Genomic DNA, 72,089 nt, shown 5'->3' with positions numbered 1-72,089 from the left:
TCAAAATTTCAAAAAACATGGGCTATAACCCACCGTTTTTTTCATTTTTTCAAATCCTCAAAAATGATGAAAAACTGCGCGCTATAGTATGCCGTACGATATGGGCTATAGCCCACGGTCCAAAATGATGAGAAACGAGGCTAACTTTTTTTTTCAAAATTTCAAAAAACATGGGCTATAACCCACCGTTTTTTTCATTTTTCATTTTTTTCAAATCTTTAAAAATGATGAAAAACGACGTGCCATAGTATGCCGTACGATATGGGCTATAGCCCACGGTCCAAAATGATGAGAAACGAGGCTAACTTTTTTTTTCAAAATTTCAAAAAACATGGGCTATAACCCACCGTTTTTTTCATTTTTTCATTTTTTTCAAATCCTCAAAAATGATGAAAAACGGCGTGCCATAGTATGCCGTACGATATGGGCTATAGCCCACGGTCCAAAATGATGAGAAACGAGGCTAATTCTTTTTTCAAAATTTCAAAAAACATGGGCTATAACCCACCGTTTTTTTCATTTTTTCAAATCCTCAAAAATGATGAAAAACTGCGCGCTATAGTATGCCGTACGATATGGGCTATAGCCCACGGTCCAAAATGATGAGAAACGAGGCTAACTTTTTTTTTCAAAATTTCAAAAAACATGGGCTATAACCCACCGTTTTTTTCATTTTAATTTTTTTTCAAATCCTTAAAAATGATGAAAAACGGCGTGCCATAGTATGCCGTACGATATGGGCTATAGCCCACGGTCCAAAATGATGAGAAACGAGGCTAACTTTTTTTTTCAAAATTTCAAAAAACATGGGCTATAACCCACCGTTTTTTTCATTTTTCATTTTTTTCAAATCCTCAAAAATGATGAAAAACGGCGTGCCATAGTATGCCGTACGATATGGGCTATAGCCCACGGTCCAAAATGATGAGAAACGAGGCTAACTTTTTTTTTCAAAATTTCAAAAAACATGGGCTATAACCCACCGTTTTTTTCATTTTTTCATTTTTTTCAAATCCTCAAAAATGATGAAAAACGGCGTGCCATAGTATGCCGTACGATATGGGCTATAGCCCACGGTCCAAAATGATGAGAAACGAGGCTAATTTTTTTTTCAAAATTTCAAAAAACATGGGCTATAACCCACCGTTTTTTTCATTTTTTCAAATCCTCAAAAATGATGAAAAACTGCGCGCTATAGTATGCCGTACGATATGGGCTATAGCCCACGGTCCAAAATGATGAGAAACGAGGCTAACTTTTTTTTTCAAAATTTCAAAAAACATGGGCTATAACCCACCGTTTTTTTCATTTTTAATTTTTTTCAAATCCTTAAAAATGATGAAAAACGGCGTGCCATAGTATGCCGTACGATATGGGCTATAGCCCACGGTCCAAAATGATGAGAAACGAGGCTAACTTTTTTTTTCAAAATTTCAAAAAACATGGGCTATAACCCACCGTTTTTTTTCATTTTTTCATTTTTTTCAAATCCTCAAAAATGATGAAAAACGGCGTGCCATAGTATGCCGTACGATATGGGCTATAGCCCACGGTCCAAAATGATGAGAAACGAGGCTAACCTTTTTTTTCAAAATTTCAAAAAACATGGGCTATAACCCACCGTTTTTTTCATTTTTCATTTTTTTCAAATCCTCAAAAATGATGAAAAACGGCGTGCCATAGTATGCCGTACGATATGGGCTATAGCCCACGGTCCAAAATGATGAGAAACGAGGCTAACTTTTTTTTTCAAAATTTCAAAAAACATGGGCTATAACCCACCGTTTTTTTCATTTTTTCATTTTTTTCAAATCCTCAAAAATGATGAAAAACTGCGCGCTATAGTATGCCGTACGATATGGGCTATAGCCCACGGTCCAAAATGATGAGAAACGAGGCTAACTTTTTTTTTCAAAATTTCAAAAAACATGGGCTATAACCCACCGTTTTTTTCATTTTTCGTTTTTTTCAAATCCTTAAAAATGATGAAAAACGGCGTGCCATAGTATGCCGTACGATATGGGCTATAGCCCACGGTCCAAAATGATGAGAAACGAGGCTAACTTTTTTTTTCAAAATTTCAAAAAACATGGGCTATAACCCACCGTTTTTTTCATTTTTAATTTTTTTTCAAATCCTCAAAAATGATGAAAGACTGCGTGCCATAGTATGCCGTACGATATGGGCTATAGCCCACGGTCCAAAATGATGAGAAACGAGGCTAACTTTCTTTTTTCAAAATTTCAAAAAACATGGGCTATAACCCACCGTTTTTTTCATTTTTTCATTTTTTTCAAATCCTCAAAAATGATGAAAAACTGCGCGCTATAGTATGCCGTACGATATGGGCTATAGCCCACGGTCCAAAATGATGAGAAACGAGGCTAACTTTTTTTTTCAAAATTTCAAAAAACATGGGCTATAACCCACCGTTTTTTTCATTTTTCATTTTTTTCAAATCCTCAAAAATGATGAAAAACGGCGTGCCATAGTATGCCGTACGATATGGGCTATAGCCCACGGTCCAAAATGATGAGAAACGAGGCTAACTTTTTTTTTCAAAATTTCAAAAAACATGGTCTATAACCCACCGTTTTTTTCATTTTTTCATTTTTTTCAAATCCTCAAAAATGATGAAAAACGGCGTGCCATAGTATGCCGTACGATATGGGCTATAGCCCACGGTCCAAAATGATGAGAAACGAGGCTAACTTTATTTTTCAAAATTTCAAAAAACATGGGCTATAACCCACCGTTTTTTTCATTTTTCATTTTTTTCAAATCCTCAAAAATGATGAAAAACGGCGTGCCATAGTATGCCGTACGATATGGGCTATAGCCCACGGTCCAAAATGATGAGAAACGAGGCTAACTTTTTTTTTCAAAATTTCAAAAAACATGGGCTATAACCCACCGTTTTTTTAATTTTTTCATTTTTTTCAAATCCTCAAAAATGATGAAAAACTGCGCGCTATAGTATGCCGTACGATATGGGCTATAGCCCACGGTCCAAAATGATGAGAAACGAGGCTAACTTTATTTTTCAAAATTTCAAAAAACATGGGCTATAACCCACCGTTTTTTTCATTTTTCATTTTTTTTCAAATCCTCAAAAATGATGAAAAACTGCGTGCCATAGTATGCCGTACGATATGGGCTATAGCCCACGGTCCAAAATGATGAGAAACGAGGCTAACTTTCTTTTTTCAAAATTTCAAAAAACATGGGCTATAACCCACCGTTTTTTTCATTTTTTAATTTTTTTCAAATCCTCAAAAATGATGAAAAACTGCGCGCTATAGTATGCCGTACGATATGGGCTATAGCCCACGGTCCAAAATGATGAGAAACGAGGCTAACTTTTTTTTTCAAATTTTCAAAAAACATGGGCTATAACCCACCGTTTTTTTCATTTTTCATTTTTTTCAAATCCTCAAAAATGATGAAAAACGGCGTGCCATAGTATGCCGTACGATATGGGCTATAGCCCACGGTCCAAAATGATGAGAAACGAGGCTAACTTTTTTTTTCAAAATTTCAAAAAACATGGGCTATAACCCACCGTTTTTTTCATTTTTCATTTTTTTCAAATCCTCAAAAATGATGAAAAACGGCGTGCCATAGTATGCCGTACGATATGGGCTATAGCCCACGGTCCAAAATGATGAGAAACGAGGCTAACTTTTTTTTTCAAAATTTCAAAAAACATGGGCTATAACCCACCGTTTTTTTCATTTTTTCAAATCCTCAAAAATGATGAAAAACTGCGCGCTATAGTATGCCGTACGATATGGGCTATAGCCCACGGTCCAAAATGATGAGAAAAGAGGCTAACTTTTTTTTTCAAAATTTCAAAAAACATGGGCTATAACCCACCGTTCTTTTCATTTTTAATTTTTTTCAAATCCTTAAAAATGATGAAAAACGGCGTGCCATAGTATGCCGTACGATATGGGCTATAGCCCACGGTCCAAAATGATGAGAAACGAGGCTAACTTTTTTTTTCAAAATTTCAAAAAACATGGGCTATAACCCACCGTTTTTTTCATTTTTTCATTTTTTTCAAATCCTCAAAAATGATGAAAAACGGCGTGCCATAGTATGCCGTACGATATGGGCTATAGCCCACGGTCCAAAATGATGAGAAACGAGGCTAACTTTTTTTTTCAAAATTTCAAAAAACATGGGCTATAACCCACCGTTTTTTTCATTTTTCATTTTTTTCAAATCCTCAAAAATGATGAAAAACGGCGTGCCATAGTATGCCGTATGATATGGGCTATAGCCCACGGTCCAAAATGATGAGAAACGAGGCTAACTTTTTTTTTCAAAATTTCAAAAAACATGGGCTATAACCCACCGTTTTTTTCATTTTTCATTTTTTTCAAATCCTTAAAAATGATGAAAAACGGCGTGCCATAGTATGCCGTACGATATGGGCTATAGCCCACGGTCCAAAATGATGAGAAACGAGGCTAACTTTTTTTTTCAAAATTTCAAAAAACATGGGCTATAACCCACCGTTTTTTTCATTTTTAATTTTTTTTCAAATCCTCAAAAATGATGAAAAACTGCGTGCCATAGTATGCCGTACGATATGGGCTATAGCCCACGGTCCAAAATGATGAGAAACGAGGCTAACTTTCTTTTTTCAAAATTTCAAAAAACATGGGCTATAACCCACCGTTTTTTTCATTTTTTCATTTTTTTCAAATCCTCAAAAATGATGAAAAACTGCGCGCTATAGTATGCCGTACGATATGGGCTATAGCCCACGGTCCAAAATGATGAGAAACGAGGCTAACTTTTTTTTTCAAATTTTCAAAAAACATGGGCTATAACCCACCGTTTTTTTCATTTTTCATTTTTTTCAAATCCTCAAAAATGATGAAAAACGGCGTGCCATAGTATGCCGTACGATATGGGCTATAGCCCACGGTCCAAAATGATGAGAAACGAGGCTAACTTTTTTTTTCAAAATTTCAAAAAACATGGGCTATAACCCACCGTTTTTTTCATTTTTCATTTTTTTCAAATCCTCAAAAATGATGAAAAACGGCGTGCCATAGTATGCCGTACGATATGGGCTATAGCCCACGGTCCAAAATGATGAGAAACGAGGCTAACTTTTTTTTTCAAAATTTCAAAAAACATGGGCTATAACCCACCGTTTTTTTCATTTTTCATTTTTTTCAAATCCTCAAAAATGATGAAAAACGGCGTGCCATAGTATGCCGTATGATATAGGCTATAGCCCACGGTCCAAAATGATGAGAAACGAGGCTAACTTTTTTTTTCAAAATTTCAAAAAACATGGGCTATAACCCACCGTTTTTTTCATTTTTTCATGTTTTTCAAATCCTCAAAAATGATGAAAAACTGCGCGCTATAGTATGCCGTACGATATGGGCTATAGCCCACGGTCCAAAATGATGAGAAACGAGGCTAACTTTTTTTTTCAAAATTTCAAAAAACATGGGCTATAACCCACCGTTTTTTTCATTTTTCATTTTTTTCAAATCCTTAAAAATGATGAAAAACGGCGTGCCATAGTATGCCGTACGAAATGGGCTATAGCCCACGGTCCAAAATGATGAGAAACGAGGCTAACTTTTTTTTTCAAAATTTCAAAAAACATGGGCTATAACCCACCGTTTTTTTCATTTTTTTTTTTTTTTCAAATCCTCAAAAATGATGAAAAACGGCGTGCCATAGTATGCCGTACGATATGGGCTATAGCCCACGGTCCAAAATGATGAGAAACGAGGCTAACTTTTTTTTTCAAAATTTCAAAAAACATGGGCTATAACCCACCGTTTTTTTCATTTTTTTCAAATCCTCAAAAATGATGAAAAACGGCGTGCCATAGTATGCCGTACGATATGGGCTATAGCCCACGGTCCAAAATGATGAGAAACGAGGCTAACTTTTTTTTTCAAAATTTCAAAAAACATGGGCTATAACCCACCGTTTTTTTCATTTTTCATTTTTTTCAAATCCTCAAAAATGATGAAAAACGGCGTGCCATAGTATGCCGTACGATATGGGCTATAGCCCACGGTCCAAAATGATGAGAAACGAGGCTAACTTTTTTTTTCAAAATTTCAAAAAACATGGGCTATAACCCACCGTTTTTTTCATTTTTTCATTTTTTTCAAATCCTCAAAAATGATGAAAAACTGCGCGCTATAGTATGCCGTACGATATGGGCTATAGCCCACGGTCCAAAATGATGAGAAACGAGGCTAACTTTTTTTTTCAAAATTTCAAAAAACATGGGCTATAACCCACCGTTTTTTTCATTTTTCATTTTTTTCAAATCCTTAAAAATGATGAAAAACGGCGTGCCATAGTATGCCGTACGAAATGGGCTATAGCCCACGGTCCAAAATGATGAGAAACGAGGCTAACTTTTTTTTTCAAAATTTCAAAAAACATGGGCTATAACCCACCGTTTTTTTAATTTTTAATTTTTTTTCAAATCCTCAAAAATGATGAAAAACGGCGTGCCATAGTATGCCGTACGATATGGGCTATAGCCCACGGTCCAAAATGATGAGAAACGAGGCTAACTTTTTTTTTCAAAATTTCAAAAAACATGGGCTATAACCCACCGTTTTTTTCATTTTTCATTTTTTTCAAATCCTCAAAAATGATGAAAAACGGCGTGCCATAGTATGCCGTACGATATGGGCTATAGCCCACGGTCCAAAATGATGAGAAACGAGGCTAACTTTTTTTTTCAAAATTTAAAAAAACATGGGCTATAACCCACCGTTTTTTTCATTTTTTCATTTTTTTCAAATCCTCAAAAATGATGAAAAACGGCGTGCCATAGTATGCCGTACGATATGGGCTATAGCCCACGGTCCAAAATGATGAGAAACGAGGCTAATTTTTTTTTCAAAATTTCAAAAAACATGGGCTATAACCCACCGTTTTTTTCATTTTTTCAAATCCTCAAAAATGATGAAAAACTGCGCGCTATAGTATGCCGTACGATATGGGCTATAGCCCACGGTCCAAAATGATGAGAAACGAGGCTAACTTTTTTTTTCAAAATTTCAAAAAACATGGGCTATAACCCACCGTTTTTTTCATTTTTAATTTTTTTCAAATCCTTAAAAATGATGAAAAACGGCGTGCCATAGTATGCCGTACGATATGGGCTATAGCCCACGGTCCAAAATGATGAGAAACGAGGCTAACTTTTTTTTTCAAAATTTCAAAAAACATGGGCTATAACCCACCGTTTTTTTTCATTTTTTCATTTTTTTCAAATCCTCAAAAATGATGAAAAACGGCGTGCCATAGTATGACGTACGATATGGGCTATAGCCCACGGTCCAAAATGATGAGAAACGAGGCTAACTTTTTTTTTCAAAATTTCAAAAAACATGGGCTATAACCCACCGTTTTTTTCATTTTTCATTTTTTTCAAATCCTCAAAAATGATGAAAAACGGCGTGCCATAGTATGCCGTACGATATGGGCTATAGCCCACGGTCCAAAATGATGAGAAACGAGGCTAACTTTTTTTTTCAAAATTTCAAAAAACATGGGCTATAACCCACCGTTTTTTTCATTTTTTCATTTTTTTCAAATCCTCAAAAATGATGAAAAACTGCGCGCTATAGTATGCCGTACGATATGGGCTATAGCCCACGGTCCAAAATGATGAGAAACGAGGCTAACTTTTTTTTTCAAAATTTCAAAAAACATGGGCTATAACCCACCGTTTTTTTCATTTTTCATTTTTTTCAAATCCTTAAAAATGATGAAAAACGGCGTGCCATAGTATGCCGTACGATATGGGCTATAGCCCACGGTCCAAAATGATGAGAAACGAGGCTAACTTTTTTTTTCAAAATTTCAAAAAACATGGGCTATAACCCACCGTTTTTTTCATTTTTAATTTTTTTTCAAATCCTCAAAAATGATGAAAGACTGCGTGCCATAGTATGCCGTACGATATGGGCTATAGCCCACGGTCCAAAATGATGAGAAACGAGGCTAACTTTCTTTTTTCAAAATTTCAAAAAACATGGGCTATAACCCACCGTTTTTTTCATTTTTTCATTTTTTTCAAATCCTCAAAAATGATGAAAAACTGCGCGCTATAGTATGCCGTACGATATGGGCTATAGCCCACGGTCCAAAATGATGAGAAACGAGGCTAACTTTTTTTTTCAAAATTTCAAAAAACATGGGCTATAACCCACCGTTTTTTTCATTTTTCATTTTTTTCAAATCCTCAAAAATGATGAAAAACGGCGTGCCATAGTATGCCGTACGATATGGGCTATAGCCCACGGTCCAAAATGATGAGAAACGAGGCTAACTTTTTTTTTCAAAATTTCAAAAAACATGGTCTATAACCCACCGTTTTTTTTCATTTTTTCATTTTTTTCAAATCCTCAAAAATGATGAAAAACGGCGTGCCATAGTATGCCGTACGATATGGGCTATAGCCCACGGTCCAAAATGATGAGAAACGAGGCTAACTTTATTTTTCAAAATTTCAAAAAACATGGGCTATAACCCACCGTTTTTTTCATTTTTCATTTTTTTCAAATCCTCAAAAATGATGAAAAACGGCGTGCCATAGTATGCCGTACGATATGGGCTATAGCCCACGGTCCAAAATGATGAGAAACGAGGCTAACTTTTTTTTTCAAAATTTCAAAAAACATGGGCTATAACCCACCGTTTTTTTAATTTTTTCATTTTTTTCAAATCCTCAAAAATGATGAAAAACTGCGCGCTATAGTATGCCGTACGATATGGGCTATAGCCCACGGTCCAAAATGATGAGAAACGAGGCTAACTTTTTTTTTCAAAATTTCAAAAAACATGGGCTATAACCCACCGTTTTTTTCATTTTTCATTTTTTTCAAATCCTTAAAAATGATGAAAAACGGCGTGCCATAGTATGCCGTACGATATGGGCTATAGCCCACGGTCCAAAATGATGAGAAACGAGGCTAACTTTTTTTTTCAAAATTTCAAAAAACATGGGCTATAACCCACCGTTTTTTTCATTTTTAATTTTTTTTCAAATCCTCAAAAATGATGAAAAACTGCGTGCCATAGTATGCCGTACGATATGGGCTATAGCCCACGGTCCAAAATGATGAGAAACGAGGCTAACTTTCTTTTTTCAAAATTTCAAAAAACATGGGCTATAACCCACCGTTTTTTTCATTTTTTCATTTTTTTCAAATCCTCAAAAATGATGAAAAACTGCGCGCTATAGTATGCCGTACGATATGGGCTATAGCCCACGGTCCAAAATGATGAGAAACGAGGCTAACTTTTTTTTTCAAATTTTCAAAAAACATGGGCTATAACCCACCGTTTTTTTCATTTTTCATTTTTTTCAAATCCTCAAAAATGATGAAAAACGGCGTGCCATAGTATGCCGTACGATATGGGCTATAGCCCACGGTCCAAAATGATGAGAAACGAGGCTAACTTTTTTTTTCAAAATTTCAAAAAACATGGGCTATAACCCACCGTTTTTTTCATTTTTCATTTTTTTCAAATCCTCAAAAATGATGAAAAACGGCGTGCCATAGTATGCCGTACGATATGGGCTATAGCCCACGGTCCAAAATGATGAGAAACGAGGCTAACTTTTTTTTTCAAAATTTCAAAAAACATGGGCTATAACCCACCGTTTTTTTCATTTTTTCATTTTTTTCAAATCCTCAAAAATGATGAAAAACTGCGCGCTATAGTATGCCGTACGATATGGGCTATAGCCCACGGTCCAAAATGATGAGAAACGAGGCTAACTTTTTTTTTCAAAATTTCAAAAAACATGGGCTATAACCCACCGTTTTTTTCATTTTTCATTTTTTTCAAATCCTTAAAAATGATGAAAAACGGCGTGCCATAGTATGCCGTACGAAATGGGCTATAGCCCACGGTCCAAAATGATGAGAAACGAGGCTAACTTTTTTTTTCAAAATTTCAAAAAACATGGGCTATAACCCACCGTTTTTTTAATTTTTAATTTTTTTTCAAATCCTCAAAAATGATGAAAAACGGCGTGCCATAGTATGCCGTACGATATGGGCTATAGCCCACGGTCCAAAATGATGAGAAAAGAGGCTAACTTTTTTTTTCAAAATTTCAAAAAACATGGGCTATAACCCACCGTTTTTTTAATTTTTAATTTTTTTCAAATCCTTAAAAATGATGAAAAACGGCGTGCCATAGTATGCCGTACGATATGGGCTATAGCCCACGGTCCAAAATGATGAGAAACGAGGCTAACTTTTTTTTTCAAAATTTCAAAAAACATGGGCTATAACCCACCGTTTTTTTCATTTTTTCATTTTTTTCAAATCCTCAAAAATGATGAAAAACGGCGTGCCATAGTATGCCGTACGATATGGGCTATAGCCCACGGTCCAAAATGATGAGAAACGAGGCTAACTTTTTTTTTCAAAATTTCAAAAAACATGGGCTATAACCCACCGTTTTTTTCATTTTTCATTTTTTTCAAATCCTCAAAAATGATGAAAAACGGCGTGCCATAGTATGCCGTATGATATGGGCTATAGCCCACGGTCCAAAATGATGAGAAACGAGGCTAACTTTTTTTTTCAAAATTTCAAAAAACATGGGCTATAACCCACCGTTTTTTTCATTTTTCATTTTTTTCAAATCCTTAAAAATGATGAAAAACGGCGTGCCATAGTATGCCGTACGATATGGGCTATAGCCCACGGTCCAAAATGATGAGAAACGAGGCTAACTTTTTTTTTCAAAATTTCAAAAAACATGGGCTATAACCCACCGTTTTTTTCATTTTTATTTTTTTTTCAAATCCTCAAAAATGATGAAAAACTGCGTGCCATAGTATGCCGTACGATATGGGCTATAGCCCACGGTCCAAAATGATGAGAAACGAGGCTAACTTTCTTTTTTCAAAATTTCAAAAAACATGGGCTATAACCCACCGTTTTTTTCATTTTTTCATTTTTTTCAAATCCTCAAAAATGATGAAAAACTGCGCGCTATAGTATGCCGTACGATATGGGCTATAGCCCACGGTCCAAAATGATGAGAAACGAGGCTAACTTTTTTTTTCAAATTTTCAAAAAACATGGGCTATAACCCACCGTTTTTTTCATTTTTCATTTTTTTCAAATCCTCAAAAATGATGAAAAACGGCGTGCCATAGTATGCCGTACGATATGGGCTATAGCCCACGGTCCAAAATGATGAGAAACGAGGCTAACTTTTTTTTTCAAAATTTCAAAAAACATGGGCTATAACCCACCGTTTTTTTCATTTTTCATTTTTTTCAAATCCTCAAAAATGATGAAAAACGGCGTGCCATAGTATGCCGTACGATATGGGCTATAGCCCACGGTCCAAAATGATGAGAAACGAGGCTAACTTTTTTTTTCAAAATTTCAAAAAACATGGGCTATAACCCACCGTTTTTTTCATTTTTCATTTTTTTCAAATCCTCAAAAATGATGAAAAACGGCGTGCCATAGTATGCCGTATGATATGGGCTATAGCCCACGGTCCAAAATGATGAGAAACGAGGCTAACTTTTTTTTTCAAAATTTCAAAAAACATGGGCTATAACCCACCGTTTTTTTCATTTTTTCATTTTTTTCAAATCCTCAAAAATGATGAAAAACTGCGCGCTATAGTATGCCGTACGATATGGGCTATAGCCCACGGTCCAAAATGATGAGAAACGAGGCTAACTTTTTTTTTCAAAATTTCAAAAAACATGGGCTATAACCCACCGTTTTTTTCATTTTTCATTTTTTTCAAATCCTTAAAAATGATGAAAAACGGCGTGCCATAGTATGCCGTACGAAATGGGCTATAGCCCACGGTCCAAAATGATGAGAAACGAGGCTAACTTTTTTTTTCAAAATTTCAAAAAACATGGGCTATAACCCACCGTTTTTTTCATTTTTATTTTTTTTTCAAATCCTCAAAAATGATGAAAAACGGCGTGCCATAGTATGCCGTACGATATGGGCTATAGCCCACGGTCCAAAATGATGAGAAACGAGGCTAACTTTTTTTTTCAAAATTTCAAAAAACATGGGCTATAACCCACCGTTTTTTTCATTTTTTTCAAATCCTCAAAAATGATGAAAAACGGCGTGCCATAGTATGCCGTACGATATGGGCTATAGCCCACGGTCCAAAATGATGAGAAACGAGGCTAACTTTTTTTTTCAAAATTTCAAAAAACATGGGCTATAACCCACCGTTTTTTTCATTTTTCATTTTTTTCAAATCCTCAAAAATGATGAAAAACGGCGTGCCATAGTATGCCGTACGATATGGGCTATAGCCCACGGTCCAAAATGATGAGAAACGAGGCTAACTTTTTTTTTCAAAATTTCAAAAAACATGGGCTATAACCCACCGTTTTTTTCATTTTTTCATTTTTTTCAAATCCTCAAAAATGATGAAAAACTGCGCGCTATAGTATGCCGTACGATATGGGCTATAGCCCACGGTCCAAAATGATGAGAAACGAGGCTAACTTTTTTTTCCAAAATTTCAAAAAACATGGGCTATAACCCACCGTTTTTTTCATTTTTCATTTTTTTCAAATCCTTAAAAATGATGAAAAACGGCGTGCCATAGTATGCCGTACGAAATGGGCTATAGCCCACGGTCCAAAATGATGAGAAACGAGGCTAACTTTTTTTTTCAAAATTTCAAAAAACATGGGCTATAACCCACCGTTTTTTTCATTTTTAATTTTTTTTCAAATCCTCAAAAATGATGAAAAACGGCGTGCCATAGTATGCCGTACGATATGGGCTATAGCCCACGGTCCAAAATGATGAGAAACGAGGCTAACTTTTTTTTTCAAAATTTCAAAAAACATGGGCTATAACCCACCGTTTTTTTCATTTTTCATTTTTTTCAAATCCTCAAAAATGATGAAAAACGGCGTGCCATAGTATGCCGTACGATATGGGCTATAGCCCACGGTCCAAAATGATGAGAAACGAGGCTAACTTTTTTTTTCAAAATTTAAAAAAACATGGGCTATAACCCACCGTTTTTTTCATTTTTTCATTTTTTTCAAATCCTCAAAAATGATGAAAAACTGCGCGCTATAGTATGCCGTACGATATGGGCTATAGCCCACGGTCCAAAATGATGAGAAACGAGGCTAACTTTTTTTTTCAAAATTTCAAAAAACATGGGCTATAACCCACCGTTTTTTTCATTTTTCATTTTTTTGAAATCCTTAAAAATGATGAAAAACGGCGTGCCATAGTATGCCGTACGAAATGGGCTACAGCCCACGGTCCAAAATGATGAGAAACGAGGCTAACTTTTTTTTTCAAAATTTCAAAAAACATGGGCTATAACCCACCGTTTTTTTAATTTTTTATTTTTTTTCAAATCCTCAAAAATGATGAAAAACGGCGTGCCATAGTATGCCGTACGATATGGGCTATAGCCCACGGTCCAAAATGATGAGAAACGAGGCTAACTTTTTTTTTCAAAATTTCAAAAAACATGGGCTATAACCCACCGTTTTTTTCATTTTTTTCAAATCCTCAAAAATGATGAAAAACGGCGTGCCATAGTATGCCGTACGATATGGGCTATAGCCCACGGTCCAAAATGATGAGAAACGAGGCTAACTTTTTTTTTCAAAATTTCAAAAAACATGGGCTATAACCCACCGTTTTTTTCATTTTTCATTTTTTTCAAATCCTCAAAAATGATGAAAAACGGCGTGCCATAGTATGCCGTACGATATGGGCTATAGCCCACGGTCCAAAATGATGAGAAACGAGGCTAACTTTTTTTTTCAAAATTTCAAAAAACATGGGCTATAACCCACCGTTTTTTTCATTTTTTCATTTTTTTCAAATCCTCAAAAATGATGAAAAACTGCGCGCTATAGTATGCCGTACGATATGGGCTATAGCCCACGGTCCAAAATGATGAGAAACGAGGCTAACTTTTTTTTTCAAAATTTCAAAAAACATGGGCTATAACCCACCGTTTTTTTCATTTTTCATTTTTTTCAAATCCTTAAAAATGATGAAAAACGGCGTGCCATAGTATGCCGTACGAAATGGGCTATAGCCCACGGTCCAAAATGATGAGAAACGAGGCTAACTTTTTTTTTCAAAATTTCAAAAAACATGGGCTATAACCCACCGTTTTTTTCATTTTTAATTTTTTTTCAAATCCTCAAAAATGATGAAAAACGGCGTGCCATAGTATGCCGTACGATATGGGCTATAGCCCACGGTCCAAAATGATGAGAAACGAGGCTAACTTTTTTTTTCAAAATTTCAAAAAACATGGGCTATAACCCACCGTTTTTTTCATTTTTTTCAAATCCTCAAAAATGATGAAAAACGGCGTGCCATAGTATGCCGTACGATATGGGCTATAGCCCACGGTCCAAAATGATGAGAAACGAGGCTAACTTTTTTTTTCAAAATTTCAAAAAACATGGGCTATAACCCACCGTTTTTTTCATTTTTTCATTTTTTTCAAATCCTCAAAAATGATGAAAAACGGCGTGCCATAGTATGCCGTACGATATGGGCTATAGCCCACGGTCCAAAATGATGAGAAACGAGGCTAACTTTTTTTTTCAAAATTTCAAAAAACATGGGCTATAACCCACCGTTTTTTTCATTTTTTCATTTTTTTCAAATCCTCAAAAATGATGAAAAACTGCGTGCTATAGTATGCCGTACGATATGGGCTATAGCCCACGGTCCAAAATGATGAGAAACGAGGCTAACTTTTTTTTTCAAAATTTCAAAAAACATGGGCTATAACCCACCGTTTTTTTCATTTTTCATTTTTTTCAAATCCTTAAAAATGATGAAAAACGGCGTGCCATAGTATGCCGTACGAAATGGGCTATAGCCCACGGTCCAAAATGATGAGAAACGAGGCTAACTTTTTTTTTTCAAAATTTCAAAAAACATGGGCTATAACCCACCGTTTTTTTCATTTTAAATTTTTTTTTAAATCCTCAAAAATGATGAAAAACGGCGTGCCATAGTATGCCGTACGATATGGGCTATAGCCCACGGTCCAAAATGATGAGAAACGAGGCTAACTTTTTTTTTCAAAATTTCAAAAAACATGGGCTATAACCCACCGTTTTTTTCATTTTTTTCAAATCCTCAAAAATGATGAAAAACGGCGTGCCATAGTATGCCGTACGATATGGGCTATAGCCCACGGTCCAAAATGATGAGAAACGAGGCTAACTTTTTTTTTCAAAATTTCAAAAAACATGGGCTATAACCCACCGTTTTTTTCATTTTTTCATTTTTTTCAAATCCTCAAAAATGATGAAAAACTGCGCGCTATAGTATGCCGTACGATATGGGCTATAGCCCACGGTCCAAAATGATGAGAAACGAGGCTAACTTTTTTTTTCAACATTTCAAAAAACATGGGCTATAACCCACCGTTTTTTTCATTTTTCATTTTTTTCAAATCCTCAAAAATGATGAAAAACGGCGTGCCATAGTATGCCGTACGATATGGGCTATAGCCCACGGTCCAAAATGATGAGAAACGAGGCTAACTTTTTTTTTCAAAATTTCAAAAAACATGGGCTATAACCCACCGTTTTTTTCATTTTTTCATTTTTTTCAAATCCTCAAAAATGATGAAAAACGGCGTGCCATAGTATGCCGTACGATATGGGCTATAGCCCACGGTCCAAAATGATGAGAAACGAGGCTAACTTTTTTTTTTCAAAATTTCAAAAAACATGGGCTATAACCCACCGTTTTTTTCATTTTTTCATTTTTTTCAAATCCTCAAAAATGATGAAAAACTGCGCGCTATAGTATGCCGTACGATATGGGCTATAGCCCACGGTCCAAAATGATGAGAAACGAGGCTAACTTTTTTTTTCAAAATTTCAAAAAACATGGGCTATAACCCACCGTTTTTTTCATTTTTCATTTTTTTCAAATCCTTAAAAATGATGAAAAACGGCGTGCCATAGTATGCCGTACGATATGGGCTATAGCCCACGGTCCAAAATGATGAGAAACGAGGCTAACTTTTTTTTTCAAAATTTCAAAAAACATGGGCTATAACCCACCGTTTTTTTCATTTTTCATTTTTTTCAAATCCTCAAAAATGATGAAAAACGGCGTGCCATAGTATGCCGTACGATATGGGCTATAGCCCACGGTCCAAAATGATGAGAAACGAGGCTAACTTTTTTTTCCAAAATTTCAAAAAACATGGGCTATAACCCACCGTTTTTTTCATTTTTTCATTTTTTTCAAATCCTCAAAAATGATGAAAAACTGCGCGCTATAGTATGCCGTACGATATGGGCTATATTATAGCCCACGGTCCAAAATGATGAGAAACGAGGCTAACTTTTTTTTTCAAAATTTCAAAAAACATGGGCTATAACCCACCGTTTTTTTCATTTTTCATTTTTTTCAAATCCTCAAAAATGATGAAAAACGGCGTGCCATAGTATGCCGTACGATATGGGCTATAGCCCACGGTCCAAAATGATGAGAAACGAGGCTAACTTTTTTTTTCAAAATTTCAAAAAACATGGGCTATAACCCACCGTTTTTTTCATTTTTTCATTTTTTTCAAATCCTCAAAAATGATGAAAAACTGCGCGCTATAGTATGCCGTACGATATGGGCTATAGCCCACGGTCCAAAATGATGAGAAACGAGGCTAACTTTTTTTTTCAACATTTCAAAAAACATGGGCTATAACCCACCGTTTTTTTCATTTTTCATTTTTTTCAAATCCTCAAAAATGATGAAAAACGGCGTGCCATAGTATGCCGTACGATATGGGCTATAGCCCACGGTCCAAAATGATGAGAAACGAGGCTAACTTTTTTTTTCAAAATTTCAAAAAACATGGGCTATAACCCACCGTTTTTTTCATTTTTCATTTTTTTCAAATCCTTAAAAATGATGAAAAACGGCGTGCCATAGTATGCCGTACGATATGGGCTATAGCCCACGGTCCAAAATGATGAGAAACGAGGCTAACTTTTTTTTCAAAATTTCAAAAAACATGGGCTATAACCCACCGTTTTTTTCATTTTTTCAATTTTTTTCAAATCCTCAAAAATGATGAAAAACGGCGTGCCATAGTATGCCGTACGATATGGGCTATAGCCCACGGTCCAAAATGATGAGAAACGAGGCTAACTTTTTTTTTTCAACATTTCAAAAAACATGGGCTATAACCCACCGTTTTTTTCATTTTTCATTTTTTTCAAATCCTCAAAAATGATGAAAAACGGCGTGCCATAGTATGCCGTACGATATGGGCTATAGCCCACGGTCCAAAATGATGAGAAACGAGGCTAACTTTTTTTTTCAAAATTTCAAAAAACATGGGCTATAACCCACCGTTTTTTTCATTTTTCATTTTTTTCAAATCCTCAAAAATGATGAAAAACGGCGTGCCATAGTATGCCGTACGATATGGGCTATAGCCCACGGTCCAAAATGATGAGAAACGAGGCTAACTTTTTTTTTCAAAATTTCAAAAAACATGGGCTATAACCCACCGTTTTTTTCATTTTTTCATTTTTTTCAAATCCTCAAAAATGATGAAAAACTGCGCGCTATAGTATGCCGTACGATATGGGCTATAGCCCACGGTCCAAAATGATGAGAAACGAGGCTAACTTTTTTTTTCAAAATTTCAAAAAACATGGGCTATAACCCACCGTTTTTTTCATTTTTCATTTTTTTCAAATCCTCAAAAATGATGAAAAACGGCGTGCCATAGTATGCCGTACGATATGGGCTATAGCCCACGGTCCAAAATGATGAGAAACGAGGCTAACTTTTTTTTTCAAAATTTCAAAAAACATGGGCTATAACCCACCGTTTTTTTCATTTTTTCATTTTTTTCAAATCCTCAAAAATGATGAAAAACTGCGCGCTATAGTATGCCGTACGATATGGGCTATAGCCCACGGTCCAAAATGATGAGAAACGAGGCTAACTTTTTTTTTCAAAATTTCAAAAAACATGGGCTATAACCCACCGTTTTTTTCATTTTTCATTTTTTTCAAATCCTCAAAAATGATGAAAAACGGCGTGCCATAGTATGCCGTACGATATGGGCTATAGCCCACGGTCCAAAATGATGAGAAACGAGGCTAACTTTTTTTTTCAAAATTTCAAAAAACATGGGCTATAACCCACCGTTTTTTTCATTTTTTCATTTTTTTCAAATCCTCAAAAATGATGAAAAACGGCGTGCCATAGTATGCCGTACGATATGGGCTATAGCCCACGGTCCAAAATGATGAGAAACGAGGCTAACTTTTTTTTTCAAAATTTCAAAAAACATGGGCTATAACCCACCGTTTTTTTCATTTTTCATTTTTTTCAAATCCTCAAAAATGATGAAAAACGGCGTGCCATAGTATGCCGTACGATATGGGCTATAGCCCACGGTCCAAAATGATGAGAAACGAGGCTAACTTTTTTTTTCAAAAAACATGAGCTATAACCCACCGCTTTTTTCATTTTTTCATTTTTTTCAAATCCTCAAAAATGATGAAAAACTGCGCGCTATAGTATGCCGTACGATATGGGCTATAGCCCACGGTCCAAAATGATGAGAAACGAGGCTAACTTTTTTTTTTCAAAATTTCAAAAAACATGGGCTATAACCCACCGTTTTTTTCATTTTTCATTTTTTTCAAATCCTCAAAAATGATGAAAAACGGCGTGCCATAGTATGCCGTACGATATGGGCTATAGCCCACGGTCCAAAATGATGAGAAACGAGGCTAACTTTTTTTTTCAAAATTTCAAAAAACATGGGCTATAACCCACCGTTTTTTTCATTTTTTCCAAATCCTCATAAATGATGAAAAATGGCGTGCCATAGTATGTCGTACGATATGGGCTATAGCCCACGGTCGAAAATGATGAGAAACGAGGGTAACTTTTTTTTTCAAAATTTCAAAAAACATGGGCTATAACCCACCGTTTTTTTCATTTTTCATTTTTTTCAAATCCTCAAAAATGATGAAAAACGGCGTGCCTTAGTATGCCGTACGATATGGGCTATAGCCCACGGTCCAAAATGATGAGAAACGAGGCTAACTTTTTTTTTTTTCAAAATTTCAAAAAACATGGGCTATAACCCACCGTTTTTTTCATTTTTTCATTTTTTTCAAATCCTCAAAAATGATGAAAAACTGCGCGCTATAGTATGCCGTACGATATGGGCTATAGCCCACGGTCCAAAATGATGAGAAACGAGGCTAACTTTTTTTTTCAAAATTTCAAAAAACATGGGCTATAACCCACCGTTTTTTTCATTTTTCATTTTTTTCAAATCCTCAAAAATGATGAAAAACGGCGTGCCATAGTATGCCGTACGATATGGGCTATAGCCCACGGTCCAAAATGATGAGAAACGAGGCTAACTTTTTTTTTCAAAATTTCAAAAAACATGGGCTATAACCCACCGTTTTTTTCATTTTTTCATTTTTTTTCAAATCCTCAAAAATGATGAAAAACTGCGCGCTATAGTATGCCGTACGATATGGGCTATAGCCCACGGTCCAAAATGATGAGAAACGAGGCTAACTTTTTTTTTCAAAATTTCAAAAAACATGGGCTATAACCCACCGTTTTTTTCATTTTTCATTTTTTTCAAATCTTAAAAAATGATGAAAAACGGCGTGCCATAGTATGCCGTACGATATGGGCTATAGCCCACGGTCCAAAATGATGAGAAACGAGGCTAATTTTTTTTTTTCAAAATTTAAAAAAAACATGGGCTATAACCCACCGTTTTTTTTATTTTTTCATTTTTTTCAAATCCTCAAAAATGATGAAAAACGGCGTGCCATAGTATGCCGTACGATATGGGCTATAGCCCACGGTTCAAAATGATGAGAAACGAGGCTAACTTTTTTTTTCAAAATTTCAAAAAACATGGGCTATAACCCACCGTTTTTTTCATTTTTCATTTTTTTCAAATCCTCAAAAATGATGAAAAACGGCGTGCCATAGTATGCCGTACGATATGGGCTATAGCCCACGGTCCAAAATGATGAGAAACGAGGCTAACTTTTTTTTTCAAAATTTCAAAAAACATGGGCTATAACCCACGTTTTTTTTTTTTTTTTTTTTCAAATCCTTAAAAAATGATGAAAAACGGCGTGTCATAGTATGCCGTACGATATGGGCTATAGCCCACGGTCCAAAATGATGAGAAACGAGGCTAACTTTTTTTTTCTAAATTTCAAAAAACATGGGCTATAACCCACCGTTTTTTTTATTTTTCATTTTTTTCAAATCCTCAAAAATGATGAAAAACGGCGTGCCATAGTATGCCGTACGATATGGGCTATAGCCCACGGTCCAAAATGATGAGAAACGAGGCTAACTTTTTTTTTCAAAATTTCAAAAAACATGGGCTATAACCCACCGTTTTTTTCATTTTTTCATTTTTTTCAAATCCTCAAAAATGATGAAAAACTGCGTGCCATAGTATGCCGTACGATATGGGCTATAGCCCACGGTCCAAAATGATGAGAAACGAGGCTAACTTTTTTTTTCAAAAAACATGAGCTATAACCCACCGCTTTTTTCATTTTTTCATTTTTTTCAAATCCTCAAAAATGATGAAAAACTGCGCGCTATAGTATGCCGTACGATATGGGCTATAGCCCACGGTCCAAAATGATGAGAAACGAGGCTAACTTTTTTTTTCAAAATTTCAAAAAACATGTGCTATAACCCACCGTTTTTTTCATTTTTCATTTTTTTCAAATCCTCAAAAATGATGAAAAACGGCGTGCCATAGTATGCCGTACGATATGGGCTATAGCCCACGGTCCAAAATGATGAGAAACGAGGCTAACTTTTTTTTTCAAAATTTCAAAAAACATGGGCTATAACCCACAGTTTTTTTTATTTTTTCATTTTTTTCAAATCCTCAAAAATGATGAAAAACGGCGTGCCATAGTATGCCGTACGATATGGGCTATAGCCCACGGTTCAAAATGATGAGAAACGAGGCTAACTTTTTTTTTCAAAATTTCAAAAAACATGCGGAAATGGTAATTGCGGATCATTACGGGTCATTGCTACTTGTCAAGGTGATCTAAGGTCATTGATACTGGTCAAGGTCATTGATACTCGTCAAAGTCATTGATACTGGTCAATGTCATTGATACTGGTCAAGTTCATTGATACTGGTGAAGGTCATTTACTAGTCTGATGAGTCCATGGTGTCAGAGGGCATACTATAGTATGTCGTTTTTCACGATTTCGGAGGATTTGAAAAAAGGTGAACATGACGGAAAAGTGACAGGCTATAGTCCATGGTCTCGGACCGCATGCTATAGGCTGCCATGCCAGCGTCTTTTTGTGTATTAATTATCATGGTTGTGTTCACGCAAAGACAAAGCCCCATAGGAGGGGCTGGCGTCACTCAACAAAATTCAATATGATCAATAACGAAAACATATATCATTACATGAAAAAACTAGAACTGCACGCCGTCGAGTGCCAACTTGCCTACTAGTGCGCAAGCAGAGCGTGCAAGTACTACCTCATCATCACACCTGTATATTACTGTATATTACTGTATATGCTGCTAAACTTGAGGTTTACGGGCAAATCTAGTGCCCATAATCGCCCCTTACCTATACTCTTTCCATCAGCCACTCTGTAAAATATAGAAATTAAATACTAAAACAATTAATAAACCTTAGAAATCTGACATTAATATAAAATACAATGATTGTGTTTAAAACAGTTTAAAAAATCTTTAGAGATAAGAGTTATGACATTTATTTCTATAAAATATCATACGACTTATATGAATATATACACTGTAAAAGATAGGTTTCAGATTACATACAGTACATGTATTCCATACTTTACCCACCCGACATTGAAACATTTCTTAATTACATTACCATCAACTCACTTTCTGTACCATCCTCTTGTTCCCGTACTGTTGATAATTAAAGGTTTTCGTCGCTTTAAGTAACTTTAAAGTATTATATGACATGTTGCATAATACTGCCTATTATAACTTCTGGTTAAATCTCATGAACACTACGAACGGATTGTTATAAATGTATGTCGGTGACGTAACCAATTTACGTTTAATCTTAATTATGTCACCATCAACAGCCAATTATATACTATATACACTATCTTAATACAAGATTACATACATGTATAGTACATAACTTTTTACCCACCCGACAATTATAAGTGTATACTTGTATACTATGTAACTTGAAAGTACTATACTGTGGTCGGCTGGACCGAATGTGGTATGTATGTATGATGGTCATATTCTATAACTGTTTAAAGGAGAAGTGATAATATCCTCTCCATTGGGCTGAAAGGTGGACTTTCAGGCCTGTTTTAAAATATGTAAATGATTGAATTTTTTAAGGGAAGGGGTCAGGGCACTCCACGCCTGGGTGGTCGTGCTGTAGAAGGAGAATTTACCCATATTTGTTTTGAAATATAGGAGCAGTATAATAATGCAATATTGTCCTTGTCTATCGACCTCCCTACAAACATACGGCTGTTTAATTTGATCCTCCCAGCAAGCTCATTTATAGTGAAACTTTCTTTTTTTTTACCCCATGGTGTGAATGCAATGGTGTCTTAGCAAGTGACCCGAGATATTTAAACTTTGGTCACACCGTTTAAAGTGGACATCTTTTAGTTTTTTAACTGTGAGAACTGTGGACACGAAGGTGTCTCTTCAGATTACTTAAATCATTGAAACTCTTGTCACAATGTTTACACCGGAAAGGTTTTTCTCCATTGTGGACAAGCTGGTGTTTTTTCAGTTCACCTGACTGTCTGAAACTCCTGTTACAATATTTACATTGAAAAGATTTTTCTCCAGTGTGGACACCCTGGTGCTTCTTCAGGTTACCTGACTGTCTGAAATTCATTTTACAATGTTTATATTGGAAGGGTTTTTCTCCTGTGTGGACACGAAGGTGTGTCTTCAGCTGACTTGAAACATTGAAACTCTTGCTACAATGTTTACATTGGTAAGGTTTTTCTCCAGTGTGAATTAGAGCTCTTCTCCGGGTCCCCCAACTCCAGAGACCCGCTCGGGTCGGAGTCGTGTTTTAATGTAATCACTCGGGCAGGGTCGGAATCGGACGTGTCCCCCTCGGATCTCGGTTCTGTCTATCATTATGTGTAATGTCCGAGTGGATCCGAGAAGACCCGTAGACTACTGTGTGTGTGTGAACTGTCTGTGATTTTTTTGTTGTTGCAAATGTTAATAAAATATTCATTCAGTGTGTGATTGTGTGCCAGTCTGACTGAGGCTTTATAGCCTACTCTTTTTCTCTGTCCGCTGCATGTGCGCTCATGCTCCACATCGCCGTGGAGCAGAAGAACGGTGAAAAACGGTTTTAAGTGTGATCATTTTAAGCTGACCTAGGATCCGGTTAGTGTTGCAGCGACACGAACGGCTGTGTTACGTGTGATTATGCTGATTTAGGATCAGCAGCGCAAGACTTGCCACACAATTCAAGCCAGGTTTTGCCTTGCGCTGATTTGAATGAAAACACTGGCGTGCAATTATACTTTATATCACGATCACAACAGTTTTGACCTCAACGAGGTGAAAGCAAACAACAAAGCTCAAATTTAAAAAAAAAGGATTAAAGCAACCATGACAACTCTCCTGTGTATCCCATACGTGGATAAAGAAGAGAGAAAGTAGGACCTGTTTATTGAGGAATCGGACGAAATTGTCACGGATCCATTCGGGTTTGGTTTTACTATTTGAAAATATTTTCGGAACGGGTCAGGATCAGTAACATGAAACCATTTATTTTGACCCGTGAAGAGCTCTAGTGTGGACACTGGTGTGTTTTCAGGGAAGATGATGAAGTGAAACTCTTTTCACAATGTTTACATTGGAAAGGTTAATCTCCTGTGTGGACACGAAGGTGTGTCTTCAGGGAAACTGACACTCTGAAACTCTTGTCACAATGTTTACATTGGAAAGGTTTTTCTCCTGTGTGGACACTCTGGTGTGTTTTCAGGGAAGATGATGAGGTAAAACTCTTGTCACAATGTTTACATTGGAAAGGTTTTTCTCCAGTGTGGACACTCTGGTGTGTTTTAAGGGAAGATGATGTGGTAAAACTCTTGTCACAATGTTTACATTGGAAAGGTTTTTCTCCTGTGTGGACACTCTGGTGTGTTTTAAGGGAAGATGATGTGGTAAAACTCTTGTCACAATATTTACATTGGAAGGGTTTTTCTCCAGTGTGGACACTCTGGTGTGTTTTAAGGGAAGGTGATGTGGTAAAACTCTTGTCACAATGTTTACATTGGAAAGGTTTCTCTCCAGTGTGGACACGAAAGTGCTTCTTCAGGAAATATGATGTGGTAAAACTCTTGTCACAATGTTTACATTGGAAAGGTTTTTCTCCAGTGTGGAAGCGAAGGTGTGCTTTCAGGGAACGTGACTCACTGTAACTCTTGTTACAATGTTTACATTGGAAAGTTTTTTCTCCTGTGTGGACACGAAGGTGTTTCTTCAGGGAACCTGATAGTCTGAAACTCTTGTTACAATGTTTACATTGGAAAGGTTTTTCTCCAGTGTGGAAGCGAAGGTGTGCTTTCAGGGAACGTGACTCACTGTAACTCTTGTTACAATGTTTACATTGGAAAGGTTTTACTCCTGTGTGGACATACTGGTGTATTTCCAGTACACCTGACTTTCTGAAACTCTTGTTACAATGTTTACATTGGAAAGGTCCAGTGTGGACACGAAGGTGTGTCTCCAGGTTACCTTTCAGACTGAAACTCTTGTAACAACGTTTACATTGGAAAGGTTTTTCTACAGTGTGGACACGAAGGTGTGTCTTCAGGTTACCTGACTGACTGAAACTCTTGTTACAATGTTTACATTGGAAAGGTTTTTCTCCAGTGTGGACACAACGGTGTTTCTCCAGGGAACCTGACTGACTGAAACTCTTGTCACAATGTTTACATTGGAAAGGTTTTTCTCCAGTGTGGACACTCTGGTGTGTTTTCAGGGAAGATGATGAAGTAAAACTCATGGTACAATGTTTACATTGGAAAGGTTTTACACTTGTGTGGACATGCTGGTGTATTAGCAGTTCACCTGACTGTCTGAAACTCTTGTCACAATAGTAACATTGCCACAGGGAACCTGAGTCACTGAAATTCTTGTCACAGCGTTCGTCATCAGTGACTTCAGTGTCAGATTTAGGTTCAACTTCAGAGCAGTGGGAAGACATGTCGTCTTCTTCATCATCATCATCATCATCTTCTTCACCTTTCACTTCTAGCCTTGTCAATATTGACCCAACAGGTTCCTCTGGTCTTTGAAGTAGCTCTTCCAGTTCCTCTTTAAGCTTCTCCTGTTTCTCATTGATGTGTAGAGGCTCTGGTTCTTCCTGGAGCAGACTAGAGCTCCTCTCCTGTCCAGGGGAAACCTCCTCTTTACACACAACCATGTGCAGGATGTCTAGGAGCAGAAACATAACATGACGGTCAACACTGGATTCCTAAAATGTAAATCCATTCTTCTTTCATGTACAAAAGGGGCTAACCTACCAAGATAAGATTGATTAAATCGTTATTAACTACAGTTCTGAAAGTTTTAGCAAGATTTTAGCAAAATACAAAAGAAGTAATATATTTAGTTTAACACCAAACCAAACACAGCAAATGTTACAGCAAATATTTAATTGAAACATGAAATTCTGAAAAAATGTAAATGAAAGCTGCAAACAGTGATGACCGGGTCCTCACACATGCAAGTTACAGGCAAATATCGATCAATCAGAACTGGGAGCAGAGCTCAGTAACTCTACTGAATGACAAGGATTTTCAAATGGGTCCAGTGAGGTGATTCTGTATGACAAACTGTTCAAAGGTTATGGCAAATGATATAACATCAATTATGTTATTGATATAACCAATCAGAAGAGGGAGCCGGGCAAGTTTCACCAATGAAGTACTCTGAACCAAGTCCAATGACACCACCCACACGTCTGTATGACAAACCATGAAAAGTTATACGACAAAATAGGAACTATGAAATATCGACGAATCAGAAGAAGGGGCGGGGCTAAGTTATACTAAGGAAGGTCAAGGACTCAAAACCAAGTCTGATGACACCACCTACAAGTCTGTGAGACAAACCATTGAAAAGTTATAGCAAAATATATGAACTTTCAAATATCGACCAATCAGCTGATATTTTCACTTCATGTTTGGCGTTGAAGTTTGACGCTTCGCCATCACCACGGTCATGCCATTTTACGAAAATTCGCGATTATAATAACTTTATCGTAAACGTCTTTTGTGTACATGCTGAGCGAGACTTCCTGTTCTGTTTAGGTCTGTGGTTCCCAAAGTGGGGTCCGGGGACCCCCAGGGGTACCTGAGGGAGTTCCAGGGGGGACCCATCTGTTTTGTTCATGTTCATAAAGTGCTAAAGTGTTTAAAGCAGTGGTTCCCAAACTTTTTCATGTCAAAGACCCCCAAATTGACACTACTTAGCCCGTGGACCCCCATTTGAAAAGATATGCCAGGGACCCCCATAAGAGAAGACGTACACATTTAGACGTCTACATTTAGACAGTGTCCCCCTGAGTGCCTCCCCAGTGTCCCCTTGAGTGACTTCCCAGTGCCTCCCCAGTGTGCCCCTGAGTGCCTCCCCAGTGTCTCCCCAGTGCCTCCTCAGTGCCTGCCCAGTGTCCCCCAGTGTCCCCCCAGTGTCTCCAATAGCAATACAAGAGCAATAATACAAATTAATCTTAATGTATTAATCTTATTAATTAATTAATCTAATTAATTAATTAATTAATCAAAATTGCGGCCTGTGCCCAGCACCATGCCAAAGCTTTTTCCTGCAGGAAACACTGTTTGTGGTTGTAAATATATTGTTATCCGTGTTGCGAGGATGAGGGGGTACCTGGAAAAATATCTACCCCAAAAGGGGTACCTGGTCCAAAAAAGTTTGGGAACACCTGGTTTAGGTAATAGCGCAAAGTCGGGACATTATACAGGTGTGTACCAATTTTCATATATGTAGGTGAAACCGTATTGTGGGGCTTGAGGCACAAAGTTTTGTAGGGGGCGCTATTGAGCCATTAGGCCGGGCCCCTTTTTGAGACTATTAAAACACGCAACGTTACGCCACTTGTGATGTGTGTGCAAAGTTTCACAACTTCTCGAGTACGTTTAGCGCCTCAAAAACGCAATTAATTTGGGGGAATCAACAAACAATCACTGTGATTTCAATAGGGCTTCACACTACTGTGCGAGTGTGCGTGCAGTGCTCAGGCCCTAAAAATGATACTTCACACCCAAACTCTGATTTGGAAGTAAATTAGTCATGCCACTCGGTGCATGACGTTATGAAACAGAAGCACTTCTGACAATGAAAGCTTGAAATGTGGACCAGTAGCTTAACAATCTATGTAAAAGATGTCCACTGCATAGCTCTGTACGTCTGTAAATGTGTCTGTGAATATGTCTGCCTGTGTGTCTGGGTGTCTGTAAATGGGTCTGCGAGTCTGTGAATCTCGGCCAAGAAAGTGTTTTTCCACACCTGAATTGTGTTGGTAACGTTTCAGCTTTGTAAAGAGTAAGAAAGTGCAGACACTAAGCTTGCAAATACTTGTTTGAAAGTTGTTAACAGTTAGTCCGCCATTGCCGTTGATCTACGGCAATAAGGTTTTTTTTATGACCAAGTTTGTATTAATCATTTTATAAATCCCCCATCCCCCCACCACGTTCCAATTAATAAATGTTGCTCCACGCCATTGCCGTAGATCTACGTCAATTGCTCTTTTATAGTGTCATAATGCTACTCACGTTAGCATCTGATTGCTAGCTGTTATCAATAACACTGGATCGCGCCATCTTGATTGTCGTGCACATAAACACCCATTCTATCTATTTCTTTCAATTGCCTGTATCTACTACAGCTGCTACTCTGGCCTGCCAGGATGTTGTGAAGCCAGGGCATGTTGTCCATATTGTTTCTTCAGGAACAATATTTTCTAGTTTGCCATTGTTATTGTCCAGTGAAAATAAGACATTGTGGCAACACTACAGAACAGAAAATATTAAAGAAAGGAAAAGCAAAATAAACTTACTGAGGTGTTGCTGGTCTTCAGCTTCCTGTTTAATAGAAACATCTTCTGCTTCCTTTTTAATAGAAACGTCTTCAGCTTCCTGTTTAATAGAAACGTCTTCAGCTTCCTGTTTAATAGAAACGTCTTCTGCTTCCTTTTGAATAGAAACGTCTTCTGCTTCCTTTTGAATAGAAACGTCTTCAGCTTCCTGTTTAATAGAAACGTCTTCAGCTTCCTGTTTAATAGAAACGTCTTCAGCCTCCTGTTTAATAGAAACGTCTTCAGCTTCCTGTTGAATAGAAACGTCTTCTGCTTCCTGTTTAATGGAAACGTCTTCAGGTACCTGTTTAATAGAAACGTCTTCAGCTTCCTGTTGAATAGAAACATCCCTGGCTGAGTCTGGAGAGTTCATCTTCACCTGGGAGTGATGCATCATGGGTATTGTAGTTGTTATGGGTTTGGAGAGTTCATCTTCACCTGCAGTCTGGACTCCGGTCTGAAATCAAGTGAATAAGGAAGGACTTTAATAACTAGAGATTTAGGCCCCATTAACCACTTCCAATAATATGACATATAAGATTACAGTTTTATGAGCTGTGGGCGTGGGGTATGTCATATAGCAATTTTAAGCATGTTAAGAAGCGCTTTCGACACCCCGTGGAGTGCGCAAAACGGCCTTGAATTAGTCATGGGAGTGTTTAAGGCGTGTTTGAGAGTTACCCAATCAACATGTCCGTACTATTTTCTTTACCAGTCAGCTGATGTCACATACGGAATGTGCACTTTGGGGATCGTTATATTACATTTCTTCAGGCTGGCACCATAGAAGACATGACATATGACTTTGTCACATTTGGGTTAATTATTCCTATTGCACTGCATGCTGTCACCTTTATGCCTCAAAATAAGTGGTTTATATTGAGAAACACCAGTAAAATTATATTTAAATTTAAATTATAATTATATTATATTTGAAATGAGTAATGAGTTGAATGCGTGGTGCGTATGCCCGTGATGGTATATGGTCTTTGCTCGTAGCATTTTATTGAAGAAGACTTGGATCGGGTGTGATACACCTTATTTTTTTTTAAGGTTGAGAAATGAAATAATTATGGCCGTTTCAAATCTCAACATTTCACAAAAGAAAGACGCATCCAAAGAGCTGTTGCCATGTCTCATAGAAACAAGTAAATAGGTCTAAAAAAAATAATCCCAAAATAAGCGCATATAACAGGGGTCTGTAACCTATTTTAAATGAAGTGCCATGTTTTTATTTTCTAGATAGTGAGTCTGCCATATCCAGATTAATTTTAATGACACCACATTAAAATAAAAAACATATTTTGATTGTCCACAAATATAAAGTTCTTCCATCTTTTTAAATATTTTCTTGCACATTGTTATAATGATCATTATATATCCGCCTGCAGTCAGAGTTCATAGTTTTAATGAATGAATGTGATGCATTGTGAGCTGGTAGATCTGCTATTTTCAAAAGTAATCTTGGAAAGAATTTATTACATTTTTGGATTAGCCGTCCTTAGTTGGGCAAATGCATTCATCTGGGGATCCTTGACATGGGAATGTGCTGTGTGAGGATCACTGGTTTAAACAACATTAGGAGAAAAGCTCAAATAACCACTTTAGAAACAAGAAAAGCAACCACAACTACCAATATTTACAAGCAACTTTACAGAAAAATAAGCCGCTTATAATAAACAGACTTGGCAACCCTCCCAGAGCCGCTCAAGTGTAAAAATGAAACATTGCTTTTTGCGTTTATGAGGTGGTCAGACCCACGTCTAATCGTTATGCGCTGAGTGTTTGTAAGTCAAGGGGATTAATAGCAAATTGCGCAAAGCGAAAATAATTAACATATGGACACTCCCACAATGCTAAAATATTCAGGAACGCCGTATGCCATACGTGTGTGCGTTCAACACAGGACGATAAGGCTTCTATAATACCATTGTGCGCAGAGCGAGGCCAATTTATGTCTTACCCCAGTGTAAAACGGACATTCAAAATGGGGCCCCTATAGTCTGGCAGCCGGGGGTGTGGAGTGGGAGATTTGTTATAGTTTTTATTGGCCTAAGATATTGCCTATATACTCACACAATACTACATACTCACACTTGTGGACTGACTGTCGGTATTGAATAACTATTATTTTGTTGCTGTCTGGAAGAAACCTGAATAACTTTTATTTTATTCCATAAATCAGTGCTATTGAACACCCTTTGTCTGTGTGTTGTTTCGAAAGAATTGAACCAATGGACAGGAGTAAAAAACCTCTTAACTCCATTGGACCCTCAAACTGTCTGCTAAGACAGCTAACTCCACCACCTCTCTCCTTCTCATGCAAGTAATTGACAATATTTAAAGTCACAACACCAACTTTGATGAGGCAGTATTGCATCGTTTTTTTTACCAGGGCCCCCTATGGACGGGCCTCCACTGCTTTTATTGGATGCGATGATTTTTGTGTTCATACATCATTTCAATGCATACGAATTCTGTTGTTGTTGCTTGTTTTTTCTGTTCATTTGTAAGAAATCCAGTACTGATCATAAAAATAAAAAAAACAGGTGGTACGCAGGTCCGTATTCAATGAGTGCTTCCAAAGGTAACAAGACTACTCGCCCCGTTTCTGTTTTCCTCCCAGAATTTTCCCCAGTGAGGGGTGGGAGAGGCTGGACAGCAGACGGCTGGACTTTTAATTTCTCTAACTATAAACTTTCATGAGAGCAGAACAGCCTAAGTACAAATATAATTTAAGTCTGTTATTTATAATTTAAGTCTGTTCACAGAAGTTGTTGTAGGATATGTGGGGATTATCTGACGAGGTACCATTTGAGTGGGCAAAACCTTACATATAGGCCTACTAAATAATACTAAATTGTTTATAGGGTCAATATAAGTAAAATAATATAGCCTTTCCACAGGAGTATCTTTTTATATTTTTCCAAAAAGAATACAAACAGCCAATAGCATATTACAAAGTTATCCCCCTATCACAATGCAAGGAATTTCTTGACATAAAGTAGCTTAACATGTCTATGGTGGATTTCTATGAAACAAACACTTGCAGATAGAAAGAGCATCATTCAAGCTTTTCGTACAGCTGCAATGTTAGTGAGTTTGACATCATTTAATACAATTAGATAGGACTTTGTCTGTTTGGATCATGTATGGGCGTTCAATGGCAAATTGCGGCTATAGTTTCCACCCTGCCATTAACTTGTGGAAAGATGACCGCGGTGTGCGTCTATTGAGTATTCAAACATGAGTATTCTGAACATTTTGAGAATCTCAGGAAATCTGTCGCAAGTTACAATATTATTACTGCTGCTAGCATTAACTACTGCTTAATGTTTAGGATCACATTCCCGTTATAACAAACAAGCAGATGAGAGAAATACTCGTTCCATGAGTAAATAATATAATAAAGATAAATGTAGTGAAAACAATTGGATCAGTTCCTCTTACCTGCTGTATTTCAGGGTTGAGCTGCTTAACGATGATACCGTTTTCAAACGAAACCTTTTACTTTTCTTTGTAGGCTATATTAAGTGTCAACAAACACTCACACCAACGCTCACAGGATAGTGCACATGCGCAGTCTAGCGCTGCTGCCTGCTGTTGCTTGAAGCGTGCACGGTGCACGTACCATAGACGGTCGCTAGGGGGAACCATGGTACAGTGTAATACAGTGGAACAGCAGTATGTACTGTGATCTCATCAAAGTCTAACTTCACTAAATCATTTTAAATATAAACTTATAGAAACCATTTGATGAATCAAATATAACAGTTCAAAATGTCTTACACCCACACACATCACACATAAGCCCACTTTTCTTTTCTACTAATATGTATTTTTACATTTATACTTTTCATTTATACTGTCGGTTTCCATTGTTATATTTATGCTGCCAATTATTTTGTTTGATGTTTTATGATTTATTTGTGCAACCCTGAAATGACTCTGGTGTGATTAAATCCCACCCTCTGTCTCATGAACCAGTCTCTGCGTTGTGTAGGCCTATTTGACGCAGTTAACTATGACACCTTGCGTCTTTTGTCATGTCACGTCATCACATCACGTCACTCACAATCCCCATACATGGGGAAAGCCCCCATATATGCCCAGGTCTCGTGACACTACGAGTGATGAGACCTACCGTATGTCATAGGGATCTATGACATAGGTCTCATCACTCGTAGTGACATCACATAACAGTAAATCAGGGATCATATCATATTAAATGCGACCTGCTGTCGCAAATTAAGCACATATATGGAGATCCCTGATGTCATCAATATTAGTATAGGCCTATGGATATATGTCAGAACCTCTTCTGACAGATCCTTCCCCATCCATCCTGTTCGATGTCTCCCTTTTGACTGATACCTGTCCATTTAAAGTAACTCTAGACGGGCCTGCCCCAAAGTTATTTGTGCAGCTGCACCCGGCAGCCGTTCTCAACAGGCCTGAAAATGAAGGCCCGGTCCTACCTGGGCCCTCATTAAACCCTGTAAACTCAAGACACTGCCACCGCCAACACCCTTATATTTCCAATATATGAAGCATTGGAGCTGACCTATTTTGACATTCCATATGTTGATCTGAACTCATCAAACCCTGTACACTCAAGACACGCTCCATATGGCCAGTGCACGTCACCTCGACCTTTAGGGCGAGGTCGCTTCTCGCCCTCAGGCGTCTTACTGGATGTTGTTGTTGTTGTTGTGTTTGGTGGTTAGGAGATGAGGATGAAGAACCAGCTGTGCAGTAACCAGTTCATAGGTTATAGGTATAGGGGCAGTCTGGTGTCGGGTAGACAGGTAGATAATAGACATGGTTGCACACCTGTCATTTGACAGCGAGAGGCAGGAGTTCCAAGTTTGCATCGCTGTTCATGGCCAGGGCACAGTTATCTCATTCCCTTATGCTTGTAGACCAGCCAGTAAGGTATGTTAAATATTGTTTGCATGTTATTTGGACTGCATTTTCTTTATGATTATGTGCTCACTGCTGTATTAATGTTTATGCGATGTTCTAAGCATTATTTCTGTGTCGTTTACCAGTTCGATGTTGGTTTGAGTGCTTCTCAATAAATCCAGCAGTAGCTATATGCAGAACAACGGAGTCATTGTTGGAGCTGAGCTGAGGGAGTGATAGCGGTCTTGCGCCTATCAAATAATCAAATCAATTGCACGGTGCTGTGCGTAACGAGAACGCTCAACCACCGACATTCCCCGAATCCCCGCTGTTCACAGTCACCATGCACAGCCAGTTTGAGGAGGAAAGGCACAATGTACTAATATAATTGTAGTGGAGTAAAAGTAAAAGTATTGACAATTGGAAATTGTCAAATACTCCTGCAGAGTTAGTGTCGAAGTGCCCTTGAGCAAGCCTCTGTCTGACTCTGAACCCCTGCTCCCGATGTGCAGGTTGGTGCCTTGCATGGTCTCCTCCACCATCAGTGTATGAGTGTGTGTGTGTGTGTGTGTGTGTGTGTGTGTGTGTGTGTGTGTGTGTGTGTGTGTGTGTGTGTGTGTGTGTGTGTGTGTGTGTGTGTGAATGAATGAATGTAATATGTTAAGCGCCTTGGATAAAGGCGCTATAAAAAGGCACCATAAACTATTTTTCCACCACTGGCACACACACACACACACACACACACACACACACACGCACACACACACGCACGCACACACACACACACACACACACACACACACACACACACACACACACACACACACGCACGCACACACACGCACGCACGCACACACACACACACACACACACACACGCACGCACGCACGCACGCACACACGCACACGCACGCACGCACGCACGCACACGCAAACGCACACACGAGAGTTGAGTGAGTGAGTAGGGGGGCCGGGGGGGCATACATAGCGGGAGGGGGGAAATGGAGAAGAGGTCAGTAGGGAACGGGGAAGGCCCATACAGGGCCAGGGACACTAGAGCTGAATTCCAATACCCGGGTCAGGAGGTCACTTGGTCAGGGCAGTGTTACGGTGACCTATGCTGAAATATGTGACAATCGTGTATAGACATCACATAACATCAGTGTCCGAACATATTATTGCGGTTTGTTTGTTTATTAGCAGAGGTCTGTTCTGTTCGTCCCCCTCCATTCGGGCAGGAGGCTGCCCTATAGTATGAAGGCCAGCACCACCAGGAAGGAAGAAGAATATAGCTTCTTCCCTGTAGCTGTGGGGACCATGAACTCTACACCTTGAACTGTGACCCTTGCACTGCAGGTGATCTGTGAGATTACACATGAACTGAACTGTGACACTTGAACTGTTTCTTTTTAATGCTGTTTTAGTGCTGCTGATTTTGTATGACGTTTAGAGAATCCTTATGAAATGTTTAGATGTCTTTTTACCTGACAAGGACCTAGGTAAACAAATGTTGTTCTGTACTTGTATGGAACGATAATAAAACTCTGAACCTTCAGTTCAACGTATCTGTATTTAGGCCACGCATTTGAAGACCTCCATGTTAAGTAGCCTACACAGGATGCTCACATATTTTGGCAGGTCACCAATTTCACTCCAACACCGCTATGCTGGAGTGACCGAGTGTGAGAGAGGGAGTGGCCGAGATTTTGGGTATTGGCATTTGGCTCAACAAGGGGAGAACGGGGAACACTAGCCAGGGAGCGATGGACTCACACAGGGATGCCATGGGGAAGAACAGGGGACACTAGCCAAGGGACACTCCGTCCCGTGCCTGCCTGGCACGACACACCGGCCGGGCATTGGCCAAACACACTGGGCACAGGCGCGACATACTGGCCATGGGCAGAGGTTGTGATCATGTCGTCATCGTCATTCTATAAGCCAAGTTTACATTGTTTTGTTTCCCTTGGGAGAAATCTGTATGGTTAACACAATACAAAACCATACAATACAGTACAAAAAACCCATTAGGCCTGTACATCACCCTCCAGCATAATATTTATCACCCCAACCAACCTTGCGCAACACCTTAGCACCACCTCAAAGTCTAGTACCCCGGAGGCACCGGTTCTAGGTGGTAGCTCTATCAGGCACCTTGAGTGATATAGGTAGGACTTTGTGCGACTCTACAACATATGGTCAATGACAGACTAAGGCAGACTAGGCTGGTGCCGTTCTATGTTTATAATAAAGCCTTATATGAGTACTTATATGAGTGCTTGTAACTGTAGTTATATCATGTTATAATAATGTGCAGATTATAAAGCATTATAAGTATTTGTTTAACAGTGACACCTCAAAAAAGAATGGTTATATGGCATGTACCAAATTAATTACCTCTAATGCCATGAGGCCCCGCTTCGAATCCCCTCTCTGTGCGTGCGGTCTCTAGCTGTCACATACATACAAATACTCAAATAAAGCACAGATACTTAGAGAGCTACAGCACTTTAGTAGAGGTTTGAGTTGTGTAGTTACCTTGCCATGATGTAACTCCAAAGGTGGGCATGACAGCAAAACATTGACATCCATTTACGGTGAGGAGCTCTTTTCAGTAAGCAAATGCAAACAAAGCTGATTCTGACCATCACCAAACCCAGTATTCTTCTTGTGTATACTGTATAAAAATGTAAATGTCAACGTCCAATTGATTTTGCTGTTTTTATTAGGAATAAAAGCCTGGATCCGTATCTTCACATAGTAATCAGTTGAAATCAGTTGTGTGATCAGTTGAAAAAATAACAGTAAAAAAGCCCCAGTGCTCAAATGTACTGCTTCATTAGAATGTCCAGCACCGGTACTGGTACTGCTCTGAGCCAGTGTTGATTTTGACAGCAAATCTTTATTTAGTTTTAGCCATAGACTTTTTAATTAAATTCTGTTAAAGGTAGAGTAAGTGATTTCACTCAAAAAACCTTAGGTTTCATTTTTGGCTGTGGGACCTAAGCCTTCGTCCAATCAGGATAGAGAGTCAAAAACGAAACCTAAGGTTTTTTGACCCCCAGGGGTTAACTCGGGACAGGGAGGAACTCCTTATATGGTCAGCACACTCTATAGTAGAGAGGATTATCAAAACAAAACAAAAAAATAAGTGATATTTGAATTAAGTGAAATCACTTACTCTACCTTTAAGTCTGACATTTTGTCATTGAAATATTTTACCTTTAGACTAGTTTTAGTTGACTAAATATCATAATATTTTAGTCAACTGAATCTACAGTTGATCTAGTCGACAATAATGTATTTTGGCGGTGCCTTGATGGCATCGTAATGGCAGATATTGTACACGTTTGCATGCTGAAAATTCAGCCTGCAAACACGCATACAATGAAATGTGTTCTATACTAAGTCCCTCCCTAAGATTTTAGTCTAGTTTTAATCTGTTGACGATCTGTTGTCAGTATATATTTAGTCATAGTTTTAGTCGTCATCATAGCTATCAACACCACTCTGAGCACGCCGAGACGGCGTGCCCCTTCACGTGCACAGCTCTCCCCAGCCACTGAGAGCACAGAGCTGTCCCAACATGTCAGCCTGTGGGCTCGTCATGCAGAACCCAGGTTAATTTTAACCCCATCACAGTTATATGTGGCTGGCTGGCTGGCTGGCCTGCTTCTGAAGACATCTCCGACACCACTACGATGTGGAAGTTACCCTCCCAGAGGTATACTGTGTCCACTTGTAACTCGGGGAACGTACTGTAGCAAACGTAACCGTCAGCTGAGGGTCCATTATTATTTTTTTGGTCATGTCTGGGAATTTCACTGTGCCGTCATTTTTTGAGTGGTGCAACCACTCCTACAACCAGCAATGTCCGTGTAACCCACCCGCCTATGTGGCCATGAGCACGAGTATATGACTATAGGGTACCAGTAGGGGCCGCCAGAAACATAGAGAGGGATAGTTCTCCAATGGTGCCTGCTAATGAGAGAGAGAGAGAGAGAGAGAGAGAGAGAGAGAGAGAGAGAGAGAGAGAGAGAGAGAGAGGGTGGGGGGGGGGGGGGGGGGGGGGGGAGCTGCACCACTCAGTTCACACGGGTGTGATTTTATAATAACACTGACTGATACCTGTCTACCGGTATTTAAACTCTAGACGGGCCCCAAAGTTATTAGTGCAGCCACGCCCGGCAGCTGGCGAAAACTAGAGTTCTCAACAGGACGGAAGATTAAAGGTGTAGGGAAACGGAAATGGTGGGCAATTCTTTTTGAAATTTCAGCTTGAAACGCTGGCCCTGAAGTTTCTGAACCAATCGGTGCTTAAATAATGAGCTTTAATTGACGTAGATCTCGGCCAATGGCGGTATAAGTGTTAAAATATGATTATGGCCTGCAAAGGTTGAGACCCACTGTACTGAGTGACCTACACGTATGAACTTTTGGTAGGGTAGCACTCCTTATGCTGCGTGTGTATGTGTATGTGTATGTGTATGTGTGTGTGTGTGTGTGTGTGTGTGTGTGTGTGTGTGTGTGTGTGTGTGTGTGTGTGTGTGTGGCCTAGCTGGCTCACACGCAGGCAGAATTCCCTCAGAAGGATTCATCTTTTCTTAGCAGTGTAGGGTCATGATAACAGACAGCTGCAGCAGATCGTAAACATAGGCTTGTTTTTCTATATACTTCCACCTGCTGCTGCTTCCTAACTTGGCTTGGCTTTAAATGTGTCCACACACACACACACGCACACACACACACACACACACACACACACACACGCACGCACGTGCGGTCCTCGATTGGTTTCCAGGTGGTCCCCAGGTAAATGAGTGGGTAACCGAATGGACCCTTATTCGTTTTTCTTTCTCATCTTTAACTCTTGAGTGTAAAATGAATAATTCTATTCTCTCAAGAGTTAAACTATTGTTTAACCCATTCTGACCCGAGATCAGATTCATACGAGGTTTTCCACTGGACACACACTGGTCTGATTAACCCATTCTGACCTGAGATCAGATTCTAAAAATGTCAGTCGTTCTTCGATTTTTCAAAAATAGCAGACCTACAAGCTCGTAGCGCGCCACTCGGTGGCGCGCTATGAGCTTGTAGATCTGCTATTTTTCAATAGCTAAAGCATAACATGATGCCAACACCAAAATGGGTTCCCGTTCAGAATGGGTTAACTCTTGAGTGTAAAATGAATAATTCTATTCTCTCAAGAGTTAAACTATTGTTTAAGTACATACTGTATGCATTACATTAATTACAAGAAGTCTACTGCACAATTAGAGAATGTATAGAAGAATTGTTATTTTGCCTGTAATCTCTCCTATATGGTACCACATCAATACAGTATGGAATTGTCTTTGACCAAATCTTATCCAACAATAACTATAAATATTCAAACCAAATGGCCTTTGAGTGGACCATCACACATAGGGAAGCCGAAATGGTAACAATTTTGACGTCTGCTTTTACAAATATGCATAGCATCCATTTAGGAAAGAACTTGGGCCCCTTTGTAGCAAGGAGCCCTTATTGCATTATGAGCAGTTATTACATTATTAGTTGCTACAACCCTTCCCTACTTCTCTTCACAGGTGTCACCGATGCTACTATAACCCATTCTGACCTGAGATCAGATTCATACGAGGTTTCCACTGGACACACACTGGTCTGATTAACCCATTCTGACCTGAGATCAGATTCTAAAAATGTCAGTCGTTCTTCTAATTTTTCAAAAATAGCAGACCTACAAGCTCGTATCGCGCCACTCGGTGGCGCGATACGAGCTTGTAGATCTGCTATTTTTCAATAGGTAAAGCATAACATGATGCTAACACCAAAATGGGTGCCCGGTCAGAATGGGATAATGAAGGCTCTGTCCATTCTCTGGGCTCTGTCCAGCACCTTTTGTCAGCCTTGGCTGTTGTAAATGTGCCATCAAATAAAGTTTGATTTGATTTGATTCTGGTCAAACACAGTCAGGGTGCTGCTACTGTGCATGTTGACTCACTGTAAACACTCCAGTGGGTCTCAAAGTGTCCTTGAGTGGGTTCCAAATGGAACCACATTTGTACACCATCAGAGTTACGGGTGTTTGTTTGTTTGTCATGCCATGGTGATGACCTCGATTAGCTGACCTCTATAAGAGCAACTTGTTTGTGTATGATCCACCCTTATAGCACTGACGAAGTTCCCCTAATTTTAACTATGAGCACAGAGCACTTAATTATGAACATATAATTATGAAATATAAAATAAATTATATTTCTTAAGTCTCAGTCTAAGCAGTCTTCCTTAATCTTTCATGCAGCGAGCGAGTCTTTATTTTTGCCAGTATTTTTTTTTTTTTTTACCCAGAGTAGTAGCTTTTTCAGCATCGCCCTGCACATAGAAACACAGACAGACACACACATTAAAACCAGGGAGCTGACCAGTACAACCACAGTCTTATACTGTTGGCCACAAAGCAGCTCCACTGGAGCAGTTGGGGGTTCAGTGCCTTGCTCAAGGGCACTTCAGCAGTATTGGGTGAGTGATGACCAATCACTTCACGACCCAGATTTTTCCTGCCCGTCCGGGGAATCGAACCGGAAACCTTTCGGCAACAAGGGCACTCCTCTAAACCTTTAGGCCACCGCTGCCCCATATGTTTTTTAAGACCACAGCACCTGCAGTTTAACCCTGAACAGTTCCCCCTGTACTTTAGCAACACATTATGTGACATAACCACATGTATATAGGAACAAATACCTTTTCAAAACATATTGTAACAATTTGGAGTGGATGGTTTGTATTCCATATTTGTATTCCACGCCTTGAGCGATATAGTGTATGTTTTAGAGGGGAATCAAGACAAAACAGGTTAATCTGAAATAATTTATTCTCTGAACAAAAAAAAGCCCCAAGGGCATCATATAAAAAAATATTGTTCTGTACAATTTAAACATACAAATACATTTCCTTCATAGTGAACAGTATCGTGTATTTTTGTACACAGCAAAGAAGAAGAAGAAGAAAAAGCAAATAAATTGAACACAGAACTGTTAACCCATTAAAACCGGGAAAGCATCTGTGTCATTTATAACAACATGAGTTTTCACAAAACTCTTAGGAGAACAGTGGTTTATAACAGTGGTTCTCAAAAACAGCAGATCTACAAGCTCACAGCACGACACTGTGTTGCACGGTATCAATTTTTTTTCTTTTTAAGAAATCTCTTCTGGGGGTGCCTGGCACAAACCATTCTCAAATGGCGGCCATACACAGTGGCGTGCACAGATACACTAGGGCAGGTGTTCCCAAACTTTTTTGGACCAGGAACCCCTTTTGGGGTAGATATTTTTACAGGTACCCCTGTATCACATATACAGACGTCTAAATGTAGACGTCTAAATGTAGGCGTCTAAATGTATACAGACGTCTAAATGTAGACGTCTAAATGTATACGTCTAAATGTATACGTCTAAATATATACGTCTAAATGTAGACGTCTAAATGTAGGCGTCTAAATGTATACAGACGTCTAAATGTAGACGTCTAAGTGTAGACGTCTAAATGTGTACGTCTTCTCTTATGGGGGTCCCTGGCATATCTTTTCAAATGGGGGTCCACGGGCTAAGTAGTGTCAATTTGGGGGTCCTTGACATGAAAAAGTTTGGGAACCACTGCTTTAAACACTTTAGCACTTTATGAACATGAACAAAATAGATGTGTCCCCCCCGGAACTCCCTCAGGTACCCCTGGGGGTCCCCGGACCCCACTTTGGGAACCACTGCACTAGGGGGTGCTAGAGCACCACCTGCCCTTGCCCTCTGGACAGCAATGTGCCCTTAAAAATAAATAACTTTTTTTATACAGTATGTGGACCATGGTGACATTGATCAATTCTTGATAAAAAAAAGAAAAAGTTTCTAATATATTATTTATGCCCCAAAATCTATAAATCTCACAATATTAAGTCAACCGGCCGGTTCCATGCGCTGCACACAAGGTGCCCTTTTTCACTTGAGCACCTGCCCCTCTAAATGTCTGTGCACGCCACTGGCCATGCTGATATGGTTCCTTCTTCGCATTTGAGTAAATGGTGCGCTGTGACTGGCCAGTCGCTGTGATTGACAGCCAACACCTAAACCTAACCCTAACCTTAACCTCGGTAAAACTATACCTAACCCTAACCTCAGTAAAACTATACAGAACCCTAACCTTAACCTCAGTAAAACTATACCTAAACCTAACCTCAGTAAAGCATACCTAAACCTAACCTCAGTAAAACTAACGCAGTGGCTGGGGGGGCGTTTCCAAGAACCCGAATGCGAAGTAGATACCATATTAGCCACTGGCCATACATATCAATTTGGGGGTTGTTGACACAATTTCTTTTTGTTGAGAAGTACTGATTTAGAGGGCCTTTTGTAGAACTGGCCTCAGGTCTTATGGGTTAATCTAGTCTTCAGTGACCCAGGCGAGTATGTACATGGTAGAAGGACGTTAAGCAGTGCTGGGCAATCATTCAGCACTGTGGATGACAGTGTTACTGAACTAAATAGACCCATGGAATGACTAACCTTGTGCACTATCAATCTGAAGAAGTACACAGTCTTCCTAAACGCAACACCAGACACACTCCAGAGACTGCCCCCGTGTGTGTGTGTGTGTGTGTGTGTGTGTGTGTGTGTGTGTGTGTGTGTGTGTGTGTGTGTGTGTGTGTGTGTGTGTGTGCACGTGTGTAGGAATGCATGCGTGTCCTCAGACGGCTTGAACAGGATGAGTTGTGCATCTGAGCTCCTCATCAACCTATAAGGACATAACAGACACAGACACAGTATGTTAATTACACAGTGATACATTGTCTAATAAAACTACGTTTTTAAGCATTAAATATTATAGTTTTTTTACAGGCTAGTATTCACTAGCTCTTGAAAAAAGCACTATATAAAGCCCAGATATTAATATTATACCTATCGCAGCTAAATGACTTTCTAATATAAAGCCATTATGAACCATTGGTCTATCTATCCCAATTCTATTCTCAATGGACCCTGTGTTGTTGAACCGGTTCCGTTATTTTTTCCCCGCTAGTAATTTAACGGTGTTTCCACTATAAATGAATTGGTTCAGAACCCTAAAAGTTGGTCCACAGGTTCTGTGAAAGCACCAATAAGGTTCCAAGAATCTAGAACAGAACCAGTTCTAGAACCAAGGTTCTTTCAGTGGAAAAAGGGGCCAAAGTGGGGTCTGCAGGACCAAATGCATGAAAATACAATGCGTTTTTTGACATGAAAACGGTTTGAACAGCACCGCTCTATCCATCGGGTCCTCACCTCTGAGTAGGGTGGTGGGGGTGGAGGGGGGTAGGGCGCCACGGGCGGTCTCATGAAGAGGCCCCCCTCCCCCTCCTCCTCCTCCTCCTCATCCTCGTAGTCGTCCAGGAGGGGCGTGAGGCCGCTGTCCGCCCCCAGCTCTCGGTGGATGTTGCTGTAGCTCGGAGGCGCCGAGGGGAACGAGACGGTGCTCCCTCGGCCGGACGCGTAGCTGACCATGCTGTTGGTCCGGCTGTTGATACCGCAGTAGGGGATCGTACCGATCACCAGCGGCAGCTCCACCGACAGCTTCTCGCTGCCAGGAATGTGGACGTAGATCTACAGGGAGGAGTTATGGTTTGGTTTGTTTTTTTTATATTTGAGGACATCAGGAGGTGTTACCACATGCCTCAGGTTCCTCGGTATCCGGGCTTTTATTTTCATTCTCATTCGGCTCAAAACTGTATTTCGCTTTAACAGTGCAGAGGCGCGTCGCTTCAAATGTGGCGACGTCAATGTTCTCCGGTGTTTTCTACCGGGGGGGGAGGACCGGCACCCTCCCTTCTAGACCAGAAATCATACAGGCTGGGCCAGGCTACCCTTACGTCGTTTTACATGAACCCTAGCAGCTTCCAAGTCTTCCCTACACAGCCCCGGGTAGCTCCCCCGCCTCCCCGTTCCTCTGTCCGCACACAGACCACGGCGGAGGGGCGCCGTCTCAAGAGAACTTGAGCCACGAGAGACACAGTTGTCGCGTCGAGCGTTTGCGAAGTTAGAGCCGACGCTGCCCCGTCCGAGTTGCAACTCGACAGGCACAGAATAGTAAAAGTATTACACGGCATGTAGAGCCCACATCCACAACAACAACGCTATATTCTGCTCACCATCAGAGCGTAGTCCACCGCGATGATGTCACAGCCCTTCAGGGAGGGTCTCAGTTTGGGGACGCAGATGCTCTTGCCCTGCCAGACGTCGCCCATCCCGGAGATGATGTGGTCGCCCCGCACCGAGCACAGCTTCTGCCGGAGCACCTTGTTGCGCCCGTTGGCCAGGTAGGCGTGCGTGGCCACGATGGCCGCCTTGGGCACCACGATGCGCGAGCACGTGTTCTCGAACTTGGCGTGGATGGCGATCACCTCGCCCTCGCAGAAGCCCTTCCGGTCGATCTTGGCGGCGATGGACACCTGCCCGTCGGGGATGAACATGCACGTGACCTTCTTCACCGTGCTGGCGGCCGCCGGAGCCTGGAGGAGAGGAGAGGGAGATGGAGGAGGGGTTTGTTGTTAACCCATTCTGACCTGAGATCAGATTCATACGAGGTTTCCACTGGACACACACTGGTCTGATTAACCCATTCTGACCTGAGATCAGATTCTAAAAATGTCAGTCGCTCTTCGATTTTTCTAAAATAGCAGACCTACAAGCTCGTAGCGCTCCACTCGGTGGCGCGCTATGAGCTTGTAGATCTGCTATTTTTCAATAGCTAAATCATAACATGATGCTAACACCAAAATGGGTGCCCGGTCAGAATGGGTTAACAGAGAACACCATTAAGACCACAAACAGAGTCTAAAAGTTATCTGCTACGATCATTTTTCATGATTCTCTGCTATCCAACTGTCCTGGGGATTGTGGGTGGGTGGAGGGTGGGATAGGGGACTGAGGTTTTGTGTTTTATTGTTGTATTTCTTCTGAGTCACCAACACTTAAGAGCGGTCAGACCTAATGTTTCGTATGTAACTGATTATACTTACGGTAACTACTGAAGGCTATACTCGTATTTGATCATGCTGTTAATTCTTTCCCATAACTTGTGACATCTATGCTTGCCTCTGGGCTTCCGCTTAAAAACTTAAATATTGAAAAGACAGAAAGACCTGAGGCCGACTCTACAAATGCCTTCTAAATCTGTAGTTCTCGCGCTTTCAAGACTCTAAATTATTCAAAAATAGCAGATGAGGCTTGCATATCTGCTATTTTTGAATAGCCAACAGAAAAATCTAAATGATGCCTTTCTGGGTTATTACGTAATCACAAAAATACAAATTAATTTCTGTACATACAATATTTATAACTTGTGTCGTTTGTGTGTGTATATATATATATATATATATATTTAATATACCAGCAGATCAGGAGTGTTGACATCCAGGGGTTCTTCCACCTCAAATCTCCTCTCACACTGAAAGGCATGCTGGGAAGCCGTCTCCATGGAGGCCCGGACGTAGTAGCGAACGTACCCGAACTTACCCTCATGGGACGACGCCAGTCGCCTGGAAAGACCACACACACACACACACACACGTACGTCATCAGTAACACAAATTCAAACATGCGATGGATTGTGTGTGAAATGTGTCATGGAGTCACTGCGAAGATGTATTCACTGTATCTAACGCAGTGTTGAGTTTGACAGCAAAATTGTTTAGGCATACTTTAAATCTACAGTTGATTTAGTCAACGAAAATGCATATTGCCGATGCCTTGATGGCGTCCTAATGGCTGATATTACACGTGGTTGCATGCTGCATATAACCAAACTACAAGCTCACAAGGTGAAGCAGCGCAACGCGTTGTGAGCTTGTGGATCTGCCATTTTCAATGCAACACCACAATTACTTGTCTTTTAGTTCTACTGGATCTCTTCTCCAGTAGTCCCTCCCTAACATCTTAGTCTAGTTTTGATTTGTTGACTAAAATATAAAAAGTTAATATATTTAGACTTAGTCATAGCTTTTTATGTAGTTTTTGTTATAAACAAATATATATATATCATAGTTTTAGTCGACGAAAGCAACACTGATGTGATAATATTGAGTGCCATAGAGACAATGTATTGATAATGTGACATTCTGTCACTCTCGGAATTCTGTCACACAAATAGATGTTTTTTTATTGTTGTGTTTTGATGGTTGATGATTCGTTTGTTGTTGTCTTGAATTGTAAGAAACATCATAATTCATATTGCTTTCTAATAATAAACTTGAACTCACCCTGGTCCTGGCAGCTCAAATCCAAACAGAAACTCATATCTCTTCCCAGGTGTGAGATTCACGCTGCTGTTGCCGTCTGCAGAACACAGAATACTGATTTGTATTCATAAAATAACTACTACTAATACACAGGTTGATACATGTATCTGGGTGTCAATTAAACATATTATTTAATTATTAACCTAATCATGTCACAGCAGGCAAAGAACAGGAGAAATATCAACATGCCATTCGGCTGAAAGATTGCTAGTCTCTCCATTCATTCAGTCATTCATTCAGGACCAGAATCAAGAGTAGAAATCAAGTATTTTGAATCACGATTTTATATACTTTTTTATACTGCAATCATGTCTTATGGAAATCTAGTTCTAAATGTCTATTGTACCAGTATGTATGCTTTATTGTATTGTTATATATAAATTAAATAAAAATAAACAGGCTTCCCATTCCCTCACCTCTCTTGTCGAGATGAACCTCCTCTTCGTACCTCAGGTATTCGACTTCGTCGCGGCACTTCTGTTTGCCTTTGCTGTACGACACTCTGGCACATCCTATTCCCAGCACTCGGACGGCCGACACGGCGGTCACCTCCGACACCTCCAGCACCACGTTGCCCGACACCTTGTCTCCGCTGCAGTAGAACCGCTTGTTGGGGTCGTGGAAAACCACGTCGAAGGTCCTCGGCCTCTTGGCTGCGACCACCATGCTGTCGTGTGGGGAAGTGAAAACAGAATCTCTCTAGGATGCGTCTGTAAACATTTGGTTTTTATAGGCCCCGCTGAACTCTCACCGGTGTCCCGTTACTGTGGCATGCGGCCCGTGAGTGAACACATGTTTTCAATTTCTGCTTCAGCCAATCGTCGTCCAGTGAGAGCTCGTGGGCACCGCGTGCACACACAGCCCCAGTGAAATGTTTAGAGGGACGCCGCTAGAAATAAAGGGTGCAGTACAGACTATAAATAAAACTGACAACAGAGCCGGCTAAAAGGCTGCCGTACGGCTTCAAGACAGAGCCAAATAACCCATTCTGACCTGAGATCAGATTCATACGAGGTTTTCCGCACTGGACACACACTGGTCTGATGAACCCATTCTGACCTGAGATCAGATTCTAAAAAAATGTCAGTCGTTCTTCGATTTTTCAAAAAAATAGCAGACCTACAAGCTCGTAGCGCGCCACTCGGTGGCGCGCTATGAGCTTGTAGATCTGCTATTTTTCAATAGCTAAAGCATAACATGATGCTGAACACCAAAATGGGTTCCCGTTCAGAATGGGATAATGAACCTAAAATAACTTCAATGACTTCATTTTTTATTTCTTTTGATGTATTCTTTTTTAATGTTCAGCAATAGAGCCAGTAGCAATGAAATTACTGGACTTCCAAGTTTCCCTCAATAATGTAAAACCAAATATGAAGCAGGTCAAGCTATCCATCTCTCTCTCTCTCTCTCATTCACTCACTCACTATTGCTTCCATCTAACAAAACTGTAATTTTGCAGAGAGCATTAACCTTTGGGCCACAAGGATCAGTTTATTTATTTAATCCCTTGCAGGCACCGCCAACTCGGATCAGTAGGCAGCCCAGCTTGGGTAACTAAGATGTGCAGTTAGTGCACTGGGAGCTGACGGACGGTAGGCCTACTGTAGGTGTTGAGCTCCACCTCAGCAATCCATCACTATCAGTGTACCAGACAGTGGCGGCAAGATGCCGGCATAGGCAGCTCCCGGCAGGATCCGCCGGGAGAATCTAGACGCAGCTGCGCGACATGAGACTAATTAATTAGAGCGACAGAGAGAGAGAGGAGTGTGTGTGTGCACGGATGTGCGTCAATTTAACAAAGTCAATGGGGAATACAAGCTAATAGAAACAGGTTTCTGAACTGCCCACAGCCCTCCTATGAGACACAGACCGAGTAGGGGGAAAAACTGCCATTTTATCATGATTATTAGTGAGGACCTATTATATGAAGATAGATTGAAAAGTGTTGAAGTGGTCCTTTAAGCTGGCTTCCCTATTTTTATAAAATTTATAAATTTCCGCTTGGCGCTTATAATGACATGGCCAGAATAGGCAGACACTCAGGCTTGAAGTGGTTCGTTAAAAAATGACCCTCTTCGCGATGACAGCCACCACCGGTCATGTTTATGGAAAGCCCACCCACTTGAGGTAGAGAGTAGAAATCAAACAAATCGCTTTCAGTCTCACAAGCTGTTTTAAGCTGGAGGAGGAGGAGACACAAGTATCATATCTAATCATCATCACTTATATACACAGAGAGAGAGGGGGGGAGAGAGAGAGAGAGAGAGAGAGAGCATGCGACAGCGTGGGAACGCTTCTGTAGGAATCCACCAAGTCAGTTGCCATGGGAACTGTGGTCCGTAATAGCAACAGTCAGTGAATTAGTGTCCTCTCTCCCATCTCCACGACAACCACTGTGCACGCGGACAGCCCCCCCCCCCCCCCCCCCCCCCACACACACACACACACACCCTGTGGGTCTCTATACTGTATGACAATGTTGTGTGTAAATGATGGGGTAGCAATTTGTAGTCTCTCCCTCTGTCTGAATCTCTATCTCCCTCTCTCTCCTCCTCGTCAATTCTGAGAAGTGTGAACGCATCCATCCTCCAGCCTCCTGGTGGCGCAAAGGAACCTGACGGGAGGGGGAGGCACACGCGCGCACGCATGCACGCATGCACACACATACGCGCGCGCGCACACATCCCGGTAGGATGGTCGTCATGCACCAAGTGGATGCGAACACAAGACATCTTTGGTAAGAACGCTTATACGCCTTAAATTCAGTTTGAATCAAATATCTGTGTTATTAGCTTCATTAGCAAATTGAATGTTCTGTCTCATTGCAGCCAAATGTAACACTGATGGCACAATAACACATTAAAGAATGGGATTATTCTAGATTTTGTGAAAGCAAAGCTATATTTATTTGAAGTTGTTCCTAATTTTGGATGTGTTTTGAAAAGCCTTGCTGCTGCATTAATGATAATCCATGATGTTCCATGAGTATTTTATAAAGCAAGCGCACTGTCTTCTCTGTCTGGGATGCACTGAAGGAATGCGACATCAAATTCACCCAAACCCCATGTGATATTTTACCTTTACATTGGGCGATTATTACGGCTTCATTGTCTTCAGAACATTGTCATTTCATACGGCAGAAAATCATTTTCTTCGCAAGTCGTGTAATTTTACGGAAAGTCTGTGAATTATGGAAATGACACAACATTATTTCTTTTACATTTTTGTAATGATCTCATGAACCAAAAAAACGACTAAATTGTTATTTTTTTTACAAATGACAAATGTCTGTTTTACTGATTATTTACCGGTTACACACATTGTGATTGTTGTCATTGTATCTGCTGTAGTTTAGGCTAGTTGGCAGTGTTTGTGTTGAATCCTGGTATTACATAACTCCATGCGTGACATCATCACAACTTCAGTCAAAGCATATAGTGACAGAAGAGGCTGCGTTGTCATCGATAGAAACGTTTGACAGGATTACGTCACAATCAGTCTTGGCAGATTGTGAGAAAAAAAAAAAAAAAATCACATCCGTGTGAAGTGAGGGGCACTCCCATCATACACAAGATATATGAAATGTAAGATGACAACTGCATTTATGTGTGTGATATATACAGTATATGTGATATATATATAAGCCCCGAGCTGAATTAAAACAGTTGCACTGCGTTTAGAAAAGTCGATTTGCTCGTCCACATGTGACGTAAATTCTCCTTTCATTGTCAATGGCAAATGTGACAAATAGCTGCATATAGGAGCTAAAAAATAAGCAACCCAGGTCTATGAAAACAAGCCCAAAAGGAGAGAGCTGACTATATAGGCCACATGAGCGTTTAAAAAGAAAAGCGCTCTAACCCATTCTGACCTGAGATCAGATTCATACGAGGTTTCCACTGGACACACACTGGTCTGATGAACCCATTCTGACCTGAGATCAGATTCTAAAAATGTCAGTCGTTCTTCGAATTTTTCAAAAATAGCAGACCTACAAGCTCGTATCGCGCCACTCGGTGGCGCGATATGAGCTTGTAGATCTGCTATTTTTCAATAGGTAAAGCATAACATGATGCTAACACCAAAATGGGTGCCCGGTCAGAATGGGCTAATCATCGTACATCATCATCAAGAATGGTGGTCCCTTATTGGCCAAGGGTGGCCACAGAAATACCCAGCCGATTTGCTCAGACACATGCGACGTAAATTCTACATTCATTGTCAATGGCTATTTTTAATGTTTGTTCAGACAACACAAACATTAAACACTGTAGCTGTTTATAGAGGGGCTATAGATAGCGCCCCTAGATTGTGGAATATTTTTGAAGGGCGCTATATATAGCCCGTCCTATATACAGGTTTAATGTTTGTCTTTCGTTCAATGTTTGTTTTGTAAACACCATTGACAATGAAGGGAAAACTTACGTCATAATGTGCCTCATTACGTCATACGGTCTGGTCTCTTTATTGTTAATGGCGTTTAATGTTTGTGTTGGCACCGTTTGTGTAACATCACCATTAGGCCTACATCACCTAATCAACATCAGTTAGACTTTAACCCATTCTGACCTGAGATCAGATTCTAAAAATGTCTTCTATGTCAGTCGCTCTTCGATTTTTCAAAAATAGCAGATCTACAAGCTCATAGCGCGCCACTCGGTGGCGCGCTATGAGCTTGTAGATCTGCTATTTTTCAATAGCTAAAGCATAACATAATGCTAACAACAAAATGGGTTCCCGCGCAAAATGGGTTAATATATTAGCAGCCCTCACTTCACACGGGTGTGATTTTTTTCAAATCCACACAAACAAATAGCACGCAACTACCCAGATTTAAAAGCGACTTTGCAGGGGAAAAAAACAAGGCCAAAGTCGCTGATAGTAAGCAGACATGGCAACACTGACATCAGCCTCATCATAGATAGAAACATTTATTTTGACAGGATTACGTCACAAATGCAGAATGCTGACTCTAGGTGTAGTTCCATCTCCTCTGGAAACACCTCCTGAATGCTATATAGTCTGGAACTACACCTCCTGAATGCTATATAGTCTGGAATTACACCTCCTGAATGCTATATAGTCTGGAACTACACCTCCTGAATGCTATATATAGTCTGGAACTACACCTCCTGAATGCTATATAGAGTCTGGAACTACACCTCCTGAATGCTATATAGTCTGGAACTACACCTCCCAAAAAAAAACCTTACCCATTCAGGCATTGACAACTTTCTAAAACCCTGAGATTGGAACCCTGGTCTCCTGTGTGGGGAAAACAAACATCTACATTTAGCTAAATAACTAAATTGTAAATCGTAAACACTGCCTGGCCTGTAGCTCTGGTCCATAGCCCTAATGCCTGCATTAATTCTAATGAAGGCATTACTAGAGCTATGGATCAGAGCTACCTGGCCTGGCCCTGGGGAGATAATATTGGGCTCATGATGAGATTCAAGCCAAGGCACAATGGAAGAGGACTGACCTAGCCTGGATCCAGCCCATAGACCCCGCCCACTCTGAGTGGTACTTCAGGAAGCTCAGAGTCTGATAAAAATCAGGCTAGGACTGACCACCATATGTTGCACTCAAACCAAAGTTAAAATCATCCAACCACTGCAGTCTGCAGATCAATTGTATAATGCATTAAACACAGGCTTAGGCCTAACTGCATATTGGATAAAATAATCGTAGATTGCAGCTTTAAACATTACACAACAGAGAGGACAATGCTTACATGGTAGTGAGACTCCGCCAGGGGTCCAAACTGGAGAAGCAGTCCAAGTTAACTCTGGCAAACAAGTCGAAAGAAGTAGGCAAGAATCCAAATTCCAATACGCTGACTGAAGACAGGAGCCTAGGCATGCAGGGCTGAATCTGAGATGGACCTCAGATATTCTAGTGTACACTATAGTACTAACTGTACTGTAGAGAACGAAACATCAGAAACACATATAGCTTGTGGTCTGACAAAGGAACGGGTAAAACGGGGGAGAAAACAGCACAAAGGTAACAGGAAGAAGGAACACAGGTGAAAACACTAGACACCGGTGGGGTCTGATTACACTGATAAGCGACACACTGGGGACATCTGGTGGACAATGTGGAGAAGCACACAGACTGAAACCTTTCCATAGCTAGGAGGAATCCCCAGCCAAAATACAGTAGCCTCTGCATGGTTGCCCAGCTGCTCTGCCTTTATAAGAAGAATAACTGACTGGCAGAGAATCACAGGAAGACACCAGAGAGAGAGGAAGATAGATCTTCATTGTCATAAAACGAAATTTAAAGTGCCAACCAATCAGCATTTGCATCAGATCACAAAACATAAAGCTAAAAATATTAAACTAAAACAACAAAACACACATGACCGTACTTCCTGTTATTGCACAACCCCTGTAGCACTATATATATATATTGCACAATAAACATGTAATTTCAGCTGTTATTGCAGAGAGAGAGAGAGAGACACACACACACACACACACACACACACACACACACACACACACACACACACACACACACACACACACACACACTGTTTGCTTTGAGATCAATTGTATCTAGGCTGTTTTCCGCTCTGTACTATTCTGTTTTTATTCTGCTTGTCGTTTTTGTTTCTATTTCCTGCATGTAAAGCACTTTGTGAGTGCTATAGCCTATAAATAAAATGTACTTTTAATGTACAGCTATCATAGTTGCTGCCTGACCTGTCCTTCACATGTGCCAAGTTCTTGAGCTTAGTCCAGTTACCCTGGGTAAACATAGTACCTTTCCTTTCCTTTCCTCACACACATGACTAATGAGTCATGAATCTTGCACTCATATTGCAGGCTGCCACGACCACGGGACACAAATGCATGCTAGTCCGCTTCTGGTGTCATTATAATATAGTCTAGACTAGAGGCATGGAGCGACCCCATAGCAGAGAGGCCTTCTATGGTGTAATTATAATAGAGTCTAGAGTCTAGACTACCAGAGGCATGGAGCGACCCCATAGCTGAGAGGCCTTCCATGGTGTCATTGTAATAGAGTCTAGACTAGAGGCATGGAGCGACCCCATAGCTGAGAGGCCTTCTGGTGTCATTATAATAGAGTCTAGAGGCATGCAGCGACCCCATAGCTGAGAGGCCTTCCATGGTGTCATTATAATAGAGTCTAGACTAGAGGCATGGAGCGACCCCATAGCTGAGAGGCCTTCCATGGTGTCATTATAATAGAGTCTAGACTAGAGGCATGGAGCGACCCCATAGCTGAGAGGCCTTCTGGTGTCATTATAATAGAGTCTAGACTAGAGGCATGGAGCGACCCCATAGCTGAGAGGCCTTCTGGTGTCATTATAATAGAGTCTAGACTAGAGGCATGGAGCGACCCCATAGCTGAGAGGCCTTCTGGTGTCATTATAATAGAGTCTAGAGGCATGGAGCGACCCCATAGCTGAGAGGCCTTCCATGGTGTCATTATAATAGAGTCTAGACTAGAGGCATGGAGCGACCCCATAGCTGAGAGGCCTTCCATGGTGTCATTATAATAGAGTCTAGACTAGAGGCATGGAGCGACCCCATAGCTGAGAGGCCTTCCATGGTGTCATTATAATAGAGTCTAGACTAGAGGCATGGAGCGACCCCATAGCTGAGAGGCCTTCTGGTGTCATTATAATAGAGTCTAGACTAGAGGCATGGAGCGACCCCATAGCTGAGAGGCCTTCCATGGTGTCATTATAATAGAGTCTAGACTAGAGGCATGGAGCGACCCCATAGCTGAGAGGCCTTCCATGGTGTCATTATAATAGAGTCTAGACTAGAGGCATGGAGCGACCCCATAGCTGAGAGGCCTTCCATGGTGTCATTATAATAGAGTCTAGACTAGAGGCATGGAGCGACCCCATAGCTGAGAGGCCTTCTGGTGTCATTATAATAGAGTCTAGACTAGAGGCATGGAGCGACCCCATAGCTGAGAGGCCTTCCATGGTGTCATTATAATAGAGTCTAGACTAGAGGCATGGAGCGACCCCATAGCTGAGAGGCCTTCCATGGTGTCATTATAATAGAGTCTAGACTAGAGGCATGGAGCGACCCCATAGCTGAGAGGCCTTCTGGTGTCATTATAATAGAGTCTAGACTAGAGGCATGGAGCGACCCCATAGCTGAGAGGCCTTCTGGTGTCATTATAATAGAGTCTAGACTAGAGGCATGGAGCGACCCCATAGCTGAGAGGCCTTCTGGTGTCATTATAATAGAGTCTAGACTAGAGGCATGGAGCGACCCCATAGCTGAGAGGCCTTCCATGGTGTCATTATAATAGAGTCTAGACTAGAGGCATGGAGCGACCCCATAGCTGAGAGGCCTTCTGGTGTCATTATAATAGAGTCTAGACTAGAGCCATGGAGCGACCCCATAGCTGAGAGGCCTTCTGGTGTCATTATAATAGAGTCTAGACTAGAGGCATGGAGCGACCCCATAGCTGAGAGGCCTTCTGGTGTCATTATAATAGAGTCTAGACTAGAGGCATGGAGCGACCCCATAGCTGAGAGGCCTTCTGGTGTCATTATAATAGAGTCTAGACTAGAGCCATGGAGCGACCCCATAGCTGAGAGGCCTTCTGGTGTCATTATAATAGAGTCTAGACTAGAGGCATGCAGCGACCCCATAGCTGAGAGGCCTTCCATGGTGTCATTATAATAGAGTCTAGACTAGAGGCATGGAGCGACCCCATAGCTGAGAGGCCTTCTGGTGTCATTATAATAGAGTCTAGACTAGAGGCATGCAGCAACCCCATAGCTGAGAGGCCTTCCATGGTGTCATTATAATAGAGTCTAGACTAGAGGCATGGAGCGACCCCATAGCTGAGAGGCCTTCTGGTGTCATTATAATAGAGTCTAGACTAGAGGCATGGAGCGACCCCATAGCTGAGAGGCCTTCTGGTGTCATTATAATAGAGTCTAGACTAGAGGCATGGAGCGACCCCATAGCTGAGAGGCCTTCTGGTGTCATTATAATAGAGTCTAGACTAGAGGCATGGAGCGACCCCATAGCTGAGAGGCCTTCTGGTGTCATTATGATAGAGTCTAGAGAGGCATGCAGCGACCCCATAGCTGAGAGGCCTGACAGTGAGTTATTCCTGCCTGACCATTTTCTGCATGTCACTCCCTTATACTCTAAGGTCACTCCCCTATAGTAGCCTCGGAAAACCCAGACGTTTTATTTCCTGGAAGAAAGGAAAAACTCCCCTAGTAGCTCTCTCTCTCTCAGCTGTGTTTCCTGACTCTCTCTCTCTCTCTCTCTCTCTCTACTGTGTCAAATAAAGGGGCTGGCCAAATGCCACAATGTCTAGTCTAGTCCGGCAGTCAAGGTGGACGGGTGGGACATTTGGTATAGCCTATAGTCTTTTTTTATTGGCCTAAAATATTGTCTAGTATATATATGCATGAATCCACTTGCTGACCGGCTGTCGGTATTGGGCTTTTTATTTAATAGGGGTTTCTTGTGACCCTCCCATTAATAACATCCTATGGCAGGCAAAATGTCAAACTTTCCTTTTGCTTTAACCCATTCTGACCTGAGATCAGATTCATACGAGGTTTCCACTAGGACACACACTGGTCTGATCAACCCATTCTGACCTGAGATCAGATTATAAAAATGTCAGTCGTTCTTCGATTTTTCAAAAATAGCAGACCTACAAGCTCGTAGCGCGCCACTCGGTGGCGCGCTACGAGCTTGTAGATCTGCTATTTTTAAATAGCTAAAGCATAACATGATGCAAACACCAAAAGGGGTGCCCGTACAGAATGGGTTAAGTAGCATGTGACATGTCAAACTAGGGGGTTTTCATGATTCTGAATCCATTCCAATTCAATTCGTTTTGCACATTGAGAAAAAATAATTGCCCAATATACTAACAGCCGGTCAGCAAGTGGATTCATGAATGGATGTATAGACAATATTTGGTCCAATAAAAAAGACTGTATTATACCAAATGTCCCACTTTGAACAAAAGAAGCCTGTCGGCTGCCGGACTAGTATGCCAGTATTCCAACGTCCTGATAACGGTTGATTTCGTAGGCCTATATTTAATGCAGTGATAACGGATGAATCCGCTGGCCATCAACATTCTCTACTATAATCACTTAAAAACCCTATCTTTGCTTAATTGGTTAACAAGGGTCCACTAGGGCTCTGTACTAGCTCTGCTTGTATTAACCTTTACACACCAGAACTCTGGTTTAGCAGAAAACAGATGTTCAACGAAGCTCACAGGATAGATTTGCTAACTCCGATGAATGTTTGTCGCACCCCAGAATAGGGACGGCAGTGAATAGAGACATTCGTTTTGTTGACAAGATGCGGATCAGATGCACAGACACATGCCTGTGTGGGGAGGTTGTTGTGACTCATTTCAAGGTTATTTATAGAGCCTGTGTCACTTTAAGATAGCACTAAAAGCTTTTTTATTATTCTTGTCACTTAGTGCGGTGCATGTTCAGAGGTCATTGCTGCTGTTGAGGGAATGCATTCAGAGTGGGTTCATCTTGCGTCTTCACGGTCTTCACTTCACACTCGACATGCACTTCCTCAGCATTACTCAAAGGTTTTTACTTAAGTAAAAGTATCATTACTGCAACTAACTAGTCTGTTCCAACTAGTAAAAGTCCTGAAATCCAAATGTACAAAAGTATTAGTATCAAAATGTATTTTTTTTTAAGTACTAAAAGTAAAAGTAGTCATTATGTAGAAGGTGCCATTTCAAGTTTTCAAGTCCATTATTTATTTGTTCCCATTTCAAAGCCTGGAACCAAGCCATCCAGGCTCCTGGCTGACCATAAGACATTTGATTCTGTGTCAAAAACTATTTGAGTAATTATTATTATAATGGGTACTAATAAAAAAAAATGCGGTTAATTTTTTTAAATAATAATGTGCTTTCTATAAGTCTAACTACAATTTGGCCGCCATGGGCCTAGTACACTAATGAGTCATGATTCACTCACTCGCAGGTCATGTGACATCTGATGCCGACAGGTGTGCGCGAGAGAAGGCGGGATCATGGGAGACGGAGGCTCCCTGCACATCGAGGGGAACGCCCTCCTCAAAGCCGTCTTCCAGGGAAAGCTGCGTCTGACTCGCTTGCTCTTGGAGGGCGGGGCTTACATCAACGAGGGCAATGAGCGCGGCGAGACGCCCGTCTCCGCCGCCTGCATCGCCGGCTACGACGACCCGGTGTGTATAATGCAAGTTTTTGATCCGTTCGGGAAGGGAACCCCTTTTGGTGTTTTAAGCATTATGTTATATCATTTAGCTATTGAAAAATAGCAGATCTACAAGCTCATATAGCGTGGGAACCGAGTGCCGCGCTATCCATCCATCTTCAACCGCTTATCCGTAGTCGGGTCACTCCATGGCCATGCTGCTCAATGTTTTGCCACTCAGTCTAGATGAGGAGAGCGTGTCCCCAGTGTCTCGGTCTCACCCAAACACTTTGAAATAACACAGATTGGCATAGAGTATATATGGGGAGGATTACAGTGTAATATGTACGGATTTGGGGGTTTTCTAGTAGTGTATGGCATAGACAGACCATAGGAGGGGCGCCGTCTCAAGCAAACTTGAGCCACGAGAGGAGTCCCCCCTGATGATCAGCCCCCCGATGGAGTTTCATCTACTAATACATCAAAAAATGAATCAATACCACAATGAGTGTCATATGAATTGTCTCGTCCACCAAACACAGGTGGCCCGCCAGAAGATGGTGCGCTACCTGCTGGAGAAAGGCGCCGATCCCAACATCCCGGACAAGGGCGGCCGGACGGCGCTGATGCACGCGTGCGCCGAGCAGGCGGGCAGGGAGGTGGTGTCGCTGCTCCTGGAGAACGGAGCCGATCCCAGCCTGAAGGACTACTCCGGCTCCTCCGCCCTGGTGCACGCCATCAACCGGGGAGACCGCGACACACTGCAGGTCAGTGCTCTGGTCTGGTCTGGTCTGGTCTGGTCTGGTCCATACTCCATACATAAGGACTTCTCCTTATAGGGCTATGTTACTCTCCACTTCCTGCCGCCACATGAAGACTGCACAGCCTGTCGACTTCTGCAAAAAATAAAAAAATAAAAAATAAAAACGATTTCGCTATACTCACCAATTCAAAGACGGTTTTGCGGCGGCGAAAGCCTACTTTCTCTAGTGGACGCACTCTGAGCATGTATAAAATGCACTTTTTGGCCAGAAAAGAAAATATTTCACAGGAAGGATTTTCTATTGACATTAAATGGTAAATGGTGCATTTATATAGCGCTTCACATAGATTGTGCATTACATTCACCCATTCACACACACATTCATACACCGAGGTACCAACCAGCACATCGGGAGCAATTTGGGGTTCAGTGTCTTGCCCAAGGACACTTCGACATGTACAGTACGTAGACAGGAGGAGCCGGGATTCGAACCGCCGACCCATGGATCATTGGTCTTCTCTTCTCTACCTTCCGAGCCACAGTCGCCCCATTATCTGTAGAGTGGAGTAACTAAAACATAGTTTTTCTTTGCTGCAGGTCCTGCTGGACGCCTGCAAGGCCAAGGGCAAGGAGGTGATCATCATCACCACAGACACCTCGCCCTCGGGCACCAAGAAGACCAAGCAGTACCTGAACGCCCCCCCCTCCCCCTCCCCGGGCGTGGCGGCCAATCAGCCGCCCCCGGACTGCTGCATGTCTCCGTCCGAGGTACTGTACGTCTCTAAAATGTTCTGATGAATTGAAAATGGTGGACCCCGTTGTAAACCCATGGTTTTTATATTGACTTTTGCTTTCACTTTGAAATGTACCCATACTAGTGATTATACTGTGAAATAAAACATTTCAATCAATCAATCAATCAATCAATCAATCAGGTGGTGATCGGCACGTCCAGCTCGCCGGTGGAAGGCAGCGCCACAGAGGAGGGTGGGGAGGGGATCTTCAGCTTCGCTATGATCTCAGCTCTGCCGCTGCCCAGCGCCAGACCTCCCGGCGAGACCAAGCGGCCGGCACCTCGGAAGCTGCTCAAGAGGCTGAACTCGGAGCCCTGGGGCCTGGTGGCTCCCTCTTCTCTGCTGAGGGGGGTGGATGCCGGGGGTCTGGAGGAGGAGGTGGTGACCACCCCCAACCACCTGAGCGGGCTCGTCAGAGAGATGAACGGCCTGTCTGTGGCGGAGACGGCGCCGGCGACGGCCACGGCCAGGCCTCGGTTGTCGCGGCGCCACAGCATCGAGACCCACGACCCCTGTTCTCCCAAGCTCGTCGACCGCTCCTGCTCCGAGGACACCGCGCAGCTCTACAACTCCTTCTGGGCCGACAAAGTCCAACAGCACCAGAGTCTGTATCGGAGGAACACCGCCCCCGAGTCCCAGGAGAGCGTGGTCGGAGCAGGAGGCGGGGCTTTGGCGGCCCGGGCCCAGCTGGCTCATCCCAAGCTCACCCGCATGGAACACTACGAGTCCGACACGCACCTGTGTCCGTCCGACTCCATCCCCGGGTCGCCGGACTCGGGGCGCATATCGGTAGAGCGGCGGAAGTACAACACCTCGCCGCTCACTCTGTTGGTCGGCAACTCCCGAGAGTCCTTGGAAAACATCCCCAACTCCGTCTCTCCCCTCACCGGGAGGCGCCGGGCCCCCGGCATCCTGGAGCGGAGAGGGTCCGGGACCCTCCTGCTGGACCACATCTCCCACACGCGGCCCGGCTTCCTGCCGCCGCTCAACGTCAACCCGCACAGGCCCATCCCGATCATCAGGGCCAACGGGAAGCTCAGCACGTCCCCGGTCCACTCCGGGCACAAGATCCTGGTCCCAATGGCGCCGGCCTCGCCCAAGCGGGGTCCGCCCGACTTCAAGACCAAGAAGAAGCTGTTGAGGAGACACTCCATGCAGACGGAGCAGATGAAGCAGCTGTCCACCTTCCAGGAGCTCCTCCTGGATTGATGGCTGGGTATAAAAGGCTGACATTAGGCTGATATTAGCAGATGCAATCGCGTGCAAGGGCTCCATGTTCAGAAGCCTGTATTATGTGCAAGCGGGTCCAGCCAAAATAGACCAGATGCATATCTTTTTGCTGGATCAATTTGCATTTGATTCTGTGTCAAAAAAAGAAAACAAAAGAAAGGAAAAAAAGGGTATATAGTAATATACTATATTTATTTAATAATATATTTATATATATTTAATAAATACCTTTTCTTTTTTTTTGCTATTTTCAAATACCTTTTGACACATAATCAAATGGTTTTTGGTCATGATTCAACAGGCTTAAAATAATTAATATAAATATTTTCGGAAATCTCGATGAATGGGCTTCATATCTGTGGAACTACAAAATGGCCGGTATGGGATTCATAAGCACTGCTATCGCCTGGCTTTGTTCTGGGATAGACCCGCCTTACCATGTGTCTGATTGGCTCCCGGGCAGGCATAGTTATACTGAGGTTAGGGTTAGTTAGGTTTAGTTTTACCGAGGTTAGGCTTAGATTTAGGCATAGTTGTAAAAACGAGAACTGTCTATCACAGCGACTACTGGCCAATCTATAGTGTCAATTCACCCTAACAGTGTTGACTTGGGCTCAGGTCTTTTTTCCAATCCAATCCACTTGATTTATAAAGCACTATATTCTCAACTCAAGGTTTACAAAGTGCTGTACAGAAAGTTAAAAAAAAGCTTAACACACTGTAAAGTTAAAACACAAAAACCAATAGCAAGTGTGAAAAAGAACACATAACAAAAAAGGCCACACAAAAACATACAGGAGTAGACCACAGACTCGCTCAAACGGAATTAAAAGCCAAGGCCAGATTAACATGTCTCGGTGGCGGGGGCCAGTTTGACATGCATGGAAATGGAGCTCATTCCAGAATGTGGGGGCTATTTGACAGAAAAGACTGTCCCCTCTTGAGCCTCTTTGTTCTGAACTACTTTAAACTCAATAAACAGTGGCACTATGTTATTTTTTAGCTTAGATTTATTATGCGTGCTCTTCCCCTTATACCATGTAATAGAGCTGTACCGATTTCTTCCTTCCCGATACCTATACAAACAACTTGTATAGGCTGTCGGTCGATCGATAGAGTAGTAGGCTACTGATCCGATACCAGTGTGTAATTTAATGTTTGTGTAAGACGAAAATCTACATAATATTAGGAGGGGCTCAACAAATCTAGGACAGTTGTTCTCAAAGTGGGCTCCAAATTGACCCTCTCTCCATTTGGTTCCATCAGTGTTACGTTACGGGGGTCCTTGAAATTTAGTAAGTTTCAGAACCACTGATCCAGAAATTAATACAAATTTCACTAATTATAATAATTGAAGTGCAGCTCCAAGTTAGTAAAGTTACTAATAATGTAAATTAAATATATCGTCACGTGATAAATTAAGCGGTATCGGACTGGCATACTCGCCCGTCTCGCCGATACCGATAGGCCGATATTACCAAGCATTCTAGGCAGTATCGGCTGCTTTTCCGATCTTGGTATCAGTGTGGGAACAACTCTACCATGGAGGCTTGTGTTTCTGAATGTGTTTTCTGTTCAGTGGGCTTATAGGGATATTATTGCCAGTGACGTTTACACTTCCTGTGAAATATCACACACACACTTTGTATTCCCACCCAGCTGTCAAAAAAAAGAGACTCATTACTAGATGTTTACAATTGCAAAGTTTGCACGTATCTTTAATTAATTATTACAAAACATTTCAGTTTATATACACACACACTAGAATCGCTGCGTGTATGATACTATTTACATGAAGATGGAGAAACATGAAGAACTCATGACACAACTTCATGAAAATGAAGTCAACGTTGAAATTCTGAGCTCCTCTTTCAAGCTATATTGTTCACCAATTTGCGTTACTAAGTATTCCCTTTATTTATTTAATTGAAGCTTATTTAATTTCAGAATGTGGAAATGACGTCGCTGTACCTAATTAATGTGCTGTATATTTATGTACTGTATGGATCATACCTTGCTCTGATGTACATTTATTTATATTCAAATTAGCTTAATTTGTTATTATAGTCAAATATCTTGATTTGGTAGACTTAAGAATCCACTACAGGACATAACCCTCTTCCTGATCTATAATGTACAGTAGGCTATACATTGCAGTGTTTACATTAGTGGTTCTCAAAGTGGGGTCCGGGGACGGTAACAAGACTACTCGCCCCGTTTCTGTTTTCCTCCCAGAAGTTTCCCCAGTGAGGAGTTGGTGGGAGAGGCTGGACAGCAGGGCTTTGAATTTCTCTAACTATAAACTTTCATGACAGCAGAACAGCCTAAGTACAAATATAATTTATGAAAAGCTACTACAGTGAAGTCTGTTCACAGAAGTTGTTGTAGGATATGTGGGGATTATCTGACGAGGTACCATTTGAGGGGGGCAAAACCTTACATATACTACATAATACTAAATTGTTTATAGGTAATAATATAGCCTTTCCACAGCAGTATCTTTTTATATTTTTCCAAAAAGAATACAAACAGCCAATAGCATATTACAAAGTTATCCCCCTCACTAGGGAAAATTCCGGGAGGAAAAACGGGCAAGCACCGGGGCGAGTAGTCCAGTATTCCCGGGGACTGGCACACGTGTGTGTGTTTCGGGGGGGGGGAGGGGTGTAATAAAGGGGTCTCCAGCAAAAAAAAATGAGGAAACATCATACCTTACGGGTTATAAAATTAACAAATAAAATAGCATTCTAAGAACAATGAAAAGATAGATGTTTGAGAACCACTGCATAGGGGGTTGAACTGAGGTGGACACACAACGGGGCCCATTTCATACTTCCAGAGAAACCCCATTTACAGCTGCAATTTGTAACTTTAGTCCTCATTCAAACCCTGGTGACATCTACCGCTCAACAAAGAGACAGTCCTCAGTGACTAGGGGGGGGATACAGTAGGCCAGGGGTCTTCAACAGGGGGGGGGAGGGTCCTAGTTACTACAGGGGGGGGGCACCAATACTTGAACGTCCCTATTCTGAGAACTTTAACCAAAAATAGCAGACCTACAAGTTCAAAGGTGTTGTGAGCTTGTAGATCGGATATTTTTTGGCAAAGAGGTTTGGTGCAGAGTGGAAGGAAGAGTATACAGTGTAAAAGATCAGGTTTACCAAGTATTGATAGTTTTAAGTGGAAAACATCTGAAAAACACACATCAATCCAACACTGATACTCAGTGTGCTGTCTAACAATTCTATGAAGCAATTCAAACTTGTTCATCTATGAACAAGTTTAATTTACAACACAACTTTATACAATGGTGGTCCTTGAAATTAAACGGGTTGAGAATCACTGCTAGAGCCATTCAAAATTACAAATCTTCTCTCATGGGGGGTCCCTGGCATATATTTTGGTGTGCTAATTAATGTCAATTTGGGGGTCCTTGACATGACGACGTTTGGGAACCACTGAGCTAAAGGGACCATTTTACCTGAAAAACGTTGAAGACCCCCTGCAGTAGGCTGTATTGGTTTTTTTCAGGCAGTACTACTTGTCAGCCAGTAGGTGTCACCAGACACCAGGGATGGGAAACCACCTCCAAGTGGCTAACAAAGCATCAAACTGCTGGTATGTGGTTTAAATCTAACTGGTTTAGATTTGTGTAGAAAATGTGAACCTTTTGATGATTATTGTCATTTTAATGCCGGTTTGGCTTCCATTTGACTGCAGTGAAACAATCCCTGGGATTACTTTTATTGATGTAGATTACTTGAAGTTTACGATACATTCAAACAAAGTATTTTTGTATGCTCGTTAGGAGATAAAGAACAATTGAATTATGTAATCTATTTTTCTTGTTTCTCTTCGATTGTAATTCAAACTGTGGAATAGAGGTTAGCCTACAGTAGTTTCCTTTTCAGACGTGGTTCATATGAAACAGTCTAACCTCTCTGGTGTTTGACCAGTTCCTGTAAAGAAAGAAATAAAATAAATCACACTTGCGTGAAGTGATGGGCGCCTCTTTTTTTTGTCTTTTGCTTTTGTACGTCACGGGGGTTGGGTGAGGGAAGGGGGGGGGGGGTAGGCTGCTATAGGCCACAGCTGAATTCGGCTACATGAGGCGACGTCACTACCGAATCACCACTATCTGGGTATTTTTGTTACCTCGTTCATGTATTTTTGGGAGAACACTGTGCCAATATGACCCAGATGCTGTTCTGACGCCGGCCAGCCCACTGTGAGTCTCCAGCATGCGCTCCTGGCGATGCAGCCTGGCTTCAGTGTCCAGGTCCTCCTGACACAAGTCCGTTTCAGTCTCCGACTCCATGAGCGCCTGCAGTTTCACCTCGAGGGCACGCTTGTCCTTCCTCCTCTTGTCCTGTATCATCAGGAAGTGGAAGAGCACGTCGGTGCACGTGGCGGGCATAGCTCCTCCCGTGTCGTCGTTCTCCGCGATGCCAGCGACGATGGAGCAGAAGAGCGGGATGTGACACATGGCGCTGAGCCTCTTCGACGTGTGCATGTGCGCGATGAATGTTTTGGCCAGCTCCTTATCCTGGAATCTCTTCATGAAGTACTCTTCCTTCTGGGGGCCTACGAACCCTCTGACTTCCGTCACCCTGTCGACATATTCACGAGGTATCTGTATGGCCGCTGCGGGTCTGGTGGTTATCCAGATCTGAGCCTGGGGGAACAGATTCGCCGTGATGAGGTTCGTCAGCAGCACGCTCACCGACGCCGTCACTGTGACGTCGTTGACATAGTCATGGTCGTCGAAATCCATCTTGATTGTGCTTTGATCCAGACCGTCAAAGATGATCATGGGATTAACGCCTTTGCGAGTGAGCTCATCTTCCGTCACCCACCTTAATGTCGGATGGAACTCGTGGATCAGTTCGAGCAGACTGAACCGTTTATTCTTGACCGTGTTCAGCTCCCGGAATGAGAACGGAATCATGATATCAATGTGGCTATTGGCCTTGCCCTCCCCGACGTCGTGAATGAATTTGTACACGGAGAACGTTTTCCCAATGCCGGCGATGCCCCTCGTCAGGACGACTCGGATGGAGGGTATTTCTACCTGGTAGAAAGTAAAGAACATCTGCTCCTTCCCGGACGCTTGTCTCGCTTGTTTCTGGAGTTGACGCCACACGTCGCCGGGCTGCTTGGGTTTGCTAGTCCCCAAGCCGTCGAGGCTTCCCACTACCATGCTGGGCGAGAATATCCCTTCCATGGGGAGGCTTCGGTCCCTGGTCCAACGGATGTCTTCTGGTGACCTTCTGACCTCTGCGTCAGACTGATCCGTGTGTGCCGTCAGACTGATCCGTACTGAACCTCCTGCAGAGCGACGTCCGCTGTAAACAGAACAGATCATGAATGTTAAACACAATGTTAAAAGACAAACTAAATTAAAATTAATTAAAGCAACTCATGGTGTCTTTAGGCTTATTCTGACTGCATACATTTGATTAAAGAATAGCTACACATGTGTCAGTCTAGAAGGAACAGTACTCTTCTGAACTCAAATAGGTCATTTAAAAATAAATATTCAAGCCATATGTTTTGTTCTTGATACTATAATCGTTGTGTGTCATATTTTGCTTTGCACTACTGTAACTATCATCAGATTGTAAGGGAGGAGAGATGGCTCACTCCTCTTTAGTTTAGTTATACACTTCCGATTCGATTAATCGATTACTAAATTAGTTGACAACTAATTGAATAATCGATTCGATTACGGTTAATCGTTGCAGCCCTTGTATTGATGTGGCACCATTAGGAAAGAGAAGAGGAAAACGTTGATCAAAAATAACAATTCTTCTACATTCTTTAACCCATTCTGACCTGAGATCAGATTCATACGAGGTTTCCACTGGACACACGATTAACCCATTCTGACCTGAGATCAGATTCTAAAAAATGTCAGTCGTTCTTCGATTTCTCAAAAATAGCAGACCTACAAGCTCGTAGCGCGCCACTCGGTGGCGCGCTATGAGCTTGTAGATCTGCTATTTTTCAATAGCTAAAGCATAACATGATGATAACACCAAAATGGGTGCCCGGTCAGAATGGGTTAATGTCCATGCAGGGTCTCTGTGATTATTCTGTCATTTTAGTCTCCGTCTCTGGTCGCCTCCTCTGAAAACAGTCTCTGTTTCTGTCTGTTTCCTGATGATTCTCACATTATTTATCACCAAGTAAAACTAACCCAGGCCTGCCACAATTCTTGCATAGTCTAATCGCAATTACACATAGTAAGCTTGTATAGATGAGCTATTTTTTGTAAGTAAAAATTATAATGAATAGGTCAGTAATTTCTTTGAATATTTCATATCATATCTAACCTGTGCATTTTATTTTGATTACCAAACAGAAATGTATGCTTTATTCATTTATGTTCTAATTCAATGACAGAAACACAATTACATCGTTAATCACATTTATTTATGTGACAATGGTCAACTTAAATTTGTAATTGCGACAGTCCCACTCTAACATATAGTTAGTATATGATAACAGATAGGCCTATACAGTTGCTGCTTGTGATGATAGGAAACCAAAAAATGACTTCATAGTTTTGTGCAAAGGTGGTTTGCTGCCATTTTTGGAGCTAATTTATTATTATCTTTTTAGTCATTATCATAGACATATGCAATTTTCCTTTCTTATAACTGTGGTTCTTAAGATAGCCCCCTCTCTACTAATATCATGTTTTAATTCATGAGTCGTGCACGTCATTAACAAAATGTGTTAAGAACGTGAATTAAACAGGAAATGCAAGTGAAACGTCGTGTCAGCTCATTTCACTTGCATTTCCTGGTTCTCTCTCTCTCGTCACACTGTCACACAAGATATCTCTGTCGGGTGGGAAGTTCTATCTGGAAACCTCATAATTATGTCCAAATTCTCCAAAATGTTACTTTTCAGCGTTAAATGTAGCAGATCTAAAAGCTCAAAGCATGTTTTTGAGCCAGGTTTTGCGCTTGTGGATCTGCTACTTTTAATGATTTTGTGTGACAATGACACTGTGTACTTAATACTACACTACTACAGTAAATTTACGCCCTAATTGATCATGTTGTACAGTGTATAGTATGATCAAGTAGGGCGTTGATTTACAGGTTGGGAAAGTTTTAATATGGAGATAATAGTTTTCTCGCCCGACAGTAAAATATGACATCGTGTGTGTGTGTGTGTGGAAGAGAGATAACAGGCAGCAGACATTTTTATAGTTGCAACATAAAATGGTTGTTGTAAAAGGACACACGGAGAACTCACGTCTCTTAAGAACTTTCGTATGTCTAAATATTTTGGTGGCGACTGCATGGTGAGATTGTGACCAATACATAGAGGGGGGGGAGGGTAAGTGTGATTTATTTTATTTATTTCTTTACAGGAACTGGTCAAACACCAGAGAGAGGTTAGACTGTTTCATATGAACCACGTCTGAAAAGGAAACTACTGTAGGCTAACCTCTATTCCACAGTTTGAATTATAATCGAAGAGAAACAAGAAAAGTAGATTACATAATTCAATTGTTCTTTATCTCCTAACGAGCATACAAAAATACTTTGTTTGAATGTATCGTAAACTTCAAGTAGCCTAATCTACATCAATAAAAGTAATCCCAGGGATTGTTTCACTGCAGTAAAAAAATGCATTTGTTTGTATGTTAGAGGCGAGTCGAGTCCATCTTTTCTGGACGATACCAGGTGGTTTTATAGTTATAAATTAGTATAAAAACAAATGTACGTATGGTACGGTTATGTGTGATTTATAGAGTATATTTAAACACTTACCCTGCAGCTATTAAACCGAGTTATTCTGTTGTTCTGCTTAAAATGGAGTCAGTCAGGACGGACTCGGAGAGGGTCAGACCATAGAGTATTGGGTCAGACGGAGAGTACTGGACCGAAATGTTACTTCCTTGTTTTGGAGTTGCTAGTTGCATCATAAAACCTCGCATGGCGCGTCGTTATAAGGGCGTCACCAGATGGTATGGGCGTCACCAAACTTTCCAGTTTTACGAGAAGCCCCTGATTGCAGCCCGCAGATCGGGGCGGGGCTTCTCCTAGGAGGAGTGGGCGGGGTTATGGAGGAGGAGTGGGTGGGGTTTTAAGAGGAGTGGGTGGGGTCACCCCCTATGGTTACACCCAGCCCCTTGAGTGAAGGGTACAATACTTATTACATTATCAATGTTTATAAGTTAAATACCGAAATTAAACTAAAAATAATTATGTATAAATTAGCCTATATTTTATTTAAGACATAGTAAAAATCGCTAATCAAACAATCATAGGCTACTACTGATTAAAATTCTTAGTAATAATGAATGTTTATAGTTTAATATAATATAACAATACCGAAATTCTTTATAGGCCTAAATGGTAAATGGTGCATTTATATAGCGCCTTTATCTAAATAAATCTAAATCTATCTAATCTAAATCCTGATATAAAAAGCTTGTTTCATGGTAGGCCTACAATGTCTTATAACAATGGAATCAGCATGATATAACGTAATAATGGAAAATTCCATACAGATGACATCAATAGTCCAATAATAATAATACTAATACTACTACTACTACTACTAATAATAATAAAGTTGTGCAATCGCTATAGTCTGGCAACCAGATTATTGCCCACTCACAATATGTTGCGTATTGAGATAAACACGCACGCGCGCGCGCACACACACACACACACACACACACACACACACACACACACACACACACACACACACACACACACACACACACACACACACACACACACACACACACACACACACACACACACACAAGCTGTGCCTATTGTAGAGCAGCTGTATATCAAGGTGAGTTACTGTACCAGTGCCAGTGTCTGTTTACTATGACAAATGAAACACTATAGTCTGTCTGTATACATTATGTACACTAATGTTTTTAATGCGACTGTACATTTTTTTATTGTGTTGTGTTATGAATACAAGGGACCTCAGACATCTTGGCACCTTTTTTGGGATGACTGGATCCTTGATGAGTACCTTCCCTGTGAGTGACAAGTGCAATACAAATAAAATATGAACAACAAATTACCTCTTATAGTGACTTATGTACTCACTGTATAATGGATTTTAATGCATTTTAAGAGTGACTATAAAGCATTATAAAATGATTGCAATGTCTTACAACTATGATATTTAACATAGATAGAAACTGTCATTACACAATGGTTTGTGTTATGAGTGCGTATAGAACTGTGTTATATGCATTTCATGATGCATTTATACTTGGCCTTATAATGATTTATAACACATTGGCTGGATGTACAATTATAGAACGCCTTTATCCAAGGCTCTTTACATAGATTGTGCATTACATTCACCCATTTACACATGAGGAATTAAACTGCAAGGCACTAACGTTTCAGTGTCTTGCTCAAGGACACTTCGACACTAACTCTAGCCCGGGTTTGAACTGGGAACCTTGTGGTTGCCATCTAGCCATCCACGACAACAATGTGTTATAAATCAGTATAAGGCCAAGTATAAATGCATCATGAAATGCATATAACACAGTTCTATACGCACTCATAACACAAAACATTGTGTAATGACAGTTTCTATCTATGTTAAATATCATAGTTGTAAGACATTGCAATCATTTTATAATGCTTTATAGTCACTCTTAAAATGCATTAAAATCCATTATACAGTGAGTACATAAGTCACTATAAGAGGTAAATTGTTGTTCATATTTTATTTGTATTGCACTTGTCACTCACAGGGACTCTCAGAGTGCTATAAATTAAATCATATTGAAGATTAGAATTAGAAGGTACTCATCAAGGATCCAGTCATCCCAAAAAAGGTGCCAAGATGTCTGAGGTCCCTTTATTCATAACACAACACAATAAAAAAATGTACAGTCGCATTAAAAACATTAGTGTACATAGTGTATACAGACAGACTATAGTGTTTCATTTGTCATAGTAAACAGACACTGGCACTGGTACAGTAACTCACCTTGATATACAGCTGCTCTACAATAGGCACAGCTTGTGTGTGTGTGTGTGTGTGTGTGTGTGTGTGTGTGTGTGTGTGTGTGTGTTTATCTCAATACGCAACATATTGTGAGTGGGCAATAATCTGGTTGCCAGACTATAGCAATTGCACAACTTTATTATTATTATTATTATTATTATTAGTAGTAGTAGTAGTATTAGTATTATTATTATTGGACTATTGATGTCATAATCTGTATGGAATTTTCCATTATTACGTTATATCATGCTGATTCCATTGTTATAAGACATTGTAGGCCTACCATGAAACAAGCTTTTTATATCAGGATTTAGAGATTTAGATTTATTTAGATAAAGGCACTATATAAATGCACCATTTACCATTTAGGCCTATAAAGAATTTCGGTATTATTATATTATATTAAACTATAAACATTCATTATTACTAAGACTTTTAATCAGTAGTAGCCTATGATTTTTTTGATTAGCGATTTTTACTATGTCTTAAATAAAATATAGGCTAATTTATACATAATTATTTTTAGTTTAATTTCGGTATTTAACTTATAAACATTGATAATGAATAAGTATTGTACCCTTCACTCAAGGGGCTGGGTGTAACCCCACCCACTCCTCTCAAAACCCCACCCACTCCTCCTCCATAACCCCGCCCACTCCTCCTAGGAGAAGCCCCGCCCCGATCTGCGGGCTGCAATCAGGGGTACATGAGTTTTACCACCACCTCTAGTCAGTGTAGCCTACAGTTACACAGACCTACCCCCTACCCAGCAGGGGTGATCAGCCAATAACGGTGCAATAATGTCCACAGACTCCACAGTCCACACACTGTCAACAACTGAGGCTAAACAGATTATGATAATTTATTCAGCACAATAATATTGTCTCCACCGCGCGTCTCGTGTTGAGAGAGAGAGATGGATGGATGGATGGAGTTTAAATAAATGTGTCACTCGGAATACACATTTTTTAATGTTACCATTTCACCATTGTAGAACTGGTATGCCAGAGATAGAAACACCTTTATTTGTGTCTATCACCACAACTCTAAACCACAGAGTATAGGGGGCCATGCTAAGTACTCATGGTTTTCACCTCAAATACACATGTTTGTAAAACAAATGATTATTATGAACGCAATTAATCCAATGAATATCATCGCACACAATTAACTAGCTCTGTACTTAGCCCATTGTTACAATTTACAATTTAGGCATTTAGCAGACGCTCTTAATCTAGAGCGATTTACATTAAGCAAGAACAAAAAAGCATGGGAATATCTATCACATAAAAACATTTATCATGAAACATGCGTAAACTAAGAAATTGTTAGCCCCCCTCTTTTCGGTACCGGTCACACGGTGCCAGGGCCCCTTTTCCACCAGGGTTGAACCACTTCAGTTCTTTCTTCCCCCGCCTAATATTTAACCAGTTCAGAGTGTTTCCACTGAACCCTAAAAAAAAGGTGATTTGGAACTGGAACAAAAAAATGGCCGCCGGTTCTGTGTAGGTTCCAAGAATCTAGAACGAACAGAACCATCTCTAGAACCGGGGTCACAGGTTCACCGCTGCTCCAATCTGCATTCTGGAATTTCTGGCCTACATCCAAATTCCATTCACAGCTTGGCAACCTGTCCAACCTGTCCAACAACATCAAAGGTGTAGCCCGTAAGGCGTGATGTTCGACTCCAGTCTTTCATTCATTCAGCAAGTCACTATAAGGTTGTGCAATCCTGTTTCTTCCAACTCCGTAATATAGCAAAAATCTAATCATTTGTCTCATTCCCTGACCTTGAGAAGCTTTCATCACATCACGCCTAGATTACTGCAACTCACTCTATTCCGGAGTTTCCGGACTCAATAAAAAAAACTATCTCCCTTCAAATTGTACAGAACTCAGCAACCAAATTATACTCACCAACTCCAGAAGGCCTGACCACATTACCCCTGTCCTCGCCTCCCTCCGCTGGCTGCCTGTTCATTTTAGGATTGATTTTAAATTACCACTTTTAAGGCACTAAATGGCTTGGCCCCCCGGCCCCATCTACATAAAAGATATGCTGGAGCCCCATAGGCCTTAGATCGGCAAGCAAGGCTCTCCTGGAAGTTCCGGCTACCCAGCTTGTCACCATGGGTGAGCGGGCTTTCTCGGCCCGTCACCATGGGTGAGCGGGCTTTCTCGGCCCGGGCACCTAAGCTGTGGAATGCTTCACCAGAGGCCCTAAGACACATCTCTCTACCGAGTCCTTTTAAATCACAGCTAAAAACCCACCTGTTCACGATGGCTTTCACTTGAATTATTGATCGTTTTATTTTGTGTTCACCCGTTTACTTGTTTTAGATTTGTTTACTGTCGTTTTATTCTACTGCACTGCATTTTATTCTGTATTGGAGAGCACTTTGTAACATTGTTTTAAAAAGTGCTTTATAAATAAACTAAAGTTTATTATTATTATTATTATTATTATAGCTATACAATAAAGAGATAGTTGCACTTCCAGGATTACAATTTACAATTTAGGCATTTAGCAGATGCTCTTAATCCAGAGCGATTTACATTAAGCAAGAACAAAAAAGCATGGGAATACATAACATAAAAACATTTATCATGAAACATGCATAAACTAAGAAAGTAACAGTGGAATATCTATATAATGAA

General features: G+C 40.7%; 3 protein-coding genes and 1 long non-coding RNA gene across 7 annotated transcripts; 1 reads left to right on the top strand and 3 right to left on the bottom strand.

Annotated features, from left to right (window-relative positions):
• Positions 1–21,698: 21,698 nt before the first annotated feature.
• LOC308318869 (thioredoxin-interacting protein-like) lies at positions 21,699–51,334 on the bottom strand. Of its 4 annotated transcripts, XM_080768568.1 has the most exons (7): positions 51,171–51,334; positions 45,847–46,097; positions 45,392–45,467; positions 44,524–44,671; positions 43,283–43,642; positions 42,420–42,737; positions 39,962–41,892 (listed from the first exon to the last, which is right to left on the bottom strand). In XM_080768568.1, exons 1-7 carry the CDS (start codon positions 51,296–51,298, stop codon positions 41,845–41,847), a joined length of 1,329 nt encoding a protein of 442 aa, XP_080624694.1. In that variant the 5' UTR covers positions 51,299–51,334; the 3' UTR covers positions 39,962–41,844. The 4 variants fall into 4 exon arrangements, with proteins under 4 accessions (XP_080624692.1, XP_080624691.1, XP_080624693.1 ...); XM_080768566.1 differs by lacking the exons at positions 39,962–41,892; positions 42,420–42,737; positions 43,283–43,642; ... (1 more) ...; positions 45,392–45,467; positions 45,847–46,097 and adding exons at positions 21,699–25,536; positions 28,181–28,655 and having other exon boundaries at positions 51,171–51,292; XM_080768565.1 differs by lacking the exons at positions 39,962–41,892; positions 42,420–42,737; positions 43,283–43,642; ... (2 more) ...; positions 45,847–46,097; positions 51,171–51,334 and adding exons at positions 21,699–25,536; positions 28,181–28,655; positions 31,649–31,764.
• A 5,006-nt stretch (positions 51,335–56,340) lies between these two features.
• Positions 56,341–63,741, top strand: ankrd34a (ankyrin repeat domain 34A). Its single transcript, XM_080768711.1, has 5 exons — positions 56,341–56,655; positions 57,167–57,391; positions 57,985–58,155; positions 58,323–59,397; positions 63,645–63,741. The coding sequence occupies exons 1-4, from the start codon at positions 56,482–56,484 to the stop codon at positions 59,388–59,390; spliced, it is 1,638 nt and encodes a 545-aa protein (XP_080624837.1). The 5' UTR covers positions 56,341–56,481; the 3' UTR covers positions 59,391–59,397; positions 63,645–63,741.
• On the bottom strand, positions 57,084–57,907 carry LOC308318966. The gene is made up of 3 exons (XR_013964398.1): positions 57,789–57,907; positions 57,452–57,520; positions 57,084–57,410 (listed from the first exon to the last, which is right to left on the bottom strand). It is a non-coding gene; the product is annotated as an uncharacterized lncRNA (long non-coding RNA).
• LOC308318961 (protein NLRC3-like) lies at positions 61,102–67,339 on the bottom strand. Its single transcript, XM_080768703.1, has 2 exons — positions 67,202–67,339; positions 61,102–64,756 (listed from the first exon to the last, which is right to left on the bottom strand). Exon 2 carries the CDS (start codon positions 64,633–64,635, stop codon positions 63,532–63,534), a length of 1,104 nt encoding a protein of 367 aa, XP_080624829.1. The 5' UTR covers positions 64,636–64,756; positions 67,202–67,339; the 3' UTR covers positions 61,102–63,531.
• Between the last annotated feature and the right edge of the window lie 4,750 nt (positions 67,340–72,089).

The sequence above is a fragment of the Protomyctophum bolini genome (assembly GCF_963924005.1).
Source record: "Protomyctophum bolini genome assembly, chromosome: 7".
Taxonomy (NCBI): domain Eukaryota; kingdom Metazoa; phylum Chordata; class Actinopteri; order Myctophiformes; family Myctophidae; genus Protomyctophum; species Protomyctophum bolini.
This window is presented reverse-complemented; position numbering and strand designations above follow the sequence as displayed.

Bases quoted from the DNA above. Each gene is read 5' to 3' on its own strand.
- LOC308318869 (XM_080768566.1), bottom strand. From the start codon at position 28,595: ATGATGCATCACTCCCAGGTGAAGATGAACTCTCCAGACTCAGCCAGG. The intron at 25,537-28,180 runs GTAAGTTTATTT...TTCTGCTCCTAG, and splicing joins TGAAGACCAGCAACACCTCA to ACATCCTGCACATGGTTGTG.
- ankrd34a (XM_080768711.1), top strand. From the start codon at position 56,482: ATGGGAGACGGAGGCTCCCTGCACATCGAGGGGAACGCCCTCCTCAAA. The intron at 57,392-57,984 runs GTCAGTGCTCTG...TCTTTGCTGCAG, and splicing joins GAGACCGCGACACACTGCAG to GTCCTGCTGGACGCCTGCAA. The intron at 58,156-58,322 runs GTACTGTACGTC...TCAATCAATCAG, and splicing joins GCTGCATGTCTCCGTCCGAG to GTGGTGATCGGCACGTCCAG.
- LOC308318961 (XM_080768703.1), bottom strand. From the start codon at position 64,635: ATGGAAGGGATATTCTCGCCCAGCATGGTAGTGGGAAGCCTCGACGGC.